Raw genomic sequence first — 72,089 nt, forward strand, 5'->3', positions numbered from 1 at the left:
TCAAAGTGAGTCATTTTAGCATCATATTACATTCATTTTATGTTATGCAAGGTGATCAATACCCATATGAGATAGACTTGGTGCCACTGGGATGGAGAAGGTACCACTAAGGAAAGTGAGTGAATGACTATAAGGGAAACAGGGATAGGGGTCTTCAGTTGGTCATGAAAAGAAGAACTGGCATTGCTTGAAAGATGACCTGTATTAATTAGTACTGCTTCATTTGTAAATCGCTCAAACTCAATTGTGAAAAGTTTAGGAAAGAATAAAAAACAAATGTATTAACCAAAATTATTAAAAAATACATATGACAAAGTAAATGTTTAGCCATGACTGAAACCAGATACATGGTATATCTTCCTATAGGTCAATCTTTGTCTCTTCATTGATTTCTTTTACAAATGATGCTTTTGTAAGAAGACTCTTTACAGAGAAGACTTCAAAGTTTCTAGTGGTCTGATGCCAACACCATAGAGTTGTCAGATTAATTATATAAAAAAATGTAAGAGTCCAAATAAAAAAATGCAGAAAAGTATTAATACTTAAAAAAAATAAGAATATCTAAAGTAGTATTTGTTGTAAGGCTTAAATGCCATCTAGAACATATTTATACAAAAAGAAAGGTGTATTGGGAGCTAAGTATCTTGGTACATATGCATTATCTCAGCACTCAGAAGGCAGAGGGAGAAAGATCAGGAATTCTAGGTGAAACTCAGCTATGTAGCAAGACTGAGGATAGTATAGGTTGCATAGACCGTATTTAAAAAGCAAAATTAAATCTCAGACCAAACATAGCTGAGGCTCTGGGCTGTCCCTGGAAACTTTCCATATGACCTTCTAAGTTCTTAAAGAAAGCACAGGGCTCCCTCTTGCATACATTTTACCTTAAACAGGTTCTGATGTGTCAACTTAAGTTATTTTGTTAAATTTTCTTTGCAGTTACAAATCATATAAGATTGATGACTTTAAGAAAGAAATTATTTGAGTTCCTTCACAGTTTCAGGGTCAATCCTTGTTTGGTTGATTATATTATTATGGTGTAGAAGAACACCATGGCAGGAAGCCATGACAGGAAGCAGGACAAAGTTGCTTACCTTATACAAGCTGTGCTACAAAGATATCAGGGAAGGGACTAGGGGCTCACATATACTCTTCAAGTGTACATCCTTAGTAACCTAACTTTCTTATCATAGATGGTCCAACCTTCTAAATTTCCCACCACCTTCTGGTAGTATCTGACATCAGAAACCAAATCTTTAACAAATTAGCACATTAAAAAATCCTTCTTCAATGGCATAAACTTCTTCCTCTGATTGGTTAGTTGAGTTCAAATAATTAAAGACCCCAGTGGAGAAAAGCAATCTAGTTGCTTGGTAATTCTTTGCTCATTACTTCTTCATACACCTGTTGTAGGTTCTGGAGACATAGCTAAAAACAAGACAGAGAAGCAGCTGGCTGTAAGGAACAAGGGTTTTGAAGGCCATAAAGCTAAACAGAGAATTAGCATAGACACTTGTAAAAAGAACAGAGTAATTTGTGTAGGCATAAAATATACAAAGAAGGCCTTCCCCATATCCTTGGAACTGCTGGGGCAATTGCTTGGGGTGAGTGTTTGGCCAGAGCTCAGGTCCAGCATCCCCACTCTCTCCTTGGAACTTCCTTGGTTGACTCTGAGCATACTAGACCCACCCCTCCACACAGGACCATCTGGAGCTTGCCCTTACCTGACTCTTGGGCACATTTGCCTTCTGCTTGAGAATATCTGGAGACTTTCTTCCCTACATCATTGGACCTGTTATGGCCTCTGCTTGAGAGACTTCCAAGAGAGCTCAAATCATCCAGGAAATCTAAGTCCTTACCCACCTACACACACTTGGAGAAGAGGAGAAGGAGGAGAGGGACAGAGAGAGAGAGAGAGAGAGAGAGAGAGAGAGAGAGAGAGAGAGAGACCACACCTGCACCCACTGGAAGAAGAGATGGGAAGATGGCAATACAAGAACACACTCAACAATAGCAAGATCTGTTGGACACCACCAGAATCTAGGGACTCTAAACCAAGTAGACCTGAATACAGACCTAAAAGGACCTCAAAGATTATATGAGCAAACCCTTTAAAGAAGTGGAAGAGTAAAACAAACAAAATATTGGAAGAAATGGATGAAAAGACCAAGCCCCCCCCCCAAAAAATGCAAGAGATGAACAAATCTCTTAAAGAAACCAAGAAAAGCCGAGAAAAAAACAAACAGATAAGGACAACAATTCAAACAGTTCAAGACCTGAAAACTGAAATAGAGACAATAAAGAAAACACAAACTAAGGAAATGCTGGAAATAGAAAAACTGGATCAGGAACAACATATGCAAGCATAACCAACAGAATTCAAGAGATGGAAAAGAGAATCTTAGGGGATGGAGACAAACGAGAGGAAATAGATTCATTGACCAAAGAAAATCTTAAATCCAACAAATAATTAACAAAAAAGATGCAGGAAATGTGGGACACTGTGAAAAGACAAAATCTAAGAATAATAGATATAAAAGAAGGCAAGGAATACCAACTCAAAGGTGCAAAAAACATACTCAACAAAATCTTTAAAGAAAATTTTCCCAGTCTGAAGAAGTACATGCCTATAAAAGTACAAGAAGCTTGAGATGGACACTTAATAAATGGGACCTCCTTAAACTTAGAAGATACTGTAAGGCAAAGGACACAGTTGACAACCAAACAGCAGCACACAACTGGGAAAAAATCTTCACCAATCCGACATCTGACAGAGGGCTGATCTCCAAAATATAAAAAGAATTCAAGAAAACACCAAATAACCCTTTTTAAAAAAATGGGGTACAGAACTGAATAGAGAACTCTCAATAGAGGAAATCAAAAAGTCACTTAAGAACATGCTCAACATCCTTAGCTAGCAGGAAATGCAAATCAAAACAACTTTGAGATACCATCTTACTCCTGCCAGAATGGTTAAAATTAGAAACACCAATGACAACTTATGCTGGAGAGGATGTGGAGAAAGGGGAACACTCCTCCACTGCTGGTGGGACTGCAAACTTGTACAGCCATTTTGGAGGACAGTATAGCGGTTCCTCAGGAAAATGGGAATTAGTTTACCACAGGACCCGGCAATCCCCCTCTTAGGCATATACCCAAATGATACACATTCATGCAACAACGACATGTGCTCAACTATGTTCATAGCAGCATATTTGTAATAGCAAGAACCTGAAGCAACCTAGATGTCCCTCAACTGAAGAATGGATAAAGAAAATGTGGCACATCTACACAATGGAATACTACTCTACAGAAAAAAACAGTGCAACCTTGAAATTTGTGGGCAAGTGAATGGAACTTGAAGAAACCATCCTGAATGAGATAACTCAGTTGCAAAAAAGAGGAACATGGTATGTACTCGCTCATATATGGATTTTAGACCTAGAGCAAAGACCAGCCTATAATTCACACCACCAGAGAAATTAAGATACAAGGGAGTGTCTACTAGATTCAGGTAAGGTCCCCCACATAAGGGGAAAGGGACAAGATCTCTAGAGCACATGGGGAGTGGGGGGACAGTGAGTGGAGAGGGAACTAGGAGAAAGAGAAGGGGAGGAGAAGAAAGCATGTGGAACTAAGAAGATTGAGTAAAGGGACAAATAGAGAAAGAGAGAGAGAGAGGGAGAGAGAGAGAGAACATAAAAGAGGGAGCCATTATAGGTTTGAAGAGAAAACTGAACCTAAAAAAATGTCCAGAGACCTACAAGACTGACACCAACAGTGGAAAGACTACCATAAATTCCCTTTCCTGATAATGACATCAATAACTAATTCATCCACCATCATGGAACCCTCATCTAGTAGCTGATGGAAACAGAAGCAAACACCCACAACTAAACACTGAGCAGAACTGGAATCCAGATGGAGAGAGGGAGGACAAGTCCAGGCTGCAGAAACATATAGAGACAGATGACCCGAGCAAGGAGGAGCTAATGGGCCCCCAGACTGATAGCTGGGAATCCAGCATGGGACTGACTCAGATCCCCTTGAACATGGGTCTCAGACTGAGGATGTATTCTTGGTACACAAAAGGACTTGGGGGGCACATCCCCCATGGAGGTGTACTCCCTTAACCTAGAGACAGGAGAGAAGTCCTAGTTCCTACTTCAAATGAATTGACAGATGTAGATGACCCCTCCTGGAGGGCATCACCCTACATGTAGAGTGGGGGGGGGTGGGAAGAGAGGGTGGTAGAGGGCATGAGAGTGTGGGAGAGAGGGAAAGAGGAAGAGAGGAAGGGAGGAAGAGGGGACTGAGAGTGATAAAATAAAAATTAAAAAAAGAATTTTTTTCAACAAAAAGAAAAAAGAAAGCAACAGAAGCAATCCAAACACCAAATAGACTCAACAAAACAAACAAACAAACAAAACTTCAAAAGAGTCCCCTGGCTACATAATAATCAAAACAGGTAACATACAGAATAAAGAACGAATATTAACAGCAGAGAAGGAGAAAGGTCAGGAAACATATAAAGGCAGACCTATCAAAATTACACCTGACTTCTCCATGAATAGATGTTCTACAAACACTAAGAGTCCACAGATGCCAGTCCAGGCTACTATAAACAGCAAAACTCTCAATTACTATAGATGGAGAAAACAAAATAGTCCATGAAAAATCCAGATTTTCATTATACATTTCCACAAATCCAGTCCTATGGAAAGTTCTGGAAGGAAAACTCCAACCCAAGGAAGTTAACTACAATCACAAAAGCCTAGGCAATAGATAGTCCCACTTTACCAGAGCCAAAAGAAGAGCAAGGCAAATCTACTAACAATACCACTACCACCAACAAATCCAATACAATCAAGAATTAACAAACAATGGTCCTTGCTTTCCCATGATATTGAAGGTCTTAACTCACCTATAAAAAGACACAGGTAACAAGTTAGACTTCGAAAAAAAATCAATCAATAGAGATGAAAAAGGTCATTTCATAATCATCACAGGGGAAATCCATCAGTACCAAGTCTCAATTCTGAACAGGTATGCACAAAATACAAAGGCACCCACATTCCTAAAAGAAACACTACTAAAACTCAAATCTCACATAAAACCACACACTCATAATGGGAGACTTCAACATCCCACTCTCACCACTAGACAGGACCACCATACAGAAGCTTATCTAAGAAACAAAGGAACTAACAGAACTTATGTCACAATTGGTTTTAACAGATATTTATTAACAGATATTTAACAGATAACATTCCATCCAAACACAAAAGAATATACCTCCTTCTTATCTCCGCATAACACTTTTTTTTTTTTAAATCAACCATATACTAGGCAACATAACAAATTTCAATAGATACAAAAAAATTGGAAAGGTCCCTGTGTCTTATCAGACCACCATGATCAAAGTTGGAATTCAACAAGAACACAAATTGCAGAAACCTTACAAACTCATGGAAACTGAACAAAGAAAGTAAAGACTTTCTAGAATTCAATGAGAATGAAGACACAACATACCCGAACTTATGAGACACTTTGAAAACCGTGTTAAGAGAAAACTCATTGCACTAAGTGCTCATATGAAGAAAACAGAAGATAGTCATAGTAGAGAATTAACAGCACAAATGAACGTCCAAGAATAAAAAGAAGCAAACTCACCCCAGAAGTATAGATTCCAGGAAATAATCAATTTGAGGGCTGAAATCAATAAAACTAGGAAAACAATACAAAGAAGCGATGTAACAAAGTGTTGATTCTTCCTGAAAATCAACACTATAGACAAACCTTTATCCAAACTAATCAAAAAGTATAGAACACACAAATCAACAAAATAAATGAAAATGGGGACATAACAATGGACACTGAGAAATTCCAAAGAATTTTCAGGTCATACTTTGAAAACTTGTACGCCACATAATTTGAAATTTCAAAGAAATTGAACAAATTTCTGGGTAGCTAACACTTACCAAAATTAAATCAAGAACAGTTAAGCAATTTAAATATGCCTATAACCACAAATGAAATAGAAGCAGTCATAAAAAGCCTCCTAATCAAAAATAAATAAATAAATAAATAAATAAATAAATAAATAACTAAATAAATAAATAACTAAATAACTAAATAAATAAATAAATGCCCAGGGCCAGATGGCTACTTATAGAATTCTACCAAAATTTCAAAGAAGAGCTAATACCAATACTCATCGAATTGTTCCACACCATACAGGCAGAAGGTTCATTGCCAAACTTTTATTACAAAGCTGCAATTACCTTGATACCCAAGTCACACATAGACACAAGTAAGAAAGAGAACTACAGACCAATGTTCCTTTTGAACACTGGTACAAAATTAGTCAATAAAACACTGGCAAATTGAATCTAAGAACACATCAGAGAAATCATCCAACTTGACCAAGTAGGCTTCATCCCTGGGATGCATGGATGGCTCAACATATGAAAATCTTTGAATGTGATACAACATATAAACAAACTGAAACAGCAAAATCATATGAACATCTCTCTAGATGTTAGCCTTCCACAAAATCCAACACCCCTTCATGATAAAGGTCTTAGAGAGATCAGGGATAACAGGAACATACCTAAACATAATAAAAGCAATATACAATAAACAGTCAACGTCAAATTAAATGCAGAGAAGCCTAAAGTGGTTCCTCTAAAATCAGGAACAAGTCAAGGCTGTGCACTATTTTCCTAACTCTTAATATTGTACTTGAAGTTCTAGCTAGAGCAATAAGACAACAAAAGGAGATCAATGGGATACAGAATGGAAAGGAAGAAGTCAAATTTTCACTATTTTCAGATGATATGATAGCTTGCATAAGTGACTTGAAAACCTCAACCAGGGAACTCACACAGCTGATGAACACCTTCATCAAAGTGGCAGGATAAAAGATTAACTCAAAAAATCAGTAGCCCTACAGACAATAAAGGGGCTATGAAGGAAATCAGAGAAACATCACTTTTTGCAATAGCCACAAACAACATAAAATATCTTGGGGTAATGCTAACCAAACAAGTGAAAGACCTATATAGCAAAAACATTGAGTCTTTAAAGAAAGAAATTAAAGAAGATACCAGAAAATGGAAAGATCTCCCATGTTCTTGGATAGGTAGGATAAACATAGTAAAAATGACAATCTTGCCAAAAGCAGTTTACAGATTCAATGCTATCCACATCAAAATGCCAGCACAAGGTCAGTGAAGACTTTATATGGAAAAAAGTTAAATGGAAAAACAAAAGACTCAGGATAGCCAAAACAACCATGTACAATAAAGGAACTTCAGGAGCCATCACCATCTCTGACTTCAAGCTCTACTATCCTGAAAACAGCTTGGTATTGGCAAATATATATACACATACAAGTAGACAAATGGAATCAAATTGAAAATCCTGATAATAACCCACACACCTATTAACATCTCACCTGATTTTTGACAAAACAACTAAAATTACACCATAAAAGGAGGAAAGCATCTTCAACATGTAGTGCTGGCATAACTGGATGGTGGTGTGTAGAAGACTACAGATAGATCTATGTCAATTGCCAGGCACAAAACTTAAGTCCAAATGGATCAAAGACCTCAACATAAATCCATCCACCCTGGACTTCTTACAAGAGAAAATGGGAAGTAATCTTGTATGATTTAGTAAAGAAGACTGCTTCCTGAACATAAAACCAGTACCACAGACACTGAGATCCACAATTAATAAATGAGACCTCCTCAAATTGAGATGCTTCTATAAGGCAAAGGATACACTCAACAAGACAAAACAGTAGCCCACAAAGTGGGAAAGATCTTCACCAACCTCAAATCTAACAGAGGGCTGATCTCCATAATATACAAAGAACTCTAGAAGCTAGTCACAAAAACTCCAAATAATCCAATTAAAGAGTGAAGTACAGAACTTAATTTAGAATTCTCAATAGAGGAATTCAAAATGTCTGAAAGACACTTAACAAAGTGCTCAACATCCTGAGCCATCAGGGAAATGAAAATCAAAACAACTCTGAGATACCATCTTAATCCTGTCAATATGGCTAAAATAAAAAAACACCAATGACAATTTATGCTATAGAGGATATTGAGGGAGGGGAACACTACTCCACTGCTGGAGGCAGTACAAACTTGTACAACCATTTTGGAGACCAGTACCTCAGGAAAATGGGAATCAGTATATCACAGGATCTGACAATTCTACTCTTAGGCATGTACCCAAAAGATACACACCCATGAAACAAAGACATCTGTTCAACTATGTTCATAGCATCAATATGCTATTCTAGCATCAATAGCTAGAATATGGAAACAACCTAGATGTCCCACAACTGAAGAATGGATAAATAACATGTGGTACATTTATACAATGGAGAATTACTCAGCAGGAAAACAACAAACAACAACAAAAAACCCCCAAAACAACAAACAAAAAACAAACAGTAAAAACAATGGAATCTTGAAATTTGCAGGCAAATGGATAGAACTAGAAGAAACCATCCTGGGTGAGGTAATCCAGTCACAAAAAGACAAAATGGTATGTACTCACTCATATATGGATTTTAGATATAGATCAAAGGATCACCAGCCTACAATTCATACTGACAGCGAAGTATACAAGGAGGACCCTAAGAGAGACATACAAGGTCCTCCAGAGAAAGGGAAAGTGACAAGATCTTCTGAGCATATTGGGAGGGTGGCAGTGAGTGGAGATGGAGTTAGAATAAAGAGAAAAGGGAAAGAGGAGGGGGAGAGGAGGGCATGAGGGACCAGGAAGATTGAGTCAGGGGACAAATAGATAAGAGCAAGAAAAGAGATGCCATAATAGAGGGAACCATTATGGATTTGAAGAGAAAACTGGCACTAGAGAAATGTTCAGAGACCTACAAAAATGACCCCAACTAACAATCTGAAAGAAGGTGGAGAGGCTAATTTAAATGTCCTTCACTGATAATGAGATTGATAACTATCTTAAATGCCATCCTAGAGCATTTACCTTGTAGCTTATGGAAACTGAAGCAGACACTCATAACTAAGCATTGAGGCGACCTTCTGCAATGTAGTTGCAGAGAGAAAGGAGTCATGAACAAAGGGGTCAATACCAAGCTGCAGAAACCCACAGAGGCACCTCATGGACCCTAGACTGTTAGCTGGGAACAGCATAGGACCAACCCCATCCCTCTGAATGTGGGGATAGAAGGCCTGGGCAGTCTATAGGACCTCTGACAGTGGAACCAGGGCCTATCCCTAGTGCAGGAAAGAACTTTGGGAGCACATTCCCCATGGAGGAATACTCCCTTAAACTAGAGATAGGAGGGAGGGCCTAGGTTTTACCCCAAATGATCCCTCCAGGAATGCCTCACTCTCCCAGGAGAGTGTGTAGGAAATGGGATGGCAGGGGTTCTGGGGTTCATGGGAAGATAGAGGGAGAGGGAACTGGGATCAATACGTAAAAAAAGAAAAAATAACATTAAAAATAAATAAATAAAAATGCTATAGTGTATGCATTAAATTCTGTTTCCCCCCTAATGATATCTTAGGACTTTTCAGTAGTTCATTCTTTGCAGATGTATCATGTCATAGTCTATCTGGTGGTCCCTATCCTTAAGGAAAATGTAGACTTTCTCCAAGATTTTTCCTATTGTATGATAAGCACATGGCCAAAGAAACTTGGGGCAGAAAGAATTACAGTCCCTCAAAGACAGGAACTCAATCAGGGCAGGAACTCAAGGCAAGAATCTGGAGGCAAGAACTGAAGCAAATGCTATGGAGGAAGTCTGCTTATTGGCATTCTCTTCATGACTTTTTTAACTTACATTCTTCTACACCCAGGAGACCAACTCTCCAGGGATGGTACTTCCCACAGAGGCCTAGGCCTTCTTGCATTAATTAAGAAAATTCTTGATAGGCTTGTCTACAGGCCAATATCATGGAGGCAATTTCTCAACTGAGGTTCCTGCTTCTCACATAAGTCAAAATGTATCAAGTTGACAAACAAGACAAAACAAAAACAACCAGCATAGACATAGATGTAGAGAGGTTCTATGTCAAGACAAGTAAGTAAAAGTCTGATGATGGAAGTAAAAATTAGAATAAAAGATCTACAAGCCAAGCAACACTAGGGACTTCCTTAAGCCACCAGAGATTAGGACAGAAGCATGGAACAGAGTTTCCATCAAGGATTTCAGGGCAACATCTCCTAAATTTTGGATTTCATGCCCCCAGAACCACAAAGAATGCATTTAAGGATCCATGTGTTTGTGGTTACTTGTTTCTGGTGCCCTAAGAAATGAATACAAGGGATGCAGGGGGCTGGTAGTCATGAGGAAAGGGCACCTGAGTTGGAACTTCATGGATGAGGAGGGGAGGGACATTAATTGTAGGTCCTAGAAACAGAGCTGGCAGCATTTGAAGCTGATGTTGTAGGAAAAAATAATGGAGAGGTAAAGGGAACCCTTAGCAGAATGAGTAGGCCTCTGAGGACTGACAACCCTTCTGGGCAAAGTCAGGTATGTGACAATGCGATATACATTCCAGATTTGTTACTTCCACATTGTAGGGTCATTTTTCTTTACTCATTAGAATATGCATTTCAATTTTTTTCAAATATAAAATGCTCACAGAGTTGTTTGGACCTACTATGAGTTAGCTCTCAAGCTTTCCTGGTTTATTTCTGTGACTTTGTCTTTACTATGAAATCTAATTCTTAACATACACCAACTTGGACTTTCCTTGACTTTTTTTAATCATTTGTTGTCTGGAGGCTTCCTAAAACTTGTTTGCCTATCAGACTGCTGTCCATTCTTCAGTGTCCTCTAGCAAAAGCCTCATCATTTCCTGGCTTTGCTGCCTCCTCCTGGGTACTTTACAAGCTGTGGCTCCAAGAATGAATGCCAATGTAGTCATAATTTAGGGGCATGGATTATCCTTGACCAAGGAGCATATTTGTATGGTAATACCTGTTGGTTTCTTAAAATTAAACAGCCTTTAACTGACCAAAGCCTAGAGGCTCAGTAACCTGTTTGTGATGTGAACTATCATTGTCCTGAACTTTGGTACAGGAAGTTTCCTATGACCATGTCCTCATAAAGATTACATTGCAGCCCTCTGTCTCAGTACTTCAGTAGTAATATAAAGGATGGCTGTTGCTTAAAGATTTCCAAACCGTATCAAATATCAGAATCTTCAGAAGAGCCATAAACTGCTGTTTCTCACCTCAGAATTTGAGTCAGTTGGTCTAAGTGATGCCTGAAGATCTGTATCTCTAACCATTTTCTGGTTGATGTTGAAATTGTAAGTATAGGACCTCACTATTTGAAGCTAACACACCTGTGTTGTCAGGTTCCTTAGAGGTACTCCCTTCTTTGTTAAGGAGATACTTCCTTTGATTGTTTGGGATATCTATGTATCTAAGTCTGCAAAGATCTTATGATGTAGAATACAGAATGGAGATGAGAATTAAGAAAATAAAAAGTAAAAAAACCAAAGTAATAAAAAAGCCACGTAAAGATGGAAAGCACAGAGAAACTGTGGATACTATACACTATTCTGTTGTCTTTAAATTGTTTGACTGCTGAGAAAATAACAACTAATAAAAGAAATACTGCTGAATTATGTCAATTTATATATTTTAAAAATGCTTTGAATTCAAAATTTAAGTCTAAGGACAAGTTACTGGAGAAAAGGATTTCTATTTTTGTTTTCACAAAACATGAAAAGCTATTCATTCCTTCCAAACTAATATGGTTTGAGCAAGCCAGACCCCCTGAAACAGATGCGCAGGTGATACAACATTCAAAACAGTTGAGACAAAACAGCCTTGCAGACTACAGCCAAGACATCACCCCCTACCAGTAGGAAGCAGTTTGAAAAGAACTACGCCCAAATTCCCAAATATTTATAAATGTTTGTTTTCATTTAAATGGACTTGATTATACATGGTTAATGATCACAACCAATTCTTTTCAAAGGTAAAAATGGAATTATGGTATAGATATGACTACTTTGTGTTGGAATGGATTTTCATTTATTGATACAAATTTAAGGTCAATTTTATGATATGTATATTTTTCCTCTTGTTTAGGTATTGTGTTTATATAGCTCATTTAGACATGCAATATATAGTTTAGTACAGATTATAGATAGCTACCTATGATAGTCAGAACTTATAGTTAAGTTAGGATTTCTAGATATATAGAGATATATTTAAGATGAATAGGCATTCTTCATAACTTTCAAAGACCTACACAATATGGCATTTACAATTGTTTAGGGTTTTTCTTGACAACGAGGCACAAATGTTCCTGGCAACACCATCTGCATCCGAAAGGAAGATGGACATCAAAGAAACACATTATGAAGTTTGTTTTTAATATGGCAAGACTAGCCATATGGGCAAGATACTGCTCTTGTCTGGACTGTTTGACTTTATGCTGTATAAATTGGACATGCAGGGCCCACAGAAAAATGATTGCTGATTCAAGATGGACATTGCTACAGAGTTCCTGCTTCATGGAAGAGTCTGCCAGACAGTCTACAGGACACAGAGAAAAGTGACTGACAAACTGCCAATACAAGAAGACAGTTTAAAGTTTCCTGCTTTGCTGAAGAGTCTGCCAAACACACTATGGCCTATGGGCTGAAGATGGAAGATTACAGAAGAACTTCGGGTGACTGACCAGTGAGTTGTCTCTGTCATTTCTAGAGTTTATGTATTATCCTTCCGTGGTCTTTGATGGAGTTGAAGACAGACAGTTATGGTTATAAATTTCCTTAGTTAGGATTAAAGATACGTTACATATAAGACTTTAGACACACAAAGATAGGATAGATGATAGAATATTTTCTTTAAATCTTGCTAAATATTAATGGACTAAATATTGCTATCTGTGATTCTTATTTGATAACTGTTGTGTGATATATTTTGCTATGCTAGGTTTAAAACCCTTCTTTTTATTTTAGACAGAAAAGAGGAGATGATAGGAGATGTTGTTTTGTAAATATGTTTCTCATACTGGTTAATGAATAAAGCACTGTTGGCCAATAGGAAAGCAAGATAGGTGGGTCTAGGAGGCAATTAGAATTAGAGGAAGTAGTAGGGAGGAGTCAGCATGAAGAGAACAGAGGTCCGGGCCCACTCTCTGGTAAGATGAGACCATGTGGAAATACTTAGGTTAATAGAAATGGGTTAATAATTTAGACAGAGCTAGCCGACAAGAAACTAGTACCTGGCCAACAGCATTATATCAAATACAGAGTCTCAGTGTGTTATTTGGGGCTGGCACCGTGGTGGGTCCAGGCCGGCAGGGAAAGCCTACTCACAACATGTGTATTGTGTAAAAGAAGCTGTAATGATTTTTTTATGCCAATTTGACACCTACCAAGGTCATCTGAAAGGAGGCAGTCTCAATTAAGAAAATGATTCTATAAGATTAGTTGACCTTCTCTGCTCTCTCTATTTCCCCAGATCCAATCCCTCAATTTCATCCCTACATCCCTACATCAGCTGTAGTCTTTTGTTCCCACTGCCCACATCTCCAGTGGATCCCACAAACCATGCCCTTTTATCTTCCTGCTCCCAACCTGTCACTTTATCTCAGTCCCCACAAAAGCAGACACTTCCTGCTGAACCACAGGTCATGCCTGTCAGAAAATAAGTTAGGGTATGTAGAGGCCTTCTCATCTCTCTGTTTACTCAGAACAAGTCTGTCATTCTCATTCTTAGTGTGGCAACTGAGCACTACCAACAGCCTCCCTTCCTCTCTGCCCATTTCTATAGTGGATTCCATAGATGACCCCTTCCTAAATTCCCTCCCTGGACTTATCACTTTATCCCAGACTCCAGTAGGCATACCCTCTGAACATGTAAGCTGAGCAGGCCAGGAAAACAGTCAAATACAACCATTACACTCTCCAAAACTCCAGAGAAGAAACAGAAACCAAGTAACAAAACACCCCCCCAACCCAACAAATACAAATCCCAGAACCAGCATTTAGACCTATAATCATCCCAAACCCAGATGCCTAGACTCCAGTATAAGAACACAATCAGTAACAACCAGGGTAATATATTTCCTCTTGAGCCCACCTATCCTACCAGAGCAGGCACTGAATATTCCAATATAGCTGCAGCATAAGAAAAATAACCTTAAAACCAATTATGTGGAGATTACAGAGGTCCTTAAAGAGCAAATGAATGATGTCCTTAATGAAAGTCAACACCTAGCATACAGAATAAAGAAAGAATATTAAGAGCAGTGAAGGAAAAAGGACAGGTAGCATATAAAGGCAGGCCTATCAAAATTACACCTGACTTCTCCATAGAAACCCTCAAGGCCAGAAGGTCCTGGATAGATGTTCTAAAAGTATTAAGAGAATATGGATACCAGCCTAGGCTACTATATCCAGCAAAACTCTCAATCAATATAGATGGAGAGAACAAGATATTTAATGACAAAACCAGATTTTCCCAATATATATCTACAAATCCAGCCCTACAGAAAGTATTGGAAGGAAAACTCCAACCCAAGGAAGGTAACTACGCCCACAAAAATGTAGGCAACAGATAATCCAACTACACCAGAAACCTAGGGTGAAGCAGAACAAATATATTCACAATACCACTGCCAACAACAAACCTAAATCAAACAAGCATCAACAATCAATTGTCCTTACTCACCCTCAACATAAATGGTCTTAACTCACCTATAAAAAGACCCAGTCACAAAAAGAGGAACACAGTATGTACTCACTCATATATGGATTTTAGACCTAGATCAAATGATCACCAGCCTATAATTCACATCACCAGACGAACTAGGATACAAGGTGTATTCTAAGAGATTCATAGAAAGTCCCTCACAGAACTGGGAAGGGACATGTTCCCCAGAGTTCAGGTGAAGTGGGGGGAGGACAGCGAATGGAGAGAGAAGTAGGGGAAAATGAGGGGGAGGAGAGGAAGGCATGTGTGACCAGGAGGATTGAGCCTGGTTAGGAATAGAAGATAGGAAAGAGAGAGACAGAGACAGAGAGAGAGAACATAAAAGAGGGAGCCAATATTGGTTTGAAGATAAAATCGAACACAAAGAAAGGTCTAGAGAACTACAAGACTGCTCCCAACTAACAACCTCAGCTTCCGTGGAAAGGCTATCATAAATGCCCTTCCCGGAGAGTGAGATCAACAACTAACTTCTCCATGGAGCCCTCAACTAATGCCTGTTGAAAATAGGAGCAAACACCCATACATAAACACTGAGTCGAACTAGAACCCAGAAGCAGATGGAGAGGACAAGACCATGCGGCAGAAGCACATAAAGACAGCTTACCTGAACAAGGAGGAGCTAAGGGCTACTAGACTGATAGCTGGGAAGCCAGATAGTCTCAGCCAGAAGGACTGAGCAGACTAAGAGACCTCAGACAGTGGAGCCAGGATGTATCCCTGGTGCACAAAAGGTCTTTGCAAACATATCCCCCATGGAGGGATAACTGCCTTAATCTAGAGACAGGAGAGAAGCCCTAGTCCCTACTTCACAGGACCTGTCAGATCTACATGACCCCAACTGGATGGCAATCCCCTACATATGGAATTGGGATGGGGGGATGGGAGGGGAGGATGTTTAGAGTGCATGTGAGAGGGCACAGTGGGTAAAAGGGAGGGAAGGAGGGAGGGAGGGGAAACTGGGATTGACATGTAAAATAATAAATTAAAAAAAATGCTTTGACTCCAAAATTTAAGTTGAAGGACAAGTTACTGGGGAAAAGGATTTCTATTTTTGTTTCCACAGAAAATGAAAAGCTGTGGATTCCTTCCAGACTAATGTGGTTTGATCATGCTAGACCGCCTGAAACAGAGTACAAGGTGATCCTACATTCAAAAAAGCTGGACAAAGCAGCCCTACATACTACAGCCAGGATATCTGAATCTTCTTTGAATTCCCCAAGACAGTGCCCCTTACCAGCAGGAAGTAGTTTGGAAAGAACGACGCCCAAATTCCCAAATATTGTGTATAAATATTTGTTTTCATTTAATTGAACTTTGTTATATAAAATTAAATTAAAAAAAGGAAAAAAAAGAAAGTCAAGAAAATACAAATAATTGAAGGAAATGAATAAAATTGCCCAAGACTTGAAAATGGAAATAAAAGCCATAAAGTAAAACCAAACTGAAGGAATTCTGGAAAGAAAAATTTAGGAATTTGAACAGGAACTACAGAATCAAGCTTAATCAACTGAATACAAGAGATGAAATAGAGAATCTTAGGTGTTGAAGTTATGATAAAAGAAATGAATACATATGTTAAAGAAAATGTTAAATCTAAAATATTCTGACTTAAAACCTCCAAAAAACTGGAACATTATGGAAAGATCAGGGTCTAGAGAGATGGCTCAGTGGTTCAGAGCAGTGGCTCTTCTTCCAGAGGACCTGAGTTCAATTTCCAGCACCCACATGTTGGCTCACAGCCGTCTGTTATTCCATTCCTTTTCTGACCTCCACAGATACTACACTTGCTGTTGAATACATACATACATGCAGGTAACCTGCCCAAATTCTTATACAAAATAAGACTAAATCTTAAAAAAATAAGAAAAAGAATAAAAGTATAGAGGAAGGAGAAGAAAACTTGCTTAAAGGTTCAGATGGGAATAGATGCAGGAACCCTCCCCCCCCCCCAATATTCCTGGCATATTATGTGAAGAGAGAGTTTAAATTAAAGGTCTCCATCAAATCCCTCAGAGCTCAGGGAATCCCACAAAAGAAGAAGCAGAAAAAATATAGGAGTCAGAGGGGATGGAGACACTAGAAGAACACAGTTTTCTGAATCAACTAAGCAAGGTGCATATGAGCTCATAGAAATTGAAGCAGTAAACACACAGACACAAAGCATACATGGTCTACACCAGGGCTTCGGTATATATATTATAGCCATCATCTTAGTATTTTTATGGAAATCCTAACTATGAGAACCAGTGGGTCTCTGACTTTTGCAAGCTCTTGGGACTCTTTTATTCCTGTTGGGTTGCCATTTCCAACTTTGATAGGATAGTTTTTGTTTTATCTTTATATTTTATTTTTTTTTTTATTGTAATGTTTGCTATCACATAGAAGCCTGTTCTTTCCTAATTAGAGACAGAAGGGGAGTGAATCTGGAGGGAAAGGAAAGCAGGGAGTTTAAGTATTATAGCTCTGAAAGGAAAGGTGTGCTGTTACAATCCTGGCATTCATGAGCCAAGGATTATCTACAGCTCTGAAGTGAAAGGTAACCCAACATGGATTAGTTCATTTTCATGCTCAGGGATTGGTTAGATTTCAAGTTCCAAGTTGGCTACAGGCAGGGTGTGTTTCCTTGGCTCTGGTCTCAGGGCCAGCATATTTTTTTCACTGGCCATTTTTGTCATATAGGGAGGATCTGGGAAGAATAGAAGTAGGGGAACTATAATCAGGATAGAGAAAAAAACTACTTTTCAAATATATATTTTTCAAACACACACACACACACACACACACACACACACACACACACACACACACGTTTCTGGGAAATTAAGTTGATATCTGTTACTTCAGAGAGACAAAAGGAAAAGGTCACCAGGTTGTTAACAGCTTCCACTCAGCTTTCTGAATGGAATGCAGGTGTTTGATTTTATCTCCTCCATTAAGGAGTTAATCCTGTCTGAATAACATTCCTGGTTCTCTTAGTGCTTCTCTGTGAATACAAGTGTTTCCAACAAATTCCAAGCATTTTTGTCATTAGGAAGAAATATACATTCTGTTGCATATATTTTCTATATCTGTGAACATAAATGTCTATTTATCTACAACAGAACTTGGCATTTGCCAGTGTCAGCAGTGCATCTGGGATTTTTCATTCCACTCTTCATAGTCCTACAATACATGAAATCCATAAATCAGAGTGCTTGAGAATTGTACCCTCCAACTGTAGGGTGCCACTGCATAAGCCTGTTTTTTAGACACCTTGGACAACTTGTTTAAGCTCAAATGGACCAGGGTGCTTTATCTAAAAACAGGGACAGTGGCTTTGTACAGTGTGAAGACCAAGAACTACCACAGAGGCTTATAGTAAACATCATTATGTGCTGTCAATTGAAGTTAAAGTGATGATCTTGATGTTCTTGTTTGATTTTCTAAACCCTTTGAAGAGTACCCTTATAGCGCAAAGGTGAGTAAATGGGCAAGATTGGTGTTTGTTTGGTTTTTCTTGTTTGCTTTTTGTTTGTTTTGTTTTGTTTGCATGGAGCATTGTTATATGATTTTTCCCAAGGAGATGTAAACTAAAGTCTATTTACTATAGACACAGTACCGATGAAAGGTCAAAGAAACCATTTCATCCAAGTCTGTCTTGGCAAAGTATGTCCTGTTCACCAGTAAGCTTATTCTTTTAACCAGTGTAGGCCCCTTTTGGAGGGCTGGTAAGTTTTGTAATTTTCTGTCATTCCTGAATTTTTTAGCCTGTCTTCCCTCCCAGACAATGTTTCAATTCAGAGGAAGCACAATCAAGATTTATTGATTAGTATACAGCTATATAGAAACAGGGATACACCCAGTAAAGGACAGAGACACCAAGTAAATGACAGAGACACCAAGTAAAGAAGAAAGACAGAGGCCCAAGCAAGAGGCATTATACCACTCCATGAAAGCAGAGAAGGTAGAGTTGAGAGTAGGGGGAGGAAGGAACTCCACATTCATAATCAAAGCCACTCACTGAACCCTTTCCACCACAGCCCCTTTGCCTATGCAATGGGACCAAGGCTGCCATCACTCTCTACTTGAAGCTTTCAAAGAACCTTGTCTTCTCTGTCATTCCCACTGAGAGAAACTCAAGTAGGGGTCATTAGCCTTCTCTGAAGAAGAAAATACAATAGGATAGAAGCCTAACACCCAGGAAACATTTTTGTTGTTGTTTCTTTGTTTTTGTTTTTGTTTTTAGCAATTTTAGAGGTCTAATCTTGGGTCAATCGCTCAGCAGGCCCTTGGAACTGGCAATCATCTTTCCTAAGTGATAAAATTCCTTTAAAGGATTTAAAAAATAATGAGTTCCCATGGATGCTGAGATATAATCTTCAGAGATTAAAGTAGCATCTATGATCAAACTTCAGAAGAGATCTTCAGTGTGAATCCAAGTTACTAATTAGGTACTTGTTCAGGAAGTTGAATTCTTCTGGAAGCATCTTGGAGAGGGGAGTGTAGAGAATATAAGTGAGTAGGCATGGGGTTGACATGCAAAACCTGTTAATTAATCTTCTTTGAAGATTAATCACACCCTGATAATTTAAACTCTGAGGTGAATGTCTAGTTTTATGAAGCAGTATCTTACCCTTTTGAGAACCATACAAACAGAATAGCCTTAAAGTTGGTTGCTTTCAAGGGGTTATAGATTTTTAAAAAAATGTCCTAGGATGAATTGTGGCAAACTGGGCTTGGGAAAGTTTTAGAAAACCTCTATAGATAATATTTTAGCAATAAATATTGTAAGTTGTGATGATCCTTCCCTGAGGACATCTAACAGCCAGATTCCACCCACAGGAGACTCTAACTACCCTAGTGGCTAGAACTAGACCCAGCTCTACACAGTCAAAAGCCAAAGCTCAGGACTTGAAATCCTATCAATCTCTACCCTGTAAATAAATGCTATATAAACTCTGTCTTCTGCTCATTTCTCTGCTGCTTCTCTTCTGAGCTGAGGCATCAACCTCCTGGGTTATCCCCTCCCAATAAACCTTTGGTGTGAAGTTTGTTGTACAGTGTGACTTTGTGGTAATACTTGTCTTCTGACTGCCAAGGACACTTTCCTTCAGATCTGTAACACTTTGGAGAAAACTTCCTTTGCCAGAGCAGAGCTGTAATACTTACTGGGGATCTTTCCCTCCTCAGAGTTGTAACACACACAATATACAGCTTAAAGCACTCCCTCTATAACCAGGAACAACACAGTGATGCTCATGATCCTTATTCCTATCAACACAGGACTAGAAGTCCTTCTTAGAACAATTAGTCTAAGGACAGAATGAAACTCATTTGAATTGCCACTGTTATCAGGACACACGCGCGCTCGCACGTACACACACCCACATACACAAACATACTCACACAAGAAAGAGAGAGCTCTAGAACTTCACAGATATACTGATAGAAATAATTCTTTGTAAAAACAAACAACTGGGAAAACAGGCTGTTCCAAGTGGCTGAAGAAATGATCTACCAGGAATTCTCATTGAAGACAATTATGAATGCAGCCAAACACAATACTGCAAACTTAGAATATTAAGAGTTTTTAGTGGGTGATATTTTCATTGAAATCTGATTATGCAGTTCTCAAGCATATACTTTGTAGATTATGACATGTTGTTTCAATATCAGAAGACCAAACATGCTTTGAGACCTACGAAATCCTATTTTATCTATCAATTTATCACAGCGCATTAATTTAGCATTGCTCTTTTCTTTATTATTTTGAAATTTCATGCAATAATACTATGGAATATGATAGTATATATCCTTAATATCCTTTGCCAACTCTTCCCATTTACCTCAGCATGCCTTTTCCCAATTTCATCTTTTTCCTCCTCTTTTTCAGTCCTCTATTCTTCCTCTTCTTCTCCCTCTCACTTTCTCTTTGATAACCAAGTAAGTAAGTAAGTCCAGTTGGTGCTATCCTTATATGAATGAGAGTGGAACAATTCAGTGAAACATGGTAATACTACCAGTGGCCACATCCTCAAAAAGGAATTCTACTTCAGCAAATATGCACAGTCAATAGCTATTGAGTAAAATGTAGGATCTGAAAATCATCTATCACTTTGAAGCTGGAGAATTGGCTGGCCTGATCTTGTGTATTGCAGTTGCTGAAGTTCATGTGTGTGATAGCCTAGTAATGCCCAGAAGTTAGCATTTCACATCACTACCCCTTTGAGTTTTATATTCTTCTTCTGCAACATTCCCTCTACCAACGTGGTAGTGGGGTTAGTATACAAGTCTCATTTATAGCTGGATACTCTATGTCTTAGCCTCAGCATATTGGGTAGTTATGCCTCTCTATATCACCTTCTATTTTCTGAGAAAAGAAGCTTCCATGACTTGGGTCTGTGCCTATAAGTTGTTCTAATCTGTGTGCTGGGTCTTACATAGCCTAGCAACTGTCATCTTTCAGAAAAAGGTATCTGTGTTTTGCTAGAGAGAAAATTATCTTGTCTCTTCTGGGTCATCATCCTTGAGCTTCATAGACATGGTGGCTAACTACAAGAGAAGCCACTTTGTTTCAGTTATAAAAACAACTTATTTCAATTTTTGGATAATTTTTTTGAAATTAATGTTATAAATTTCTATACTCCTAACAATGGAGTCTGCTTTTTTCTCTTCATCTGTATCCTTGGGCATAATATTCTCATGGTAAACATGTCTCTCTAGCTATGGAAGAGTCATGTGAAAATGAGTGCTCCAAAATTATGATTTGTACATAGAAAAGAATAGCAACAAGTTAACTCCAACTCATCTTGAAAATGTGCAAAATTCATCAGTCCATCTTCAACCATATTCAGCCAACTTGTCATCTTCCAGCATCCTTATTGAACATAAAGAGATCTTCCTTCTCATGTCCCTTCTGTCCGAATATTGCCCTCAGACTTGAAAGTTTTTCTATTTCTCTCTTCCTTTTAATTTTTTGACTTTAAAGTAGTTTGAAATTGTTATTAAGAAGCAGTAATGATAAAAACAATAAAAACTACTCTTTCTTCCATCTATCTTAGAGTTGGATAGACAACTGACTATATATCAGGCTTGCATTGGAACTCAGAGAGAAAAAGCAAGAGCAAGAAGTGAGAAATCCTGTTTTATTTTTTGTACAGAATACACATACTGTTTATTGAATATAATAAACACACACACACACACACACACACACACACATACTACCAGCACCACCACCACTACCCACACCCTATCTTCTTTTTCTTTGGAGAATTGTAATACAGTAAAAGTTAGGAGGGTGTCTCAATCCACTATGAGTCTTTCAGAACCACCAGAAGGCAAGTATCTGTTTTAGTCCCTCCCACTTTCCTAAGCTCACTCTTTCTTCTGCAAGAAGTTCTGGAACATTCCCATCTTCCAGGAAGAACTTTTAGAAACTTTCCTTGCATCATCTCCACTAATCAAAGGAATCAGCTGAGTTGGCAAGCTTTCAACCTTGCTGTTTCCCCCTCCCACTTTTTTCAAAATAGCTTCTTTTCTCATTTAATATATTGTGATTATAGTTTCCACTCCCTCTATTCCTACCAGGTCCTTCCCACCTTTCCTCTCCTCCAGATCTACTCCCCTTTTTTCTTTAATTAGAAAATGATAGGTTTTAACTCACTAGCAAGGCAAATTTGTCTAGGGAGACCATCAGGACAGAAAAAAAGCATTCAACTACAGAAATGGGATTTGGGAAGATTGGAAGAAGGGTAAGAAAAGGTAATATGGTGAACATGATCAAAATAAATTATGTACATGTGTGAAAATGTTAAATAATTATCTTTAAAATTAAAAAGAAAGCAATAGGTTTCTAAGTGATAACAAACATGACAAAATAAAATACTCAAGAAACTACAGATCTAAAAAGAATGTACCTTGCTTAGTTGTATCCATCTGGTATCCACTGACTATTAAAATCTGTTTGCTTCCTCTTTTGTGGGATCCCCTGAATTCTGAGGGGAAGGATTTGATGGAGACCTCTAATTTAAGTGAGTCAATGCATTGGTTCACATCTAGTGATGACTAGGTAAGGTACTGCTCTAAGAATATAGATATATTGATTTTTTTCTTTTTAGATCAGTAATTTTTGGTTTTACTCTAGATCTTTGGGCTATCTAGTCTCTGGTTCTTGATTACTCAAGCAGTGTAGGGAGTGAGTTCCTTCTCATGGAGTGGGCCTTAGATGAATTCAGATATTGGTTGGCTACTCCCACTCATTCTGTGCCACCATTACCACAGCATGTTTTTGCAGGGCAAACAGATTGTAGATCAAAGGTTTTGTGACTGGGCTGGTGTCCATATTTCTCTTTCAATAACCTGCAGAGTACCTTCTTGCATCAAAGAGACTGGAATGTAGGTATGAGAACTCCATGTAGGCCAACTTGACCTTTCCATGTTCAATGAATGGTGTGGGTATTGTCTTTGTTAATGCCCCCCCCATATCAGCTTTCTGAGAATAATTCTTTGTCTTAGCAAGAGCTTATATTGTTTGGGAATTTTCATGGGACCCCATAGGATAACAACTCAATTGAACACACTCTGGTATCACCAGTAGAAGCTTCACCTGGCTACTAGAGATGGCTACTTGAGATACCTTATCTCCCATTCTTGGCAGTCGTCATTAGGATGACTTTCATAGATTATAGAAAGTTTTCAGTGCACTGAATTTCCACACTATCACCTCCTCACAAATGCCCTCTGAATTCCAGCAGTCTTTCCTGAAATTTCTCCCTCCAACTCATCTCACTCCCTGTTTGTCCCCTCTCATCCTCACTCACCCCCAATGCACTAATAAAATTGATTCTATTTCTGCCTACAAGGGAAAACCCTGAATCCCCCTTAGACCCTTTCTCTTTACCTAACATCTCTAGATCTATGCTATCTTGGTTATCATTCACTTAATGTCTAATATATCCATATATATATATATATATATATATATATATGATATATATATCACATTTGTCATTTTGGGTCTGGAATAACTCACTTGGGATGATTTTTTCTAGTTATATCCATTTGCCTGGAAACTTAATGATTTTTTTTAACAGCTGAGTAATATTTTATTGTGTAAATGTACCACATTCTTCTGTTAAGGGACATCTAGATTGTTTCCAGTTTAAATATTATGACTAAATCCACAATGAACATGATGTAGAAAATACTCTTGTGGTAGGATGAGGCCCTTTGGATATATGCCCAGAAGTGGTATATCTAAGTTGATGGGAGATGTGATTTTGTATAGTGTGAATAGGTTTCTCTTATTAGTAGTGTTCCAGAGGCAAAATCAGTTAGTGTGTGGCACTTATACAACAATGTTTCTCTTATTGGTTGATGAATAAAGTTGTTTCATCCAATGGACAGACAGGAGGTAGCCAGTAAGAAAGTATAGCCAGGGCTACCAGACTAAGAGAATTTGTAGAGAGGAGGGCAGACGGGAGTTATGAGGGAGACACCATATAACCACCAATGGAGTAGCATGCTGGAGCATTATGGATAAGCCACAGCCTCATGGTAATACATAGATTAATAGAAATGGGTAAATAATTAAGAGATAGCTGGCCAATAAGAACTCTGAGCAACTGGCAAAACAATTGTAATTAATATAGCCTCTCTGTGTTCATTTAGGACATTTAGGTGGGACAAAAAACATGTTCAATAGGTCTTGAGGAGATATTTTTCTGAGGAACTGCCATATTGATTTCCACAGTGGATGTACAAGTTTTTAGTGCCACTAGCAAAGGAGGAGTGTTTCCTTGTTCCATATTCTTGCCAGAATAAGCTGTGTTGTTTATCATAGCCATTCTGACAGGTATAAAATGAAATCTCAAAGCACTTTTACTTTGTATTTCCCTGATGGCAAAGGAGGTCGAACATCACCTTGGGTGTTTCACAGCCATTTGAGATTCTATTGAGAATTCTCTGTTTAGCTCTGCTCAAAATCTCTATATTGGTTAGTTTTTTTTGTTTGTTTGTTTTTGATATCTAGATTCTTGACTTCTTTATGTATCTTGGATATTAATTCTCTATCAGAAGCAAAGTTAGCAAAAAAATTCCCATTCAGTGGGCTGCCACTTTCTGTGATTGAAAAATTCCTTTGCTTTACAGAAGTTTTTCGGTTTCAAGATGTCTCATTTATCCATTGTTTATCTCAGTGCCTATACTTGTGCCAATGAATTCAAGGCTATTACTCACGTTCTCTTCTATCAGGTTCAGTATCTGTTTTAATGATGAAGTATTTCTTCGATTTGGACTTGAACTTTGTACAAAGTAATAAATATGGATCTCTTTGTCTTCTTCTACCTACAGACATCCAGTTTAACCATCATTTTTATTTTTTGAAGATACTGTATTTTTTTTCCAATGTTATTTCTGGTTCTTAATCAAAAATCACATGTCCATATGTGGATTTATATCTGATTCTTCCATTCCATTCCATACAACAATGTGTCTATTTTTATGCCAATATCATGTAGATTTTATTACTATGGCTCTGTAGTACAGCTTGAAATCAGGAAAGACAGAATAACCAGCAGTTCTTTTGTTGTTGGGGTTTGTTTTAACTATCCAGAGTTTAAGGCCACTTATGTATAGTATCATATCATCTGCAAATATTGATACTTGGTCTTCTTCCTTTATGACTTGTATCCTTTTGATCTCTTTTAGTTGCCTCATTGTTACAAGCAGGTTTTCCTGCCAGCCTGGTCCCAGAGTCACTCTAGCTCCAAATAACACACAGAGATGCTATATTAGATGTAAAGCTGTTGTCCTGTTACTAGCAGTACTTATTAGCTATATCTGTCTTAAATATTAACACACTTCTGTTAATCTAAGTGTTTCTACATGGTATTATCATACCTGAGAGAGGGTTCAGGGTTCTGCTCTCCCAGTACTACATGGTCAATCTTCTACCTCTTCCTCCTTCCATCCTCCTTGTCTCCTAGTGCCACTTATCTTGTTTTCTTATTGGCCAACAGTGCTTTATTCATTAACCAATAAGAGAAACATATTTACAGAACAACATCTCCCATCATCTCCTCTTTTCTGTCTAAATAAAAGGAAGGATTTTAACTTTAACATAGTTAAATATATAACAAAACAGTTATCAAATAAGAAGCACAGTTAGCTTCTTATTTAGTCCATTAACATTTAGCAAGATTTAAAGTAATTACTCTATCATCTATCCTATCTTTGTGAGTCTAACGTCCAATATGTAACTTATCTTTAATCCTAACTAACAAAAACTATAACCATAACTATCTGTCTTCAATTCCATCAAAGACCATACAAGAATAATATATAAACTCTAGAAATGACTGTGACAACTCGTCTGGTCAGTCACCTGAAGTTCTTCTGCATTGTTCTATCTTTAGTATATAGGCCCTAGTGTGTCTGGCAGACTCCTCAGTAAAGCAGGAATCTTTAAAATGTCCACCTATATTGGCAGTTTGTCAGTTACTTTTCTCTGTGTCCTGTATACTGTGTGACAGACTCTTCCATGAGCAGAAACCCTGTAGCAATGTCCATCTTGTGTCAGCAGTCGCATTCCTGTGGGTCATGCATGTCCAGTTTGTACAGCATAAAGTCAAACAGTCCAGAAAAGATCAGTACAAATGCCTAGTTTTGCCATATTGGAAGTAAAATTCCATAATGAGTTTATTTGATGTCCATCTTCCTTTCTGATGCAGGTGGTGTGGCAAGGGGCAGTTATGTCTCACTGTCAAGACAAACCCTGAAGCATTTTAAATGCCATATTCTAGAGGTTTTTGAAAGGTTTGAAGAATGCCTATTCATCTCAAATACATCTCTGTATATCTAGAAATTCTAACTAACTTAATAGTAAGTTTTTACTATTATAGATAAAACCTAACCTAACTAAAGGTTTTACTATTATAGGAAACTATCTAAAAATCTGTACTAAATTATACATTTTTAAATGTGCCATATAAACACAATATCGAAACAAGAGGAGAAACATACATATCACAATATTGACCTTAAATTTTTATCAATAAATGAAAATCCATTCCAAAACAAATACCTATACCATATCCCCCTTTTATCTTTAAAGAGATTGGTTGTGGTTATTAACCATTTAACCAAGCCCATTTCAGTAAAAACAAACATTTATAAATAATATTTGGAAATTTAGGCGTTTTTTCCAAACTCCTTCCTGATAGTAGGGGGTGCTGTCATGGGATCCTAAGAAGATGCAGAAATTATGGCTTTAGTGTTCTGCAAGGCTGCCTTGTCCCAGATGTTTTGAATGTTGGATCACCTGGGACACTGTTTCAGGGGGTATTGCTTGATCAAACCATGTTATTCTGGAAGGAATCCACACCTTTTTATTTTCTGTGGAAACAAAAATAGAAATCGTTTTACTCAATAACCTGTCCTTGGACTTAAATTTTGAAGTCAAAGTATTTTTAAAATATATAAATTGGAACAATCTAGCAGCATTTGTTTTAACTATTGTTGTTATTTCATTAGCAGTCAAATAATATACAGACAACACGATGCCATACAGTATCAAACTCTTTTTATGCTGTTTTTATTACTCTATTTCTTTTATATATATATATCTTTTATTTGTTGAGACAGGTTTTTTTTTTTTTTTTTTTTTTTTTTTGTGTGTGTGTGTGTGTGTGTGTGTGTGTGCAACTTTTGCCTGTCCGAGAATTTACTCTGTGTACCAGGTTTGCTTTGAAATCACAGAGATATGTTTGCGTCTGCCTCGAGAGTGCTGGAATTAAAGGCATGTGCCACCATATCCAGCTACTCTCTCCAGCTGCTCATGGACACCATTGAATTGTTAGCAGTGCTTCTTAAAACTCAAGTCATGTTTTTTTTTTTTTTTTTTTTTTTTTTTTTTTTTTTTGGTTTTGTTTTGTTTTTTGTCACTATGCTGAGTCAGGAAACCTCCCTTAAAGGAGCTAAGTGAATTTATGCTTGTCTGTGGCAAAACAGCCCAACTAAGAAAAATGCTGCTACCAAGAAGCCTTGTTTGTTTTTGTTCTTTTGTTTCTAAAACACCTTTTTAAGCTTTTGTCCAGTTTTAAGTGAAAGTTCTCAGGTACACATTGTGGCGCCATTTTGTTACAAGTACTTTTCTGCCAGCTTGGCCCCACAGCTGTGCCAACCCCAAATAACACACAGAGATGCTATATTAGATATAACACTGTTAGCCTGTTATGAGCATTACTTATTGGCTAGCCCTGTCTTAAATATTAACCCATTTCTATTAATCTAAGTATTGCCATGTGGTCTTATCTTACCAGAGAGAGGGTTCGGACCTCTGCTCTCTTGGTCTTCCATGTCGACACTTCTACTATCTGTCCCTAAATTCGCCTTGTCTCCTAGTCCTGCCTATCTTGCTATTGTATTGGATAGCAGTGCTTTTTTTCATTAACCAATAAGAGAAACATTACAGAATGATATCTTCCATTACCTATTTTCTGTCTAAATAAAAATAAGGGTTTTAACCTTCACATAGCAAAAATATAATACAAAAGAGTTATCAAACAAGAACCACAGTTAACAATATTTATTCCATTAACATTTAGCAAGATTTAAAAAAATATTCTATCATCAATTCTATCTTTGTGAGTCTAAAGTCCTATATGTAACTTATTTTTAATCCTAACTAGGGAAATCTATAACCATAACTATCTGTCTTCAACTCCATCAAAGACCACAGAAGGATAATATATAAACTCAAGAAATGACAAAGACCTCATTATTCCAACTAAACTTCAAGTGCTATTTTGAATAGATATGGAGAGTAGACAGCCTTGTCTTGTTCCTGATTTTAGTGGAATTGCTAGTAGAATTGCAATGGTTTTCTCTGCATTCCATTTGATATTGGCTGTATGGTCACTGTGAATTGCTTTTTAATGCATTTAGGAATATCCCTTTTGTCATAAAGGTATGTTCAATTTTGTCAAAGAATCTCTCTGCATCTAATGAGATGATTTTGTGGATTATTTTCTTTCAATTTGTTTTTATGGTTGGTTTCATTTATTGAGTTTTGTATATTGAGCCACACCTACATCTTTGGGATGATGCCTACTTCATCATGGTGGAAGAACTTCTTTTATGTGTTCTTGGATTCTGTTTGTATATTTTGATCAGTATTTTTGCATCTATGCTCATAAGGAATTGATCCATAATTCTATTTCTTTTGAACATGTGTATGTGGTTTCGGTATCAGGGTGATGTTCTTTATGCTTTCATTTTGTGGAATAATTTGAAGAGTATTGGTGTCAACTCTTCTTTGAAATTTTGGTAGAATATTGTGCTAAAACCCTGTGGCCCTGGGCTTTTCTTGGGGTGGGGGAGGAATGCTTTTAATGGTGGCTTCTATTTCATTAGTGGTTATAGGTCTATTCACATTGCTTATCTGATTTTGGCAAGAAAATTGTCCATTAGATCTTCAACTTTGGTGGAGTACAGATTCTTAAAGTATGTCTTTATGATTCTCTATCTTCCCTCAGCATCTGCTATGTCCCTCCTTTCATTGTTGTATTTCCTGCCCTAATACTTAAATGTTAGCCATTATAATTTCCCCTGTGTCTTTTGTTCTCAATTCACTAGTTTTGACCTTATTCAAGTTCCCATTCAATTCTCTAAACATCTTTGGAATCACTTGCTGACCTGACAGAGGCACAAGGAAGAGATGCACTAATGGATCCCACAGCTCTAAACAGGTGTTACATTGATGAGTTTACAAGGAACAATGGAAAAAGGAGGACCAGGCAGCAAACACCAGGGAAGACAGGCTTATGTTAATATTTCCATAACTCTGCTTATGAGTTTTTAATCCATGGTGAGTTTCCTAAATGCTCCACACCTTCTTTTGTGAAGGAGGGGTGGTGATATGTAATTTGCAAGTGCTGGGTAGATTAAAAACCTTCCTCAGTCTCATAATACATGTTTAATGACCTCTTATTTGGAGATTATTTTCTTCTGTCATATCTTCCCCCCCTCCTACTTTTCCTTCATTACTGTGTCCCCAGATTCTTCTGGGATAGCACTACTATTCTACCCAGCCAACATTGTTCAGGTATAGCTGACTTTTATGCTGGCCTTCAGGCAAGGGTCCATACCATGAGTGTAGGCACACATTGCAGAACTTCTCTTTCTCCACAGTGGTCCCCTCTAGAAACCACTGAGTGGCTGCTAACAACATTTCCCTTGTCATTTCTAAGAAAGTGAACCTCTGCTTCCTTTGCTTTGAAGCTGGGCTATGTAAGCACAGTGCATGGAGAAACTTCTGTCCTCCACCCCCATTCTCATCAGAGTAGAAAAGACTCCACTGAAAATGAAAACAGCATTATGGAAAATAGAGTTTAGGGACAGAGAGCTGATTCATATCAGTGTTGCCAGGCCACTGAACCTAGCCTAACTTGAAGCTACATACACTCTTTCAATGACCTAGAGTTACCATTACCACTTGATAAAACTGGGCTTGAGTTGGGTTCTGCACCAACCAAAAGACACAGAACCATGATACCCTCTTGTTGTTTGCAAATTTCTTTAGACCAAATCCACTTGTATTGAGCAAAGGTTTAGGAGTCCTCTATTGCAAGTTGATTGATAGTGATTTGGAACACCTACCTGCTTGGGTTAGATGTATTGCATTATATCACACAGGTTACTTGGCAAGTCACGATGAAAGCTAGCATCACCTCTCCAGCACTCTGAAGGCTTGATGTAAAAGTTAATGAAGATCAATGTATAGTTTGACTTCTCTTCACATTATTGTTTTGAAAGGAAAATTGCAGTGGTCACAGCAGGCACTGAAATTAACCAAGAAAGGGTAAGAATGGAAACTCAATTCAGAATGACTTCTTTAATCTGAACCAAACTTTGGGGAGTCTGATGCCAGGTAATTTATTGCCAGTATATTTATTTAAACCCAGTATAATTCAGAAAAGGGTTTTCTAGTGTAATACATTCTCAGATATATACAAGTAAGCATAATTACATCAAAACTCATTCAGGATATTTGTTATTTTTTCCAAGAATATGTGTTCTGAAGACATAGGCTAACTGAACTAGCTTAAGGACCCAGGGAAGGATATTACATGGTCTTAGTCAGAACCACTTCCAGACCTGGTCATGGGAGCTTGGCCAAGGGAAGGGGTCCTTAGCAGCACAGATAATGAAATGGCCATTTGCATTAGTAGGCACTTGATATGGCCTGGTCCAACAGATAATGCAGATCACCAGGCTGTTAATTACTTCTGATTCCAGCTTTCCGAGTGAAATACCAGATTTTATGTCCATTACTCTGAGAGGACAATCCTGTGTGGTTTCTCTGGAGATCTATAGGTTCAAGGACTTTTGTGCTATATGCTTCCAACAACTTTTCCTAATCAGTGTCTTAAAACTTTTCATATATTTATTCAATCGTCAATATTTCTTGCTTTCTCACTCCTTTCCTTGTTTTGTTTTTTTTTCTTGTTTTAAGAAAACCCCTCATTTTTAGGCATACCTCTTTTGTTTCTTTTTTATATTTTTGTGAGAATAATATTAAATTTTAATCATGCTATTTTATTCATCTTCTAGAACTGAATCTTTATATTTGTTTATGGCAAGTCTCCATTTCTGTCATCTTGAGACTCTGGTGTAACCATGATTCTACTTTCTGCTTTTATAAGCTGAGCTTCTCTGGATATCTCCTATCAATGGAGATCCTGTGTATGTCCTGCAACTGACTTTTCCCCTATGCATTACATCTTCAAGATTTATCCATCTTGCTGTGTATTACAAGATGACCTTCTTTTTAAAAGCTAATGAGAATTCCATTTGCCTTTATCCATTCTTCTCTCAGCAGACTTTCAGGTTATTTTCATATTTTGGTTTGGATATACAACTACCTCTTTGAGACCCTGGTTTCAGTCAATTGATTGATCCCATAACCACTGTACTATCTTCATACCCATCAATGGTGTACAGTGCTCTTATTTCCCCACAATCTCATCAATACTTACCACCTTTTACATTGCATATTGGTTTCTGTTAGGATAATGTTCATCCTAACAACTGTGTTGTGACACTTCAGATAGATCAGATGTGCCAGTCATATTAAAAATTTCTGTTTAATCACTTGTAAATGTTTAGAGAAATATTTTCTATTTAGTTATAGGTTTTCCCCTACATTTCTTGGATATTAACCCCTTAGTTTGCAAATACATCCTTTTCCTTTTCCTCTGCTATTTTACACTTTGATAGCAGAAGTATTTTAATGTGGTATCATACCACTTACTTCTTTTGATTTCAGTGTCAGTGTCACAAATTTGAAGGAGAATGGGGAGAAATATATGGGGGTGTTGGAGGGAAGAAGGAAAAGGTAGACATGCTCTAATTATAATCTTAAAAACAAAGAAATCATTGCCAAGATCAAATTATGGTTCCCTCATATTTTCTTTTAGGGGTTTTGACTTCTCGGGTCATATGTTAAGGTCTTCAGTCTACTTGGACTTATATTTTGTGGGTAGTTTAAAGGGAAAGTACACTTTAATGCTTTTTATGTGGGCACCTGTTTTCCTTCATAGTGTCTATTGAACTCATATATTTTCTATTGTATATTCTTAGCACTTTTGTCAAAGACCTGATGACTGTATCCATGGGTTTCTATTGTGTTTAAAGGGTCATATGTCTATCCTTAGGGTCATACATCATAGTAATATGGGATTTATCTTCAAGGTACAACTGTGATTCAAGACACAAGTTCAATTAAAGTTATATGCCACTAATATAGAATGGAGGATTAAACTATCTTAATACATGCAGAAATTTGGTTATATTCAAGACACTGTATGATAAAAACCCTCAACTAAGAATGGAAAAGAATTATGAAAAAACACATTTGAAAAATCTAAAGGTGGTGGTGGCTCACACTTTTAATTCCAGCACTCATTAGGCAGAGGCAGGCAGATCTCTGAAAGTTTGAGGCCAGCCTGGTCTACACAGCTAGTGCCAGGACAGGCTCTAAAGCTACACAGAGAAACCCTGTCTCAAAAAGAAAGAAAGAGAGAAAGAAAGAAAGAAAGAAAGAAAGAAAGAAAGAAAGAAGGAAAACAGAAAAATCTAAAGTCAATATATTTCACAGTGAATAGGTGAAAGGTTTTTTTCCTAAAAGAAAGAAAGAAAGAAAGAAAGAAAGAAAGAAGGAAAACAGAAAAATCTAAAGTCAATATATTTCACAGTGAATAGGTGGAAGGTTTTCTTTTTTCCTGAAAGAAAGAAAGAAAGAAAGAAAGAAAGAAGGAAAACAGAAAAATCTAAAGTCAATATATTTCACAGTGAATAGGTGGAAGGCTTTTTTTCCTAAGTCAGGCACAAAGGCAAGGGTACTCATTCTTATCCTTTCTATAAAATAACACAGGAAAGCTTAGACAGAGAACCAGAAAGTACTAGACATAAAGGACCATGAAACAGGAAATAAAAATGTTAAAGTATCTGTTTACAAAATGACACGATCTTACAAAACTTTAAAGGACACACATCTGTTAAAACTCACAAACAAATTTTTAAAGATAAACATGAAAATATCAGAGAACTCACAATGTACTATTCGGAAAGGAAATTAAGAAAATAACCCTACTTTTGATAAGATAAATAAAATAAAATGCCGAGGAATAAATTAAGGAGTTTCATGACTTATACATGGAAACTGGAAAACACCAATGAATTTGTAGATGGAAATAAATGGAAAGGTGTCACCTGCTTGTGGATCAAAATATTTTTTAATATTCAAATGTCTATCCTACTCAGAGCAATGTATATAATCAATGTAATACTTACCAAACAAAAATAAAAAAAAAATCACTCTAAAATTTATATGGTGTCTTAAGGTGGGTTTCTATTCCTGCAATGTAATAAGATGACTGAAGCAACTTAGGGAAGAAAGGGTTCATTAGGCTTCACTTTTGCAGCATTACTCTTCATTGTTGATGGAAGTCAGAACAGAGCAGAAACCTGGAGAAGCAGAAACGGATGCAGAAGCAATGGAGAGGTGCTGCTAACTGGCTTACCCCCAATGGTTTGCTAACCCTGCTTTCTTCTAGAACCCAGGACCACCAGCCCAGGCATAACACCACCCACAATGCTTTTGGCTTTTACTCCTTCAATTATTAATTAAGAAAATCCTCTTATGAAGACTTTTTTTTTTAAATTGAGTTTTACTCCTCCCAGACTATAGCTTATGTTAACATAAAACTATCCAGCAATATGGAAACACAAAGAATATCACATGGCCAAAACAAACTGAAGAAAAGAAGACAAAGCTGAAGAAACAAAACAAACAAACAAACACCATGCTTCCTATTATGTCACAAAAGCTCTAAAAAGTAAGACATTTCCTGTTGTAATCTTATCTTCTTAGAGTTAGAACAGAAATGATCCAAAACAATAGATGCCTTGACCAGTTGTGTGTTGTGTGTGTCTGTGTTAACAGCTATGTATTGAAAAAAAAAAAAAAAAAAAAGAAGTTCCCATGATGAGGATGGCTAAGAGATTGACTAATCTGTGTGTATAGTTAGAAGTCATTAGAAGTTAGTAAATGCTATATCCCATTAGCAGAGTAATAGTAGTAGCTTCTCCCCTAGGACCTATGATCTCTGTGTAGCCACTGGTTCTTGACCCCAATAATTGTGCTTGACCCCCATCTGTGAAGTGGGCCTGAAATCTAGTCCAAATGTTAAGTGGTTTAGTTACTCCCATGACATTTGTGCCACTACTGAATCATGGCCATGTCTTTCCAGGTAGGCAGGCTACTATTGTAACCTACAGGTTTCCCAGCTAGTGGAGACTGATGATCTCCCTGTGCTAGTGTGCATAGAACCTTACAGCACTGTAACAGGAATATTACATAACTGATATAATCCACCTAAATGGGCTATGCAGTAATATAGCAGGGCTTTTAAATCTAGATATACTGCAGTTTAGGTAAAAGTATACTTGCAGATGAATGTTATTAATTATGAATGTATTTATTCATGAATAATTTAAAATATGGCCCTGGACCAAACACATTTATCTTCATTCAGTGCAAACTTTGCTTTTACCTTTCAGTACTGAGCAATTTCATCAAGGAATAAATCTTTTTAGCATACATAGGTATGTTTTTATAATCATAATCACTACCTAATAGATTCAAAATGGTTACTGAGGTACCCCTTCTAAGCCCAGGGAGAAAAGGGGGGCAAAGTAGCTCTAGCAATCTGTCCATTTAATTAGCACCTCTCCATCATGGCCACATCTTCCTCAAAGGCACAACCTCTTCTCCCTCTCTCAGCCACACTATTTTCCTTCTTGGACACCTCGAGTTGGCCTGGGACAAGACGGCATTGTTGGGAATGATTCTCACCAACAGACCACTCCAGGCTTTGCCCATGTCCTAAGGGTTTGCTGTTGATGTTCCAAACTCTCTATTTCTGTTGTGCATTGAATATGGTATCCCCCTTGGTTGCAGAGGGATGAAACACACACAATACTCTCTGTAGGATGTCTTCCTGGGATGTCATTGCATCTCCTCTTCAGTCATCTGCCTATTACATTGAATGAAGATCTGAGTGTCAGATTCCCCCAAGGTTATGCTTGCCCTTCCAGTATTCTCAATTCCCTTTGAAATGTGCACTTCACCATTTGCTTTTCATCTTAGCAGCTCATTCTGGGTCAATGGTAAAAATGCCATTGGATAGCCTGCTTCTACTTTGCTGCTCTGACCTAATTAAATATTATGTAAGTTAATAAAATGTCTGTGTAAAAGGAAATAGAGCAGTATTATCATAAAACCAAGTTAAATTAGTTGGAAAACTCAAAAGACCAAATTATTTAAAAGGGATGTTCAAAATCTGAGGGCTGTGATTTAGTGGTATGGGTCCTGCCTAGCATGTGCAAATACCTGGGTTCTCTTCCAGTACTGAAGCAAGAAGCTCTCAGTGTTCAGTCATAAGTCTTCGACTTATACTGAGTAGTTGGGAGACAAGAGTCAAAGTTTCCCTTAGATGGGAAAGCATGTAGCTGCACTCTGATCTCATTTGAAAAGAGTTGAGAGTAGGGCTGAAACATTGAGGCTTTTAGTTTTATATGTGAAGAATGAGGTATCGAATTTGCATGGTTAGACTGGAAAAACAAGTGTGGGGTCCATGGCAAAAGGCAAACTAAAGGGTTGTATTGTGTTAGTTCAAATAAAATCTGAAAGGTGTTCATTTCATTTTCAGAAAGAATGATGGAGCAGTTGTTACCTTCAAATTCCTACTGTTAGTGATCCCCTTACCATGCTTAAGCATGGTTTTATATCAACCTCAATTAGATGTCACTGTTAGTACTCACAACTGGACAAGATATGACTTCCTGTGTTGTAAGGATTTTAAAGCAGAGTTTCTCTTCTAGCTTCTTCTTTGATTATAGAGCATATGAATAGAAGATGAGAAAGTGCACATTTATAATAATTCTCCCCAAAATTAAAAGAGTACTCTTTTAAAGTTAGAAGAAATGGGAATTTTTAGAAATTAGAGGTGAGAACAGACTTGAAATTAAAGATTAGACTAGGAAAATGTAAGTTAATATGCAAGCAGATATTAGAAGTTGATATTATCTAAAGAACAAAAGCGTATCACAGATTGGATCAATTTATCAGCTGGATTATAGTGCTGATCATAACAACAGGAATTTTCAAACATTCACTATGTGCCAGTCATAACATTTTACTGCAGGTAGATAGAGGATGAATGAATGGTGAGGTTGATAGATAATAGGTGGAGACACAGTATGTAGGTAGTACAGTCAATCTGTTTCCTTGTTCCCATTGCTTAGTTAATAATATTCAGAGACTCAGAAGTCATCTCTGAGCAAGGCACATTCACATCTCATGAGAAATGTCTCTGTGGAGAAGAAAGGCATGCAGACAACATCATGGAATTAAAAAAATGTCCTAAATGAAAAGTGGATGATGACAAATCCAGTAGTTCTTTTAACACGAGTTGGGGAAATCTTAATATGACCCATGAAGAGCTATAGTCTACTGGGAAGAATTCAGTCTCTCCAGGGATGAATTCCCTGAAAGTTTGGATAATCTGAAGTGGTTAGTACTAAACACATGTACACAAGACCAACACTAACTAGACTCAGTATATATGTACTAATACATATTTATATAATGTTTATATATTCCTTATATCTACACGTATGGATATATGTTAAAGAAGAGGGGTGGAGCATACAGGAGGATTTGGAAGGGAGCATGGGAGGTGTTAAAATGATATAACTATAGTACTCATGTATGAAATTTTTAAAAATATATATTAAGATAAAAATGTTAGGGTGAAAAGCAGACTCTGTTAGGAAGCCTTAAGGAAGATATTGTTCAATATCAGCCTCAGAGAGAAAAATGGGTTATGTTTCTTAATGTTCCAGGCTATGGTAGACATACAGCAGGATGCAGGGCTAAACAGGAACCCAGGAAAGATGCTTAAATCTTTCCTCCATCTATTTATGAACTAGACTTCCAATCTCCTTTTGCTCAGCCACAGAGACTAGAGGATCCCAACACACAAAAGAAGACTAGGAACTTGCTAAATTCTAAGAAGGAATGCCAATGTTGGAAGGGAGGGCCCAGATCAGGAAGGAGCTTTGTGAGAAAGATAGGGTCTACTCAGCACTCTTCATTTCTGGGAGACAGGAAGGAAGACACCTGTGGCCTGGCAGTCAGTGTTGCCAGCTGCTATAAAGCCACATTTACTCAGGATGGTTAGAAAATGAGAGGAAAAGCACCAGTAATAAATTTTAAACCATCAAAGACATTAAGGACAGAGAGACTGAAGGGGTATTGTGTCCAGTGCCTGGTGTATCACCAATACTTAGGCTGGCAGATAGTTCTTGTATGCTCTGGTTATTCCCACTGACCCAAGTTTCATTCTCATTCCTCTTCAGTCTATCTTACTTCCCATTTCTTACCTATCAGTTCCTACTCTAGCAGTGATTAATTACTTTTACAGCTCATTCCAGTCTTGCTATTTTTTGATGTTGAGTATCTCATTGTCCAGAGCTCTCATTTCCTTCCTGATATACCTCATCAGCCCATTCTCAATCTCTTTTTTTCTGAAAACTCAGATTTACCCTTCAAATCTCAATTTAGACTGTGGTTAGAAACTTACTTCTAAGTCTCCAAAGACTGACATGCCTATATACATGTCCTCCTCTGTTCAAAGCAACTTCCACAACAATCCCTAGTCATTCATTGCCATCACTTTTTGGTCTCTCTTGCTGATAATAATTTCCATGAAATTAGAGACCACCTTAACTTATATTTCCATTGTACATTATACAAGCACAGGAAAGTTTCAAGCAGTAAGTGAGTGAATGAATAAGAAAGTACTTATAAATCTATTCAAGGTTCATGATGGCCACCTACTCCAATTCAGATACAATCCAGCAGCTAGCTTTGCAAACCTACTGCCTAGGGATGTGCTTTTTAATTCATGCAGAGGGCAGCTTTAGCAAAGCCATGAAAAACATGATGTACAAAAACATTTGCTCATCTAAAAAAGGAGATCCATGACATAAGTGAGAGCCAGAACAGTGACTGCTGTAACTCCATAGTAAGAGGAGAGAGAAACAGACCTCATCACTGCAAGGGTGTTAAGCTTCAAGATAGCAAATTTTAGGAAATTAGGAAATCTATTCAGCTTGGTGTATGAAGAGGGAATCTGTGAATTCCTGGGAGTGGAAGAAAACTGAAGTATCCTGGAGAAGAGCCTAATTGAACACTGCTGATCACAATTTCTCTGAAATGGAAAATAAAAGGACCACTAAACATCTGCTATGGCTCCATGATGGACTGCTCAAAGATACAGAAAGCAAGTACAAAAAATTCTTGTCTGCACAGTCTGCTTCTTCTCCATGGGGCAAAGTTTCTAAGGATTAGGGCCTGGTGATACAAAAGCAGTGCCTTAGGGTTGTGTTAATTGATGAGGCAAAGAGGAGAGGTCAAATTTTGGCAGGCATGGATTGGAAGAGGGACAATGTTCCCTGTGCAGTCAAAAACTAAATGACCCAGGTACCTGGAAATTTTTCAGGTTGCTTGGTAACCAATGAAATATGCCTGTGGGCTCAACCACTGATGGGAGGCACTGTGTCTGATGTCAAATTCCCAAGGTCTTAAGATCCTACAGACACCCAAATGTCCTTTAGAAACCTTGTATGTTGATTTGTTTCTGTTTGTTTGTTTGTTTGTTTTTTGTAACTAAGTTCAAAATGCCTTTTCCTGTTTGAAGTTTACCCCCATCAAAAAGCAAAATGATAAGTCAGGTTCCTTATTCATTCCCTGGAGCATAGACCCACAATATTTCTAGCTGTGTTCAGATGCAAGCACATCTTACCAATACTACATGCAGAGACAGCAGAAGTCTCATAACATTGAGATTTTTCATTGTGCCTTAGTGACTGTCAAGTGTTTCACCCAGCCCTTATTTCTAACAAGTTTCTGAAGAGAACTTCAGATCTGATCAGAATAAATGCTCAAACACACTTGGAATTGCTGCATTGGATGACTCCAAGGTTCAAACTCATATAATTATAGGAATATTTTAAAAAATAGGAACCAGGTAAGATATAAGTAGTCTTGGACACCAAACAGCTCATAATTTCCAGAGAATTCAGGAAATTCAAGAAATAAAGCATTGGTTATACTCTGATGCCTGAAATACCTTTGAGTAACATCAGAGATTGGTCTAAGTCACTGAGGTGGACTTTCAAAGGGACAAACCCCTGACAAAGACAAGAAAGACAAAACAACTTTATGGACTGCAAGAAGAGAAATCAACATGCCCAGATGTACCCAGAAACTTGGATGTAGCTCATTGCCTCAGGGCTACAGTCATTTCTTCAGGTGTCCCAAGTCTTAGATGCTACATAACAAACCAACTAGAAATGTAGTAGCCTAAAACAATCAGTATCAGGTCATCAATCAGGAATTCAAGTGGTGCTTACCTGGATGCCCTTCATCACATGGAATCCAGCTGTGGTGCAGAAATAAGTTGGCTTATTCATGTGTCTGGTAATTAAATGGAGATTGTTGGAAAAAAGTCTTGGACTAGTAATGCCTTTCATATTTCATTTGAAGAACTCTGTAGGTTCTTTGTTGAATAACGGTGTTATTTCTCACACAGTTCTCAAGGCTTCCATATAGTATATTAGGAGACATGAGAAGTAGGGAGATTTTTTTTTTTTTTTGTGGCTTTGCCTGAGAAATCCTCAATGCTGCTCATGACCAGGTCTATCCATTCAGTAAACTGCTAAGAAGAATAATGGATTCAACTGGAACCTTTCTTTTAGGCATTTATTTCCAAACAAATATCTATAGCATTATTATTCTGTGCCACATCTTTGCTAACTGTACTGGGGGTGTATATGTGATTCATCAGGATCCTAACTGAAGGCAATCATGGTCTACTTATGGAAGTAAGGTGTATAGTCAGATTGTCTATGTGTTATGATAGACTAAATGACCACAGCAACTAAAAGGATACATGAGCAAAAGGAAAAGGTAGAGATTGGTAAGCTGAGGACAAGGACTAAAACTAGTCTACCAACTGCTTATTGGTATTGTGCTATAGTTACTCATTTACATTTTGTCATATCTGCTTTCATATGCAATGGCAGGCCTGAGTAGTTGCAAATGGGGCTATATGACCTGCAAAGGGCAAAATATTTTCTTTTCTATTCTATTATTGGCCACAAAGCACAGTCTACAGTTATCTTATTATGTATAGGTGAATTACAAAATCTCTGTCTCCAAATTTGGGATAGTAGTTCAGGGTTTCCTCCTTTTTAAAATTATTTGCATTAAGCCAGGCTGTGGTGGCACACACCTTTAATCCAAGCACTAGGGAGGCAGAATCAGGTGGATCTCTGTGAGTTCAGACCAGCCTGGTCTACAAGAGCTAGTTCCAGGACAGCCTTCAAAACTACAGAAAAACCCTGTCTCAAAAAACCAAAAAAAGGTATTTACATTATTTTACATGTATGGGTATTTTGCCTGCATGTATGTCTTTGCATCATGTCTGTGCAGTGCCCACAGCTGACAGATGAATGTATTGGATATACTGGAACTGGAGCTACAGTTGGTTGTGAAGCAGTCTGGGTGCTGGGAATCGAAAATGGTTGAGGGACAATTCAGTTGCTTCCAGGTTCTGGCTATTACAAATAATGCTGCTACAAACATAGATAACAGATGTCCTTGTTGTGTGAGTGTCTGTCCTTTGGGTATATGCCAAGAGTAACATTGCTGGATCTTGAGGTAGACTTCTAACTAATTTTCTGAGAAATTGCCATTCTGATTTCCAAAGCAACTGTACAAGTTTGCATTCCCACCATCAATGGACCAGTGTTTCCCTTAGTCCATAATCTCTCCAGCATAAGGTTTCACTAGTGTTTTGATCTTAGACATTCTATCAAGTATAAAATGGTATATGAGAATTGTTATGATTTGCATTTCTCTGATGACACAAAACAAACCAAAAAAAAAAAAAAAACCCAGAAAATTCTCAACAGTGAGAAATCCTAAAACGATGACAAGCACTTACAGAATTGCTCAACATTCTTCTTTTATGCCTATTATTTTTAGGTTTTGCCTTTTTACAGTCACAATAACACCTCCAACAACAAATATAAAATAAACAAGCATTACCAAGCAATGATCCTTACTCTCCCTCAACACTAATAGTCTTACTCACCTATAAAAAGACACAGGCAAAGAGAATAGATATGAAGACAGAATCCTTCCTTCTGCTGTATACAAGAAACACAGGTAAGCTTCAAAGAGAAACATTACCTCAAGTAAATTGTTGGGAAAAGATCTTCCAATCAAATGGACTCAAGAAGGAAGACAGTGTAGGTATCTCTCTCTCTCTTGTTCTCTCTCTCTCCCTCTCCCTCTCTGTCTCTCTCTTTTTGACAACAGCTAAAAGTATACAATGGGAGGAGGAAAGCATCTTCAACAAATGGTGCTGGCAGAACTGGATGATGGCGTATAGAAGACTGTAGATAAAGCCATGTCTATCACCATGCACAAAACTCAAGTCTAAATGGATCAAAGACTTCCATATAAATCCAGCCATACTAAATCTCTTAGAAGAGAAAGTGGAAGGTGCCCTTGAACATATTGGTATAGGAAACTGCTTCCTGAACATAACTCCAGTAGCACAGACACTGAGATCAACAAATAATAAATGGGACCTCCTCAAACTTAGAAGCTTCTGTAAGGCAAAGGACACAGTTGACAAGACCAAATGTCAGCCCAAAGACTGAGAAAAGATCTTCACCAATCCTCCATTTGACAGAGGGCTGATCTCCAATATATGTAAAGAACTCAAGGAGCTAGACACCAAAATACCAAATAACCCTATTAAAAAATGGGGTACAGAACTGAATAAAGAATTCTCAATAGAGAAAATCAAAAAGGCTGAAAGACATTTAAGAAAGTGTACAACATTGTTAGCTATCAGGGAAATGCAAATCAAAACAAATCTGAGATACCATCTTACTCCTGTCAGAATGGCTAAAATTAGAAACACCATTGGAATCTTATGCTGGAGAGAATGTGGAGAAAGGTGAACACTCCTGGTGGGAATACAAACTTGTACAGCCATTTTGGAGATCAGTATGGTGGTTCCTCAGCAAAATGGGAATCAGTCTACCACAGAACCAGGCAATCCCACTCTTAGTCATATACTGAAATGATCCACATCCATGAAACAAAGACATGTATTCAACTATGATCATAACAGCATTAATTTTAATAGCAAGTACATGAATACAACCTAGACTCCCCTCAACTGAAGAATGGATAAAGAAGATGTGGTACATTTGCACAATGGAATACTACTCTATGGAAAAAAACAATGGAATCTTGAAATTCTCAGGCAAATGGATGGACTTGAAGAAACCATCACGAGTGACATAACCCAGTCACAAAAAGAGGAACATGATATGTACTCACTCATATATGTATTTTAGACCTAGAGCAAAGGATCACCAGCCTATAATTCACACTGTTAGAGAAATTTAGATACAAGAAGGATTCTAAGAGATTCATACAACGTCCCTCACAGTAGGGGAAAGGAACAAGATCTCCTGAGCATATTGGGAGCAGGGGGCACAGTGAGTAGAGAGGGAGCTAAGAGAAACAAAAGGGAAGGAAAAGAAAGCACATGGGATTAGGAAGACTGAGTCAGGGGAGAATGGATGAGAGAGAGAGAGAGAGAGAGAGAGAGAGAGAGAGACCATAATGAGGGAGCTATTATAGGTTCAAAGAAAAAACTCATTCTAGAGAAATGTCCAGAGACCTTCAAGACCGAACCCAACTAACAATTTGAGCAACAGTGGAAAGGCTACCATAAATGCTCTTCCCTGATAATGAGATTCATGTCTCACTTATCACCATCATAGAGCCTTTATCTAGTAGTTGATGTAAACAGAAGCAGATACCCACAGCTAAACACTGAGCTGAACTGGAATCCGGATACAGAGAGAGAAAACAAGACTAGGCTACAGAAACCCACAAAGATATCTGACCTGAGCAAGGAGGATCTAATGGGCCCCCAGACTGATAGCTGGGAATCCATTGGACACACTCAGACCCCCTGAACATGGGTCTATATTAGAAGGCCTGGCCAGTCTAAGGGACATCTGACAGTGGAACTGGGATGTATTCTGGAGCACAAAAGGACTTTGGGAGCATGTTCCCCATAGAGAAATACTCCCTTAACCTAAAGGCAGGAGGGAGGTCCTAGTCCCTACTGCAAATGACTTGACAGATTTAGATGACCACTCCAGGAAGGCATCACCCCATAGGTGGAGTTGGGGGGGTTGGGATGGGAGGGTTGTTGGGAGAGCCTGGGAGGATGGAAGAGAGGAAAGGAGGGAGGGAGGCACAGAGAGGGAACTGGGGTTGATATTTAAAATAAGAAAAATTTTAAAAAAGAAAGAAAAAAGTTCCCTTGCCACATAATTATCAAAGCATTAAACATACAGAGTAAAGAAAGAATATTAAGAGCTTCAGAGGAAAAAGACCAAGTAATATATAAAGGCAGACATATTAGAATTACCTCTTACTTCTTAATGGAAACTCTGAAAGCCAGATGGTCATGGATAGCCATTATACAGCTAATGAGAGACCAAGATGCTAGTACAGACTACTATACCCAACAAAGCTTTCAATCACCACAGATGAAGAAAACATTATACTTAATTACAAACCCAGATTGAACAATACCTATCAATAAATATATCCCTACAGAAAGTATTAGAAGGAAAACAAACCCAGGAATCTATCTACACCCACAAAAGCATAGGCAATAGATAACCTCATACAAGCAAACCCCCAAAAGGGAAACATACACACAATGCCACCAACAACAACAAAATCAAAATTAACAGGAATTAGCAATCACTGGTTATTATTATCTCTTAATATCACTGGCCTCAATTCACAAATAAAAAGACACAGGCTAACAGAATGGATATGAAGACAGAATCAGTCCCTCTCCTGCATACAAGAAACATACCTCAACTTCAAAGACAGACATTATTTCAGATTAGACTTCAAACTAAAATTAGCCAAAAGAGATGAAGAAGGGTATTTGATATTCATCACAGAAAAAAAGTTCATCAAGATGAAGTTTCCATTTTGAACATGTATGTCCCACCTCCATTTGTAAAAGAAACATTACAAAAGCTTAAATCACATATCAACCCCAAAAACTAACAGTGAGAACTTCAACACCCCACTGTCACTACTGGACATGACTGCAAAACAAACACTTAACAGAGAAATAAAGGAACTGACTCAATTAGATTTAATAGTCATCTATAGAACATTCCATTCAAAGACAAAAGAATATCCTTTCTTCTCAGCACCTCATGGAACCTTCTCTAAAATCAACCACATACTTGTCAACAAAGCAAACCTCAAAAAAAAAAAAAAAAAAAAAAAAAAAAGGAATAACCCCCTGTGTCTTATCATATTCAACAACAACACAAACTGAGAAAATCTACAATCTCATAGAAACTGAAAACATGGTTAATGATTTAATTAACTCCTGGGCCAAGGAAGAAAAAAAGAAAGAAATTAAAGACTTCCTAGAATTCACAGAAAATGAATGCACAACATATCCAAACTTATGGGACACTTTGAAAGCAATGCTAGGAGGAAAGTTAGTACTAAATACCTACATAAAGAAACAAGAGAAACCTCACACAACTGACTTAACTGCTCACCTGAAAGCTCTAGAACAAAAAGAAGCAAACTCACCCAGGAGGAATAGACCCCAGCAAATGATCAAATTGAGGGCTGAAATCAATAAAATAGAAACAAAGAAAATAATACAAAGAATAAATGAAATTCTAACCAAACAAGTGAGAGTCCTGTATGACAAGAACTTTGTCTTTAAAGAAATAAATAAAAGAAGATAGGATGGGGAGTGTCCTTTTTGTATGCATGATTCTCTTATTTGTTGATGAATAAAACACTGTTTGGCCAATGATGCAGGAAGATAGCTAGGACTAGGAGATTAGGAGAATCCTGGGAAAGTAAGGCAGAGGGAGATTGGACAGACTCCATATAGGCGGCAGAAGTAGCAACAGGTCCGGACCCTTCTCTAGTAATAGTCTGATAAGACCACATGGAAATACTTAGATAATAGAAATTAGTTAATAATTAAGACAGAACTAGCTAATAAGAAGCCCTAGTCATTGACCAACAGTGTAGTAATTAATGTAAATCTTTGTGTGTTTATTTGGGGCTAAAATGGCAGTAGGACCTAGTGGAACAAGAGAAACACAGAAACAAAGATATTAGAAAATGGAAAGATCTCCCATGCTCTTGGATAGTTAGGATCAACAAAGTAAAAATGGCAATCTTGCCAAAAGCAATCTACAAATTCAAAGCAATGCCCATCAAAATCCCAAACCGTGAAAGCATAATACTCAACTTCATATGTGTTGGGAGCCAACAGTCTGCTGATCCTGCCCCCACGATGGTGGGTGGGATGCTCATGGCCATGTCTTCTCTAAGTCATGACTTACCTGGCTGCCAGGGGACTCAGTTACTCATATGCAAGTTTCCCTTTTAAAGCTAGCATGCCAAGTGTACCTCTCTCTTTTGCTACTTCTCCCTCTCCTGCTCTTTCTCTCTGTCTCTTGCTTTCTCTTGCTCTCTCTCTCTCTCTCTCTTCTCTCTCTCCCCTCTTTCAGTTGGCCACCAGCTACCACCCTTTCTCTTCCCTCTATCAATAAACTCCACATGGGTGCTGAGTCTCCTGTTTGTGTTTCATAGGCAATAGCTGCAGCAAAAGAACAACATTGGTCTTGTGACTCAATCAGGTCCTCGAGTAGGTGGCTGCCTACTGTTAGATGGCCAGCCTGAGGCATTTGGGGATCCTGATTATGAACCAGCAGTCTGGTTCCATCCACTCATTCGCTGGAAATACCACCCCACACTGGCTACAATTCAGTAAGGTACCCTAATTCATTTCCTTAGGGACTGGGACATTTCCCATGGGTGAGTTAAGTAAGATACCACCCCTGCTGCACAGTACATGCGGTTCTGGCTTCAAGCCTTCCTGCCTTCAGACTGCTGAGTCCTTATCAGGCACCTACCTGGTCCTTGGCCACGTTCCAAAAACGATTGGCCAGTTTTTACTTCACCCATGAGAAATAAACCAGCCTACATATCCCCTAGAAAATAAATTGGCTACAGTTTCTGCCAGTGAACATATAGATGGAAGGAGATTTTTTTCTACCTCTCTGCTAAGCTATCTCTTTCCCTAAACTTGTTTCTGCTCTCTTCCCATCATGCTAAACTCTCCTGCCTGCCTCGGCTGCAGCCTATCTCAAGGCGGGAACCTCTTTCCACCAAAAAATGTTCTGTTCCACTAGGCAACTTATACTCCTCTTGTTTGTTTTCTCTGCTGCAGTTCTCCTTTGTTTCTTCTCTGTGTAGATGCCAGTGGCTCACAGTGGGCTGGGCTGAGGCAGCATCTGCTCATGATACTCTGAGACTCAGTTTTTCATTTTTCCCCACGAATGAGGTTTTCAGATTTTTGTCCTAGGCTTTAGCAACATTCATGCTAACTGGTGCATTCATTTCTCACACACACAAGGGGTCTCTCAGGTTTTATACCCTAGCACTGCCCTTAGACTGGTACATACATTTCTCAGACCTACAGTGGTCTTTGTGGATGTTGTACCCCTTGGACTCCAGAGTCCTGTTAGTTTCACAAATCCTTCTGCCTCACTTGTGGAGAGAAAAAAGCCAACAAAATTATATCTCAAAACTTTGTGATTTCTGCCAGCTGTTGGGAATGTGTTTATGGCAGCCACCATCTTGACCATGTGGCCTAGCCTCTCCCCCCCCCCATGGTTCTTCCCTCTGCTACACCAGCCAGCCACCTAGGCAGAGGGAGTCTAGCCAGCTTCTGCCACCAACAGAACCTGTAATTCATTTACCTTTTGTCTTTTATTCTTTGTCTCTAAATTCTTTTTTCACTGACTATGTTACACATAGCTTCACACTCTGGTCCTTCTCATTTTTACCCAGTCCTGTTATATATATCTGTACATGTGACTTAAATTTAACTTTATAGGTAAATGTAAGCTAAGTCTATACAACTTAAATTCAACTGTACTAAGTCTCAAATATTTCCAAATTGTTATGTGTCTTTAAATGATGGTAAACATTTAAGGTTATAAAGATCTATTTCAAAATAACAAGATATTTATGTCACCCAGTCCTTTCTGTAATTTGATTATAAAGGTTAAGCTTCTATTATCAAAGGGAGTTCTTCTCTACCTCTTTGTCCTTTACAGGTATAAGTCTAACCTACTAAGTTAAAACCAGTTACAGTCAGGCTAGAGGGATCTGAGTATAACACCCCTCCACAGCCTCTCAGCTTGGATCCAGTTTTCCAAACAGATTAATTAATTACAGGGATAAACCCTCACCTAGCCACCTGTGTGTTTAAGGCAAGTTAACTAAAGACAAATTTTGTATACTAAGGTATACTAAATAGTCACACAACCCTCAAATGCTCAGAGATCTAGAGAATATGGCATTTAATAATGTTTCATTAAAAAGCTTTTATAACAGAGACAGGCCAACTGCTAGCACCACCCATTTCCTCCAAGAAGACTGGTGGACACTGAAAAAACTCCACCCACAAAAGTGGCAATGCTAGCCACTGAACAATCCTGCCTTTCATCTCAACTGCTACAAAGGGCTCTACGGACCATGGACAAGAGGGCAGTGAAATTGAATTTCTCCACATTGCTTGAGCCAATGGTATGTAAGTCTTCCAAAAGCTCCTAATCCACAGGTCTCCTGCCATCAGCAGAAGGCAGATGTTCTTAAGGCCTCTAACATCAACAAATGTGGAGGACCTGGGGGTGGCTATCCATGCTGTTAGCTAGTAAGTCTCTGTTACTCTTTAATCATTCAGGTAAAATTTTATCCTTCTCAACAACTCTGATGCTTTTGATGACTGGTAGTTTTGTCAGCTTAAAATGAAGCAGCCAAGGCTCCAACTATTACAAAACAGATTTCACTAACAAGTATTTTAAGGTTGCTACTGTTTATAGTCTAACATTAATCATAAAGATTTAATGAGCTACTAATCCAGAGTACTAAACACCATAATATGCCACTACAAGATCATAACTGTAGCTATAAGCACACAATTAAGGTGCTTTTCATTGTGCTAAAAATCTGCCAGTTGTATGTGTTAATTCTTTAGCCAAATCATTTCTACTATCAGTATGCTGCTAATGTGCCTTAATATTTATGTTTTCACAAACTTAAAGGATTATTGAAAGTTCCAGGGAGCCGGGTTAGACCAATTCAAACAGGTCAGATTCACTCCAAATAAATATTCAACCTTTCCCTGGTCCCAGGATTCCCTTCCCTCACCTCAGGAACCCCTCCGTCATCTTACAATTCTCCCCTCAAGTACCATGGGTGCTGAGTCTCCTGTTTATGTTTCTTAGGCAATAGTTGTATCAAAAGAACAACAATACGGAAAAAAAAGAAAAAACGCAAGATAGCCAAAACAATCCAGTACAATAAAAGAACTTCCGGGGACATCACCATCCCTGAATTTAAGCTCTACTATAGAGATATAGTAATGAAAATTGCTTGGTATTGACACAAAACAGACAGGAAAACCAGCAGGATTAAATTGAGGACACTGATATTAATCCACACACCTATTAACACCTGTTTTTTGACAAAGACTCACAATGGAAAAAGAAAGCATCTTCAGCAACTGGTGCTGGCATAATGGATACTGACATGTAGAAGAATGCAAATAGACCCTTATCTATCCCATTGAACAAACCTTAAGTCCAAATGGATCAAAGACCTCACCATAAGTCCAGCCACACTGAACCCCTTAAAAGAGAAAGTAGGAGTAGCCTTAAACAAATTGACACAGGAGACCACTTCCTTAATATAACACCAGTAGCACAGACAATTCATAAATGATACTTCTTGAAACAAAAAGCTCTGTAAGGCAAAGGACACAGTCAACAAGACAATATGGCAACGTACAGGATAAAAAAAGATCTTTACCAATCTCACATCTGACAAAGGGAAAATCTCCAAAATATACAAAGAACTCAAGAAACTAGACAACAAAATACCAAATAATCCAATAAAAAATTGGGGTACAGTCTTAATAGATAATTCTCAACAGAAGAATCTCAAATCTTAAGAAACGACTCAACAAACTTAGCCATCAAGGAAATGCAATTCAGAATAACTGAGATACCATCTTACACCTGACAGAATGGCTAAGATTTAAAACTTTAATGAAACCTTCTGCTAGAGAGGATGTGGAATAAGGGATACACTCCTTCCTTGCTGATGTGATGCAAATGAGTATGGTAGTTTCTCAGAAAATTTGTAATCAGACTCGGCAATACCACTCGAGCATATACCTAAAGGATGCACACCCATACCACAAGGGCATTTATTTAATTATGTTCATAACAGCATTTATTTGTAATAACCAGAACATGGAAGCAACCTAGATGACACCCCTCAACTGAAGAATGGATAAGGAAAATGAGGTACATATTCACAATAGAGTACTACTTAGTGGTAGAAAACAATGACATCTTGAAATTTGCAGACAACTGATTTTTTTTTTTTTTTTTGAGTATATCTTGTACCCTACTAGTTTGCTGAAGGTGTTTATCAGGAGTTGCAGGTAGAGTTTTGTAAGGAGTAAGGTTTTTCCGCCCACTGCCACCGCCACGCCAGCCCCAATTAACACACCAAGATTATGTATTTGATATAATGCTGTTGGCCAGGTACTAGTTTCTCATTGGCTAGCTCTGTATTAAGTATTAACCCATTTCTGTTAATCTACATATTTCCACGTGCTTTCATCTTACCAAGGAATGGGGCCTGCATCTGGTCTCCCCAGCCTCTCCATGATGACCCCTCCTTCCTATTTCCTCTTTCCTCCTTGTATCCTCGTCCCTCCTATTGGCCTTTCCTATTGTCCAACAGTGCTTTATTCATTAACCAGTATGAGAAACATATTTACAGAATGGCATCTCATATAATCTCTTTTCTGTCTAAATAAAAAGAAGGGTTTTAACATAGCAAAATATATCACACAACCGTTATCAAATAAGAATCACAGTCCATTAACATTTAGTAAGATTTAAGAAAATATTCCATCATCTATTCTATCTTTGTGAGTCTAAAATACTATATTTAACTTATCTTAAATCCTAAATAAGGAAAACTATATCTGTCTTCAACTCCTTCAAAGACCACAGAAGGATAGTAAGTATATAAACTCTAGAAATGACAGAGACAACTCACTGCCTGGCCAGTCAAACGAAGTTCTTCTGTAATCTTCCATCTTCAGCCCATAGGCCATAGTGTGTCTGGCAGACTCTACAGAAAAGGAGGAAACTTTAAACTGTCTTATTGTATTGGCAGTTTGTCAGTCATTTTTCTCTGTGTCCTGCAGACTGTCTGGCAGACTCATCCATGAAGCAGGAACTCTGGAGCAATGTCCATCTTGAATCGGCAGTCACTTCCCTGAGGGTCCTGCATGTCCAGTTTATACAGCATAAAGTCAAACAGTCCAGACAAGAGCAGTATCTTGCCATATTGAAGGCAAACTCCATAACATGTTTCCTTAATGTCCATCCTTCTTTCTTACACAGGTAGTGTTGCCAGGAGCAGTTATGTCTCACTGTCAATAAAAACCCTAAACCATTTTAAATGTCATATTCGGTAGGTCTTTGAAAGGTTTGAAGAATGCCTATCCATATATATAGGATGTATGTATCCATGTATCCATGTATAGAGATGTATACAGATACATCTCTATATATCTAGAAAACCTAATTCACCTTACTCTGAGTTTTGACTATCATAGGTAATTATCTATAATCTGTACCATTTCTAAATGAGCTATATAAACACAGCACCTAAACAAGAGGACAAATATACATATCACAAAATTGACCTTAAATTTTATCAATAGATGAAAATCCATTCCAAAACAAAGTATTCATATCTATACCATATCATATCTTTACCTTTAAAAATATTGGTTGTGATCATTAACCATGTATAACCAACCCCATTTAAATGAAAACAAACATTTATAAACAATATTTGGGAATTTGGGCATTGTTCTGTCCAAACGACTTCCTGCTGGTAAAGGGCACTGTCATGGGGGATTCTAAGAAGATGCAGAAATCCTGGCTGTAGTCTGTAAGGCTGCTTTGTTCAAGCTGTTTTGAATGTTGAATCACCAGGAACTCTGTTTCAGGAGGTCTGGCTTGCTCAAACCACATTAGTCTGGAAGGAATCCACAGCTTTTCATTTTCTGTGGAAACAAAAATAGAAATCCTTTTCCTCAGTAACTTGTCCTTAGACTTAAATGTGGAAGTCAAAGCATTTTTAAATTATATAAATTGAATTAATCCAGCAGTATTTCCTTTAACAGTTGTTTCCTCAGCAGTCAAACGATATAAAAACAATATAATGCCATACAGTATACAGATTCTCTCTGCCATACAGTATACAGATTCTCTCTGAGCTTTTCATTTTTATGTGGCTTTATTATTACTCTCTTTTTTTATTTTTTAATTTTTTGAGACAGGGTTTCACTGGAATTTACTCTGCATACCAGGTTAACTTTGAAATTACAAGAGATCTGCTTGCCTCTGTCTCTCAAGTGCTGGGATTAAAGGTGTGTGCCACCACACCCAGTTTTTCTTTGTCTTTATAAAACTATTTTATTCTATTTTTTCTATCATGTCTACATATATTTTAAAACACACTGTAAACCTTTAGAGGTTTTTCTTAATAAGAATCTGTCTTTACTTTAAATGTTTACCTTTTTTTGACCATGAGTCTTTTATCTGGTAAACAATAACATTGCTAAAATGAAAGTCATAGCTGTGTCAGCCGCAGTTTACCAAAAATGGCCACAGGTATCTTTACCTCCAGCAGTGAGAGCTGGGCTCACCACCTTGGTTTGCACTGCCATCCAGCAGCATGTTGCCGGCTTGGTGATGTGGTCACTGCCATTGCCAGCTCTCGTACACAAAAATAAATTGTTAGTAGTGCTTTTTTAAAGCCATGCAGCTTTTTGCCACTTATTCTGAGTCAGGAAACTTTCCTTAAAGGAGCCACGTAAATCTTTGCTTGTCTCTCACAAAACAGTCCAACCCCCCCCACCCCCCCGAAAAAATGCTGTTAGTAAGAAGCCTTGCTTGTCTCTGTTCTTTTGTTTCTAAAACCCATTTTTAAGCTTTTGTTAAATTTTAAGTGGAAGTTTTTATTAGCCACATGGGTGCCATATATAAAGGAGTAAGGCTTTTCCACCCACTACCGGTCTGGTCCTGCAGCTGAGCTGACCCCAATTAACACACCGAGACTATGTATTTGATATAATGCTAGATTGGCCAGGTACTAGTTTCTTATTGGCTAGCTCTGTCTTAATTATACACCCATTTCTGTTAATCTACATATTTCCACGTGCTTTCATCTTATTGGTGAAAGGGGCCTGTGTCTGGTCTCCCCAGCCTCGCCATAATGATCCCTCCTTCCTCCTTCCTCTTTCCTCCTTGTCTCCTCATCCCTACTATTGTCCTTTCCTATTGGCCAACAGTGCTTTATTCATTAACCAGTATGAGAAACATATTTACAGAATGACATCTCCCATCAGAGTTTATTGGGTCATTTATGTAAACTATCGTATCATCTGCTAATAGAGACAGTTTGACTTTCTCCTTTCCAATTTGAATCCCCTTGATCTCCTTTTCTTATCTTATAGTTTTAGCTAGAAATTCAAGAACTTGAGATTGGACAGAGAGGGCATCCTTGTCTTGTTCCTGATTTTAGAGGAATCACCTTAAGCTTTTCTCCATTCAGTTTAATGTTGGCTGTTGGTTTACTGTATATAGCTTTTATTATGTTTAGGTATATTCCTGTTTTCCATGATCTCCCCAAGACCTTTATCCTGAATGGGTGTTGAATTTTGTCGAAGGCTTTTTCAGCATCTGGGAAGATGATCATATGGTTTTTCTTTTTCAGTTTGTTTATATGGTGAATCAAACCCACACACCTATGAACACCTGATTTTTGACAAAACAGCTAAAAGAATACAATGGGGGTGGGGGGAGGAAAGCATCTTCAACAAATGATGCTGGCAAACTTGGATGATGCTGTGTACATAGACCCATGTATATCGCCATTCACAAAACTGAAGCCCAAATGGATCAAAGACCAAAAGGATCAACATAAACCCAGCCAAACTGAACCTCTTAGAAGAGAAAGTAGGAGGTACCCCTGAACAAATTGGTATAGGAGACAGCTTCCTGAATATAAATCCAGGAGAACAGATACTGAGATAAACAATTAATAAGGGGGACATCTCAAACATAGAAGCTTCTGTAAGGCAAAGGACACAGTGGACAAGACCAAATAGCAGCCCACAGACTGGGAAAACATTTTCACCAATCCTACATCTGACAAAGAGCTGATCTCCAAAATATACAAAGAACTCTAGAAACTAGTTAACAAAACACCAAATAACCCTATTAAAAATGGGGTACAGAATTGAAGAAAGAATTCTCAATAGAGGAAATCAAAAAGGATGAAAGACATTTAAGAAAGTGCTCAACATCTTTAGCTGTCAAGGAAATGCAAATCAAACAGATTTGAGATACCATCTTACTCCTGCCAGAATGGCTAAAATTAGACACACCAATGACAACTTATATTGGAGAGGATGTGGAGAAAAGGGAACACTCCTCCACTGCTGGTGGGAGTGCAAACTCATAGTCATTTTGGTAGTTCCTCAGGAAAATGGGAATTAGTTTATCACAGGACCCAGCAATCCCGCTCTTAGGCTTATACCCAAATGTTCCGCATCCATACAACAAAGACATGTGCTCAACTATGTTCATAGCAACATTATTTGTAATAGCAAAAACCTGGAAACAACCTAGATGCCCCTCAACTGAATAAATAAATAAATAATGTATAAAGAAGATGTGGCACATCTACACAATGGAATACTACTCTGCAGAAAAAAAATAATAGAATCTTGAAATTCACAGGCAAGTGGATGGCACTTGAAGAAACCATCCTGAATGAGGTAACAAAAAGAGGAACATAGTATGTACTCGCTCATATATGGATTTTAGACCTAGAGCAAAGGATCACCAGCATATAATTCACATCACCAGAGGAAAAAGGATACGAGGTGCATTCTAAGAGATTCATATAAAGTCCCTCAAAGAAGGAGAAAGGGAAAATTCCCCCAGAGCACATGGGAAGTTGGGAGGCAGTGAATGGAGAGATAAATAGGAAAGAGAGAAGGGGAAGAGAGGAAAGCACGTGCGACTAAGGAGATTGACCCAGGGTAGGAAGAGAAGACAGAACAGAGAGAGGGGGGAGAGAGAGAGAACAAACATAAAAGAGGGAGCCATTTTTTGGTTTGAAGAGAAAACTGAACCTAAAGAAATGTCTAGAGATCTACAAGACTACCACCAACTAACAATTTGAGCAACTGTGGAAGGCTACCATAAATGCCCTTCCTGGAGAGTGAGGTCAACAACTCACTTGTCCACTATCATGGAGCCCTCATCTAGTACCTGTTGGAAACAGAAGCAAACACCCATACCTAAACACTGAGTTGAACTAGAATCCAGATTCAGAGGGAGAGGACAAGATCAGGTTGGAGAAACACATAGAGACAGCTGACCCAAACAAGGAGGAGCTAATGGGCCCCCAGACTAATAGCTGGGAATCCAGCGTGGGACTGACTCAAACCCCCTGAATATGGGTCTCAGCCAGAAGAACTGAGCAGTCTAAGGGAGGTCAGACAGTGGAACCAGGATGTATTCCTGGTGCACAAAGGACCTTACAGACACATCCCCGATGGAGGGATACTCCCTTAACCTAGAGACAGAAGTCCTAGTCCCTACTTGAAATGCCTTGACAGATTTACATGACCCCACCTGGATATCATTGCCCTACATGTGGAATTGGAGTGGGGCGATGGGAGGGGAGGGTTGTCAGGGTTCATGTGAGGGGAAAGATAAGGTAAGAGGTAGGGAAAAAGGGAGGGAGGAAGGGAGAGGGAACTGGGATTGACATGTATAATAAAAAATAAATGAGAAAAAAAAAAAAAGATGTAGCTAGCTAGCACCATTTCTGCCTGCATGCCACCATGTTCCCTGCCACGATGATAATGGATTAAACCTCTGAAACTGTAAGCTACCACCTCAATTTAAATGTTTTCCATTATAAGAGTTGCTATAGTCATGGAGTTTCGTCATAGCAACAAAAACCCGGAGAGAAAAGAAACTAAAACAGAGTTCAAAGATATAACTTAGGTCATGAGACTGGTGTTTTTCCAGAACACAAAATTGATAGTTAATGAAAGAAATCAACAGTTTCTCTATATATCATATAAAAATTTTTATCAATAGAGAGCAAAGATCATCATTGTTGCACATGCCTTTAGCCCAGAATTTTTCAAGTTCCAGGCCAGCCACAGCTACAGAGTAAGACACCACCTCAATAAATAAATTAAATTTACATTAATAAAAAGAAATCATTACAAATCAGTGTTTAGTAAATACTAATTGGCTCCATAAACTAATACAAAGTGCATTTTAGTATATATGGCAAAAGATATATTTGCTAACTATAACTGGTAGAGGAATGTTCTCAGAAATGAGTTTTTTTTTACATTTAACTTTTTACATTTAACTATAAAAGTTATTTTGTTTTTTTGTTAGTTTTTTTTTTCGTTTTTTTGTTTATTTAAGCAAGCTACTACTTTTCATAGTTGTCTTTTTTTTAAAGACAGGGTGTCTCTACATAGCCAAGGATGTCACTATGTTCAACAGGCTGGCCTCAACTTCACAGAGATCCTCCTGCCTCTGCCTCCCAAGTACTGGAATTAAAGGCATTGTGCTACCATGCCCAGATTACTTTTTATAATCTTTTGACCTTGCTGAAGAAGACATAGAAGGAGACTCAAAATGGCTTTCTTTCTTATTTTAAAAAGTCATTTTAGGTTTATAGTGTAGAATTTTTCTGTTCCCTTACCATTACCAATATGCATATAACCAATGTAAAAATTATCTAAAGCAAAAAGTTAGCATTAGAATAGTGTTTTGGGGGCTGGAGAGGTGGTTCAAGAAGTTAAGAGGAGGGACCTGGAGAGATGACTCAGCGCTTAAAATTGCTGACTGCTCTTCCAGGGGACCTGGGTTCAATTCCAAAATCCACATGGCAGCTCTGTAACCCACATGTTACTGTCTGTAACCCCAAAATCTGACACCCTCACATAGGCAAACATGCAGGTAAAACACCAAAGCATATAAAATAGACATAAATGATTTTTTAAAAAGAAGTTAAGAACAGGTACTTCTCTTACAGTGGACCCAAGCTTAGTTCACAGCACCCACATCAGTTGGCTCAGAACACATGTGACTCCAGCTCCATAGCATCCAGCACCCCCTTCTAGCTTCTGAGGGCATTGAACACATGTGCATAACTACCACCACACCACACCCAGGCAAACACATAAAATAAAGAGATGTGACTTTAATACATGAATATATTTTATAAATGGCAGAAGAAATCTTGAAATTACTTGATGTTTTGTGGTTTAAGAATAATACTTGAGTCCGGTCCCCATTGAGAGCACCCTTGGAGCTCTGATACACCCCCACCCATCCCAACCTCCAGCCAACCCCCCTACCCTGTGCCCTACCCCACCTATGGTCCTGCCGCTCTGGTTGAGCACTGAGACAGAGGGTGGAGCCAACAGTCCACCCTACTTCGGAGACCTCTCAGAGCAACTCCGAACAAAGGAGACCTGACTATCCACGTGGGACCACCTGTAATTTCCACCGGCTTGGTCCCTGACCCCGCCTCCAGTCCTCTGCTGGAGTCCCAGGCCCCTCCCAGAGATCCACCTATCTCTGCAGGTCCACTCGGAGTTCCTGCAGGCAAGATCCTTGACCCCCAAATCCGGGCCCCTGCCAAAGAACGAGGTCTCAGCTGGAGAGCGCCAGTTTCCAGTGAGATCCCACTACCCTGCAAAACCTTCTCAAGTTCCAGCCCAGCCCTCGTCCTCTTCTGCCGGCTATTGGCCAGAGAGAAACCTCCTAGAGAGCTTGGACCACACAGAGCTACTGACATTGAATCTTTGATCCACATAAGCCCATCTGGGAAGGACCATAGAGAGAGGGAAGAGACACCACCAACACCTACTGGAAGAAACTATGGGAAGAAGGCAATACAAGAGAACACCTAACAACAGAAAGACAAACACGACACCACCAGAATCTACGGAATCTACACCAACTAGAATGGAACACAACAACAAAGCAGAGGAAGCATAAGGGTACGACTTAAAAATTACCATCATAAAAATGATAAAGGCCCTCAAAGAAGATATGAGAAAATCCCTTAAAGAAATGGAGGAAAAAACAAACAAAAAAGTGGAAGAAATGAACAAATTCCTTAAGGAAAGTACAGAAAGCCAAGAAAAAACAATTAACCAGGTGAAGGAAAAGGTTCAAGATTTGAAAACCGAAATTGAGAAAATAAAGGCAACACAAATGGAAGGAAAGCTGGAAATTGAAAAGCTGGGCAAAAAATCAGAAACCATGGACACAAGAATAACCAATAGAATTCAAGAGATGGAAGAGAGAATCTCAGGCGCAGAAGATAAACTAGAAGAAATAGATTCATCGACCAAAGAAAATCATAAATCCAACAAATCCTTAACACACAACATCCAGGAAATGTGGGACACCATGAAAAGGCCAAACCTAAGGATAATAGGCATAGAGGAAGGTGAGGAAGCCCAGCTCAAAGGTGCTGAAAACATATTCAACAAAATCATCGAGGAAAACTTTCCAAATCTGAAGAAGGACATGCCCATGAAAGTACAAGAAGCATACCGAACCCCAAATAGGCTGGACCAAAGAAAAAAGACCCCTCGACATATAATAATCAAAACACCTAGCATACAGAATAAAGAAAGAATATTAAGAGCAGCGAAAGAAAAAGGACAGGTAACATATAAAGGCAGACTTATCAAAATTACACCTGACTTCTCCATGGAAACCCTCAAGGCCAGAAGGTCCTGGATAGATGTTCTAAAAGTATTAAGAGAACACGGATGACAGCCTAGGCTACTATATCCAGCAAAACTCTCAGTCAATATAGATGGAGAGAACAAGATATTCAATGACAAAACCACATTTTCCCAATATGTATCTACAAATCCAGACCTACAGAAAGTATTGGAAGGAAAATTCCAACCCAAGGAAGGTAACTACGCCCACAAAAATGTAGGAAACAGATAATCCAACTACACCAGAAACCTAGGGTGAAGCAGAACAAATATATTCACAATACCACTGCCAACAACAAACCTAAACCAAACAAGCATCAACAATCAATGGACCTTACTCTCCCTCAACATTAATGGTCTTAACTCACCAATAAAAAGACACAGGCTAACAGAATGGATACGAAGACAAAATCCATCCTTCTGCTGCATACAAGAAACACATCTTAGCTCCAAAGATAGACATTACCTCAGGGTAAAGGGTTGGCAAAAGATTTTCCAATCAAATGGAAATAAGAAGCAAGCAGGCGTAGCTATCCTAATATCTAACAAGCTAGACTTCAAACCAAAACTAGTCAAAAGAGATGAAGATGGTCATTTCATATTCATCTCAGGAGAAATCCATCATCACAAAGTCTCAATTCTGAACATCTATGCCCCTAATACAAAGTCACCCACATTCGTAAACGAAACACTACTAAAACTCAAAGCTCATATAAAACCTCACACACTTATAGTGGGAGACTTCAATACACCACTCTCAACACTAGACAGGACCACAAATCAGAAACTCAACAAAGAAACAAAAGAATTAACAGAAGTTATGTCTCAACTGGGGCTAACAGACAAGTATAGAACATTCCATCCAAAGACAAAAGAATATACCTTCTTCTCTGCTCCACATGGAACCTTCTCTAAAATCGACCACATACTAGGAGACATAACAAACCTCAACAGATACAAGAGAATAGGAATAGTCCCCTGTATCTTATCGGACCACCATGCTTTACAATTGGAATTCAACAACAACACAAATAGCAGAAAAACTGCAAACTCAAGGAAACTTAACAATGTGCAATTGCACCACTCCTGGGTCAAAGAAGAAATAAAGAAAGAAATGAAAGACTTTCTAATATTCAACCAAAATGAGGATACAACATACCCGAACATATGGGACACCTTGAAAGCAGTGGTACGAGGGAAGTTCATTGCACTAGTGCCCATATGAAGAAAACAGAGGATAGTCACATAAATGAATTAACAGCCCAACTGAAAACCTTAGAACATAGAGAAGCAAATTCACCCCGCAGGAGCAGACACCAGGAAATAATCAACTTGAGGGCTGAAATCAACAAAATAGAAACCAGGAAAACAATACAAAAAATCAATACAACAAAGAGTTGGTTTTTTGAGAAAATCAACAAGATAGATAAACCTTTATCCAAATTAACGAAAAAGCAGAGACAGAACATGCAAATTAACAAAATCAGAAACGAAATGGGGAACATAACAACAGACACAGAGGAAATCCAGTCAATTTTCAGGTCATACTTCGAAAATCTGTATTCCACAAAAATTGAAAATTCAAAGGAAATGTACAAGTTTCTGGATAACTATCACTTACCAAAATTAAATCAAGAACAGACAAACAACTTAAATAGACCTATAACCTGAAATGAAATAGAAGCAGTCATCCAAAGCCTTCCAACCAAAAAAAGTCCAGGGCCAGATGGATTCAGTGTAGAATTCTACCAGACATTCAAGTAAGAACTAATACCACTACTCCTCAAACTGTTCCACAAGATAGAAACAGAAGGTTTATTGCCAAACTCTTTTTATGAGGCCACAATAACTTTGGTACCCAAACCTCACAAAGACACAACTAAGAAAGAAAACTACAGACCAATATCCCTGATGAACATCGATGCAAAAATACTCACTAAAACACTGGCAAACCGAATTCAAGAATACATCAGAGAAATCATCCACCATGATCAAGTAGGCTTCATACCTGGATTGCAGGGATGATTTAACATACGAAAATCTATCAACGTGATCCACCATATAAACAAACTGAAAAAGAAAAACCATATGATTATCTCCCTAGATGCGGAAAAAGCCTTCGATAAAATTCAACAACCTTTCATGATAAAGGTATTAGAGAGGTCAGGGATAACAGGAACATACCTAAACATAATAAGAGCAATATACAGCAAACCAACTGCCAACATCAAACTGAATGGAGAGAAACTTAAGCCAATTTCTCTAAAATCAGGAACAAGACAAGGATGTCCTCTCTCTCCATATCTCTTCAATATCGTACTAGAAGTTCTACCTAATGCTATAAGACAACAAAAGGAGATCAAGGGCATCCAAATTGGAAAGGAAGAAGTCAAACTGTCTCTATTTGCAGATGATATGATAGTTTACATAAGCGACCCAATAAACTCTACCAGGGAACTCCTACAGCTGATAAACACCTTCAGCAAACTAGCAGGATACAAGATAAACTCAAAAAAATCAGTAGCCCTATTTTTTTCAGACGACAAAGAGGCAGAGAAAGAAATCAGAGAAACATCACCCTTTACAATAGCCACAAGCAACATAAAGTATCTTGGTGTAACGCTTACCAAACAAGTAAAAGATCTATATAATAAGAAATTTGTGACTCTAAAAAGAGAAATTAAAGAAGATACCAGAAAATGGAAAGACCTCCCATGCTCTTGGTTAGGTAGCATAAATATAGTAAAAATGGCAATCTTACCAAAAGCAATCTACAGATTCAATGCAATCCCCATTAAAATCCCACCACAATTCTTCACAGACCTTGAAAGGATAATAATCAACTTTATATGGAAAAAGAAAAGACCCAGGATAGCCAAAACAACCCTATACAATAAAAGAACTTCAGGAGGCATCACCATTTCTGACTTTAAGCTCTACTACAGAGCTATGGTTCTGAAAACAGCCTGGTATTGGCATAAAAATAGACAGGTAGACCAATGGAATCGAATTGAAAATCCTGATATTAATCCACGCACCTATGAACACCTGATTTTCGACAAAACAGCTAAAATTATACAATGGGGCAAAGACAGCATCTTCAACAAATGGTGCTGGCACAATTGGATGAGGGTGTGTAGAAGACTGCAGATAGACCCATGTCTGTCGCCATGCACAAAACTCAAGTCCAAATGGATCAAAGACCTCAACATCAATCCAGCCACATTGAACCTCTTAGAAGAGAAAGTAGGAGGTACCGTTGAACAAATTGGTATAGGAGACCGCTTCTTGAACATAACTCCAGGGGCACAGACACTGAAAGAAACAATTAATAAATGGGACCTCTTCAAACTTAGAAGCTTCTGTAAGGCAAAGGACACAGTTGACAAGACCAAACGGCAGCCCACTGACTGGGAAAAGATTTTCACTAATCCTATATCCGACAAAGGGCTGATCTCCAAAATATACAAAGAACTCAAGAAACTAGTCAACAAAACACCAAATAACCCTATTAAAAAATGGGGTACAGAACTGAAGAAAGAATTCTCAATGGAGGAAATCAAAAAGGCTGAAAGACACTTAAGAAAATGCTCCACATCCTTAGCTATCAGGGAAATGCAAATCAAAACAACTTTGAGATACCATCTTACACCTGCCAGAATGGCTAAAATTAGAAACACCAGTGATGACTTATGTTGGAGAGGATGTGGAGAAAGTGGAACACTCCTCCACTGCTGGTGGGAGTGCAAACTCATACAGCCATTTTGGAGATCAGTATGGCGGTTCCTCAGGAAAATGGGAATTAGTTTACCACAGGACCCGGCAATCCCCCTCTTAGGCATATACCCAAAGGATTCACATCAATGCAACAAAGACATCTGTTCAACTATGTCCATAGCAGCACTATTTGTAATAGCAAGAACCTGGAAGCAACCTAGATACCCTTCAATTGAAGAATGGTTAATGAAGATGTGGCACATCTACACAATGGAATACTACTCTGCACAAAAAAATAATGGTATCTTGAAATTCGCAGGCAAGTGGATGGCACTTGAAGAAACCATCCTGAATGAGGTAACCCAGTCACAAAAAGAGAAAAACGGTATGTACTCACTCATATATGGATTTTAGAACTAGATCAAATGATCACCAGCCTATAATTCACATCACCAGAGGAACTAGGATACAAGTTGTATTCTAAGAGATTCATATAAAGTCCCTCACAGAACTAGGAAGGGACAAGTCCCCCAGACCTCAGGTAAAGTGGGGGAGAACAGCTAATGGAGAGAGAAGTAGGAGAAAATGAGAGGGAGGAGAGGAAGGCATGTGCGACCAGGAGGATTGAGCCTGGTCAGGAATGGAAAATAGGAAAGAGAGAGAGAGAGAGAGAGAGACAGAGACAGAGACAGAGACAGAGAGAGAGAACATAAAAGAGGGAGCCAATATTGGTTTGAAGATAAAGTTGAACACAAAGAAAGGTGGAGGGAACTACAAGACTGCTCCCAACTAACAATCTCAGCTCCCATGGAAAGGCTATCATAAATGCCCTTCCCGGAGAGTGAGATCAACAACTTACTTCTCCATGGAGCCCTCAACTAATGCCTGTTGAAAACAGGAGCAAACACCCATACATAAACACTGAGTCAAACTAGAACCCAGAAGCAGATGGAGAGGACAAGACCATGCGGTAGAAGTACATAGAGACAGCTTACCTGAACAAGGAGGAGCTAAGGGCCACTAGACTGATAGCTGGGAAGCTAACAGGGGACTGACTCGGACCCCCTGAATATGGGTCTCAGCCAGAAGGTCTGAGCAGTCTAAGAGACCTCAGACAGTGGAGCCAGGATGTATCCCTGGTGCACAAAAGGACTTTGCAAACATATCCCCCATGGAGGGATAACTGCCTTATTCTAGAGATAGGAGAGAAGCCCTAGTCCTTACTTCACAGGACCTGTCTGATCTACATGACCCCAAGTGGATGGCATTCCCCTACATATGGTATTGTGGTGGGGGGTTGGGAGGGGAGGGTGTTTAGAGTGCATGGGAGAGGGTAGAGAGGGCAAAAGGGAGGGAAGGAGGGAGGAAGGGCTGGAGGGGAGGGAGGGAGGGAGAGGGAACTGGGATCGACATGTAAAATAATAAATTTAAAAAAAAAAAAACGCTTTGACTCCAAAATTTAAGTTGAAGAACAAGTTACTGGGGAAAAGTATTTCTATTTTTGTTTCCAGAGAAAATGAAAAGATGTGGATTCCTTCCAGACTAATGTGGTTTGATCACACCAGACCGCCTGAAACAGAGTACAAGCTGATCCTACATTCCAAACAGCTGGACAAAACAGCCCTACAGACTACAGCTAGGATATCTGAATCTTCTTCAATTCCCCCAAGACAGCCCCCCTTACCAGCAGGAAGTAGTTTGGAAAGAACGACGCCTAAATTCCCAAATATTGTGTATAAATGTTTGTTTTCATTTGATTGGACTTTGTTATATAAAATTAAATAAAAAAAGAATAATACTTGAATATAGTCTTATGCATGAAAATGCATAGGATGATATTTCTCTGGTTCTAATGTAATTGTTTTCAAGATGAAAATGTTCTAGAGCAGAGTCCTTATCCTCTTCAACATTACAGATTTGTTCAGGGGGAATATTCCTAAAGAAAAATACACATATAAATTGTAAGCACTCCAAGTAATCTAACTTTAGAATTCAAATTTTTAAAAATGTTTTCTTTCTTAAAATGAAGTTAGGCAGGGCATGGTGACTCATATTGTAATTCCAGTACTCAGAAGCCTAATCAGGGATGCAGTATGTTTAAAGACAGGCATCACTACTCAATTGAGTCCAGGCTGCCCTGTTCTACAGTAATGCCAGTTCTCAAAAGGAGGGGAAAGACAATAGAGGTAGATCATTAGAGCTACACAACTGTAAGGAATGATGAGTGATGGGAGATGTCATTCTGTAAATATGTTTCTTATACTAGTTAATGAATAAAGCACTGTTGGGCAATAGGAAAGGAAGATAGGAGGGACTAGGAAACAAGAAGGAAAGAGGAAGTAGTAGGGATGAGTCAAGATGTAGAGACCTGGGAGAGCACAACGCCAGCCCCTCTCTGGTAAGATGAGACCACGTAGAAATACTTAGATTAATAGAAATGCGTTAATACTTAAGACAGAGCTAGGGGATAAGAAACAAGTAACTGGCCAACAGAATTATATCTAATACAGCATCTCTCTGTATATGTTAATTGGGGCTGGCATGGTGAAGGGACAAGACTGGCGGCGAGCGGAAAAACCTTACTCCTAACAGAGGAGTGCTCTAATGGAGTGTAGTCACAACCTGCAAACTGAGGAAGTTCTTCCTAATTGTTGATTTAAAACGGGAACTCCAATTATTGTAGCTGTGTAGCCAAGGCTGGCTTTTAACTACTGTTGCCTTCCCCTCTCGATTGCTCGAATTACAAGCATGAGCCACTGAACTTGGCTCCACACTGTTCCAGATTAATCTTGCTTGCTATCTAGACAAGCATAATGAGTAAACATGTAGATACATGTTCCCCAAAATGGAGGAAGTTGAGTTCTAATAAACTTATTCAGAGTTTACCTTCATAAAACTCTTTATTCAGGCAATTATTGTACTCTACAGATCACTCTATGTACATGGGAGTTGTAGTTTAATGTATTTATTGCTTCACAGCCTTAAATGAGTCTGTCTCCAAAGCTCTACATATTGTGTAATAATACTCTACTTAATACTATGGAAATTTGCAAAATTAACACAAAAGTGGAAATCATTATGAATCTTCACATAGTTATTATTCCAATTTAGCTATTATTAACATGGCCAATTTTGTTTAGCTCTAATATTTAGCACCAGTTTTTCTCTTCAACATGAATCTAAAAGTTCATATTATGGGTATTTATTTAATCTGTCAACCAAATTTAAATTGATACTAGATAAATACAAAATTTATCAAATCTTATTGTTGTTCAGCATCAGAAAATTCAGTGCTTTCATGTCTCATATTCCAGGTGGTATGGATTTTAAGTCATTGTGATCCAGAAATAATCTCAGAGAATTATATGCCCCATAGAAGGAGACTAGGTCCACACCATCATCAGCAACTCTATTAAATGACAGGTACAAGTACTCCAGGCCTGGTTCCATATGCCCAAACCCATAGCCAGGGATCCGTTCAATCTGGTTCCCAATTAGTACTAGGTGCAACAAAGACTTGGGTAGATAGGAGGGAACATGGTAAAGCTTGTTATAGGACAGGTCGATGGATTCAAGATTTCTGCAATAAAGGAAAAGTGAACAAAAAAAATTTAGGAGACTGACTGGCCATCCTGGTGATTATAAACAGAAAAATATTTTATGCCAGCCTGGGTCTGTCTGGCCCCCAAGTTCATATTCTTACCAGCATCCACATTGTTCTTTAGCTAGGGATGTGCATCAGAGTTCAGGTGGAAAAACTCAGATCCTTAGGGAAATGAGGAAACTAAGTTCAAATTGTTGACTCAAATGAAATCCAGGAGTCTTTGTTTCTAGCAATGTTATTCCCTGATTTGTGGTGGGGGTACGTGTTACCTACACTTTTGTTATTTGTTTTTATGATCTGGCATGTCAGGAACTTGGGTTGAGATAAAGCAATTAGAGTGAAGTAGAGGAATGTAGAAGTGTTCATGCACTGGGAAGTGCTGAGAATGTGGTGAGCTCCCTACTTAGTTTCAGAAGTTTCCCCTGAGTCTACAAGGCCTTTTGTCCAGCACTTTTCACCCAATAAAGATCACTCTATTCACAAAGGTCTTCATTATTATTCATTTGGTTCCAAAACCTCTTTCATCTCTGTGAACTAACCATTTGCCAGGCTGGTCATCTTTGGAGCATATCCTTGTATAAACATTCAGCCTATGTTTGGACATATCCATTGGACATGATATAAGACAAGACTTGACTTAAATTTATTCCTTCTTTGCTAAAAACTACAAATAGGTTGTTGATTCCTATCTAGAAGGTGGATTCTATTTTGTACTTCTACTGTCAAACAAAGCCTTCTCGAGATAGAGAAATGGTTTGGATCAAAGAAGAAAGCAATATGGCGTAGGAAGAAAAGCCTGGACTCTGCAGCTTGGCATTTCCATACATTAATGAAGAACAAGTGCATCAGTGCTCCTCTCTTTGTACAGAGGATTATGCCATTTAAACTGACAACCTGTGAGGTAGGCATTGATTGTTAAGAGTCAACCCCCATTTCTTGCTAGGTTAGCACTTAACACAACCACAGGAATTAGTGGTCATAGTACCACTTATGTAATAAATGGATTGGGATCTCAGTGAATTGGGTAAATTTTGGAATTAAGAGTAATAGTTCCATGGGGAAGGATGCTAAAGAAGTTAAAATGAGGAAGATATTTACTCTTGATTTATCCATGCTAAAGGAGCAATCCAACTTTCTTCTATTTTATTATAACATAGTACAATCATATTGATCTTTCTGGTATGATTGAAACAAATTTCAGTTATTTCTTCATCTGATTATTTTCTAGATATAATTCCTATAAATAAAAAGAAAATATTATTTTAAAAAAAGAAGTTTACAGACAAATGAATGGAACTAGAAGGAAACCATCCTCAGTGAAGTAATATAGACACAGATACAAACATGGTATGTACTCATTCATAAGTGGATATTAGACATAGAGCCAAGGATGACCAGAGAAGCCAGGAAACAAGGGGGATCCTAAGAGAGACATACATGGACACCTGTATTGCGGTAAATAAGGATCAGGATAAACAAATAGGCCGAATAGATGTTTATTCATGGAGAAATAACTTACAACCTAGACAGATGAACACCAGGAAATTCAACCCGATCCTCTCCTGTCCGAGTCACGCCAGAAAGAGAGCGCCTTCCTGGCCCCCTCCAACTTCCTTCCTCAGGTCACCTCCGCCCATCGCTCCACCCCCCAATGGGCATGGTCAGTGCTACAGAAGGACTATCTCACTACAATTCCCCTTTTAGTCTAAAGAAAAGATTTAGGCTTAATACAAAAATATATACAAAACAGTGAATAACAAGTGTGCTCTAAGAAAAGGAAAATCGAGAACAAAATGACCTACATATCTAGTCCTAGGGTGAGGGCATAATGGAGTTTACAATAGAGTTGTCCTAAGCTGGAAAACGTAAGTCTAGTACCTAATATATCTAACTAGGAAGAGAGAATAATAGTTGTGATAGTTTAATCTTCAACCTCATCAAGACCTGAGAAGGAAATTAACAATACTAGAGTAGACAGGAAATGCGGATGGACAACTTCCAAAAGGTGCAGCAAGGACAGAAACAACAAGCCACCTGAACAGTCACCCTAGGTCTCACAGCGACGTTGGTACACCCAGATTTGACTAAGGCCAAGAGAACTTGACAGACCACAACAACAGCAGGGAAATAGAATGGCTGTCTTACCCTGACTTGGCAAGGTCAAGCAGTCTTCTATATTTGTCTCCTGTAAGCACATAGGACTGCATGTCCAAATCAGTGGTCAAGGTGGGGGCAATTCTATGCCCAACAGGCCATTAGCTGAGGCGAGATTGAACTCCAGCAGGAGCAACAACAGTGTCCAACATATTTTCGGGAAAGTGCACGGTGCTGTCAGGAGCAACAGTGTCTCATGTCAATGGAGTACTAATATTAAAACATTTAAATGCCATGTTCTGCATGTCTATGAAGTGATTGAAGATTAAGCATCTATATCTGACTAATCTCATAGGTACAGGAAATGTGAGTGAAGATAATCTGTAATACTCGGGAACTTAGCTAAAAAGACTGATTAAAACTTTCCTGAGTAAAGCAGGAACAAATACTTAAACAATATAACTATTTACATATACCTACATGTAAATCCCTAAAATAGAGGTAGAGTATAAGTGTCAAGACAAGAGGTAGAACTATAAAGGGCAGCAAGATAAATATCCCAAATTGTATCAATATACAAAATGTCTTGAATACAGGAAAAGTATACATACATAGAATATGGTAAAAAATAATGTGCATAAAATATTATCAGTGGAAACATTTAACACAATATACCAAAATATAAACTTAATTTTACATAGCTTACCACATAAGAATACACAACAATGTAAGCTGTAAAATACTATCTCATTCTTACTCAAATTCTCAAGAAAATAGGCTAATCTACCTATATCCCATCTAAACCATACCTTTACCAACCATTCCCTATTCCTGTCTAAAAGATAAACCCGAGTGTAAGCATCACCCAATCCCAAATAACTAAAACCAACCCAAAGACGATGACTATTATCCCAAAATTCCAAGGGTAGGGAAAGGGGGCGTAGTCATATTAAGATTACTTCCTGCTGAAATGGGACGATGATTGCTCCAATGGATCCTGTAGGAAGAAAATTTTTAGCAACCAAATTTCTCAACAGAACTGGCTGTGACATATGTAGCTAGTCACTGTGTGGCAGAAAATGTTTGACTGTAGTTCTATTTGAAACTGGCCAGGGTGTAATAAAAGGTGCACCATTACAGCTAGCTAGTCATGAGTTGTCTCAAGCAAAACAGTCTCAAGCCGGTTTTAGGGTGATGTTTGTAGTTCCGATGCATCAGGTTGAGTCAAGTGGAAACGACGATGTGGGGCCCCATCTTCTTTCCGGAAAGTTCAAAGACTGCTGTTAGGAATCGTTATTATTCCTTGTGGAAAAGTTACACATCAATATTAAAGTAAAATTTTCAAGTTTTAAGGTATGAATTAGGGAAAGACAACAATAAGCATTAAAAGTATGTGAGAAAATTAGGATTTCAGAGAGAAAATTGCATATAAGATATGAGTCCCCAGATTTTGTTTTCTTCTGCCCTACACCAATTGACTTCTTGATTTAAGGCAGAAACCATGAATTTAATCTTAACAACATGCTTGAATTTAGAGAAGGAAAGCCAAATCCAACTCCAAAGCCAGCATTGGTTTACAAAATTTGGGACTTCAGGAATACTAGATAGTAGAGAGAAAAAGATTTCTATATAGAAATAGTTTACTACAAGTAAATATATTTTTTTTTTTACCATATATCAGATTCTGCTTCCTTAAGTGATTGTTTCTGAAGAGCTGTCTTCTCTTCTGTAGGCACCTACATGTTCAGTGTCTTTTGGCTGTTTGATGATAGGTTTTCTCTGTTTTCCTGTAAAAACAAGAACAGAACACTTCCCCTACCTTTGAGAGGCCTCCGCACACCTCATAGGACCTGGTTTGTTGGATGACTTGTCATTTCTCTTCATTAAGATGTTCCTCTTGTTCAACTCGGATCTTGATTAACTTAGATGGTATCCATAGTTTTTCTTCTCCTGTAGATACAAATGCAAAACCCCTACCCCAACGTAACACATATCCTGCTTTCCATTCTGAGGTCAGTACATCCTTGAAATACACTGGCTGATTTAGTTCAGAAGTTTTTTCTATTGTCCAGTGTCTTTCTGCAGCTGTTTTTCCTTTTTCATCAGCATTAAGAAAGTTTAATGTTAATAAAGCATTATGTAATCTGTGTTTGGGTGTTTTGGTTCCTCCTGCCTGTTTATGGAGCATTTCTTTTAAAGTACGATTGGATCTCTCAACCACTGCTTGTCCTGTAGGATTGTGTGGTATACCAGTTATGTGCTTTATCTTGTAATACTCAAAAAACTCTTTCAATTTGCTGGAGATATATGCTGGAGCATTGTCAGTTTTTATTTGTGCAGGTATGCCCATAATGGCCATTACCTCTAAAAGGTGCGTTATAACAGAATCAGCCTTTTCAGAGCTCAGAGCAGTAGCCCATTGAAACCCTGAAAATGTATCTATAGTATGATGTACATATTTTAATTTTCCAAATTCTGCAAAATGAAACACATCCATTTGCTATATTTCATTCCTATTTATACCTTTAGGGTTACTGCCTGGTGGTAAAGGAGTTTGGTTATAGAATGAGCAAGTAGGACATTTCCTTACTATTTCCTTGGCTTGTTCCCAAGTGATAGAAAAATCCTTTTTTGAACCTTTGCTGTTCACGTGGTGTTTCTTATGAAACTCTGAGGCTTCTAGCACACTTCCTATCAATAAACGATCAATTTCATCATTGCCTTGTGCTAGAGGACCTGGCAGACCCGTATGGGATCTGATGTGTGTTATATATATAGGATGAGTCCTCTTTCTGATAGTATCTTGTAACTGTATAAACAATGAAGTTAATTCTGTATTGTCAGGAATAAATTCTGCAGTCTCAATGTGTAAAACGACTCTCTCTGCGTATTGAGCGTCAGTAACTATATTGAGAGGTTCTTTAAAATCCATAAGTACCATGAGAATGGCATACAATTCTGCCTTTTGTACAGAATTGTAAGGGCTTTGAACGACTTTGCTAATATTTCCTGATTTATATCCTGCCTTACCTGATTTATTTGCATCAGTGTAGAATGTATGAACTCCAGAAATAGGTGTTTTTCTTACAATGCGTGGAAGAATCCAAATCGTTTTCTTTATGAATTTGATTCTCTCAGTTTTGGGATAGTTGTTACTAATTGTTCCCAAAAAGTTACTGCAAGCTCTCTGCCAATATTCGTTATCTTTCCATAAGGAAGAAATTTCCTCATTAGTTAAAGGTACTATAATTTCTGCTGGGTCCCTTCCTATTAGCTGACGAAGTCTTAATTTACCTTTTATAATCAAGTCAGAGATCTTTTCTATATATGTTTTTAGTTTTTTATTCTGTTTATGTGGTAGGAATATCCATTCTAATATGATATCTTCTCTCTGCATCAAAATCCCTGAAGGATATTCTCTAGATGGTAATATAACCAGAATACAGTCTAGGTTTGGATCCACACGGTCCACATGTGCTTCTAGTATCCTCTTTTCTACCCATTCTAATTCCTTCTCAGCTTCAGCTGATAGTATTCGTGGACTATTCAAGTCCTTATCTCCTTTTAGGGCCATTTTCAAGTTTTTCAAATCATGCCCTTCTACTCCAATTATGGTTTGCAGTTGAGAAATCTCTCCTAGTAATTTTTGAAGATCATTAAGAGTCTGGTAGCGATCTCTTCTGATCTGTACTTTTTGTGGTCTAATTTTCTGTAGACCTATTTTATATCCTAAGTAGTTGATAGACTCTCCTTTTTGTATTTTTTCAGGTGCAATTTGTAATCCCCAGCGAGGTAAAACTTCCTTTACTTTCTCAAACATTTTTAATAATATTTCTCCTTTAGAGTCAGCTAACAATATATCATCCATGTAATGATAGATTATGGATTGTGGAAACTGTTTACGAATTATTTCTAACGGTTTTTGTACGAAATATTGGCACAGGGTCGGGCTATTTAGCATTCCCTGTGGCAAAACCTTCCATTGATATCTCTTCACCGGTTGAGAATTATTATAATTAGGTACCGTGAAGGCAAATTTCTCTTTGTCTTGTTCTTGTAAAGGTATAGTGAAGAAGCAATCCTTTAAATCAATAACTATAATAGGCCATTCTTTGGGTATCAAAGGCAAGGGCATTCCAGGCTGTAGAGAGCCCATTGGCTGGATAACTTTATTGATGGCTCTCAGGTCT

Source organism: Phodopus roborovskii, unplaced genomic scaffold, assembly GCF_943737965.1.
Source record: "Phodopus roborovskii unplaced genomic scaffold, PHOROB, whole genome shotgun sequence".
NCBI lineage: Eukaryota > Metazoa > Chordata > Mammalia > Rodentia > Cricetidae > Phodopus > Phodopus roborovskii.